This window comes from Oncorhynchus masou, unplaced genomic scaffold, assembly GCF_036934945.1.
Source record: "Oncorhynchus masou masou isolate Uvic2021 unplaced genomic scaffold, UVic_Omas_1.1 unplaced_scaffold_1407, whole genome shotgun sequence".
Taxonomy (NCBI): Eukaryota; Metazoa; Chordata; class Actinopteri; order Salmoniformes; family Salmonidae; genus Oncorhynchus; species Oncorhynchus masou.
In genome coordinates this window covers 48,914-121,002 of record NW_027004007.1, presented here as the reverse complement: position 1 = coordinate 121,002, position 72,089 = coordinate 48,914, and the positions used below count along the sequence as shown (strand labels likewise).

The window sequence follows — 72,089 nt, the reverse complement described above, 5'->3', positions numbered from 1 at the left end:
TTGGGGTAGTTGTTTATAACTGTTAGCCTAATGGTACATCACCGTTGAAGTTGGGGTGGTTGTTCTCTTACAAGTGTGATGGTACGTCAAGCAAGAAAGACAAGTCTGTCTACGGTCTCTGGCTTTAAAGCTGCCCTATGGCAGGTCACTACGCTGCCACCTGCTAAGAACACGCTCTGAGGGGAGCTGGTGCCACCTGCTAAGAACACGCTCTGAGGGGAGCTGGTGCCACCTGTGCTAAGAACACGCTCTGAGGGGGAGCTGGTGCCACCTGTGCTAAGAACACGCTCTGAGGGGAGCTGGTGCCACCTCTGTGGTAAGAACACGCTCTGAGGGGAGCTGGTGCCACCTGTGCTGACCTGTGCTAAGAGCTCTGAGGGGAGCTGGTGCCACCTGTGCTAAAGAACACGCTCTGAGGGGGAGCTGGTGCCACCTGTGCTAAGAACACGCTCTGAGGGGGAGCTGGTGCCACCTGTGCTAAGAACAAGCTCTGAGGGGGAGCTGGTGCCACCTGTGCTAAGAACACGCTCTGAGGGGAGCTGGTGCCACCTGTGCTAAGAACACGCTCTGAGGGGGAGCTGGTGCCACCTGTGCTAAGAACACGCTCTGAGGGGGAGCTGGTGCCACCTGTGCTAAGAACACGCTCTGAGGGGGAGCTGGTGCCACCTGTGCTAAGAAACACGCTCTGAGGGGAGCTGGTGCCACCTGTGCTAAGAACACGCTCTGAGGGGGAGCTGGTGCCACCTGCTAAGAACAAGGGGAGCTGGTGCCACCTGTGCTAAGAACACGCTCTGAGGGGAGCTGGTGCCACCTGCTAAGAACACGCTCTGAGGGGGCTGGTGCCACCTGGTGCCACCCTGTGCTAAGAACACGCTCTGAGGGGAGCTGGTGCCACCTGTGCTAAGAACACGCTCTGAGGGGGAGCTGGTGCCACCTGCTAAGAACACGCTCTGAGGGGGAGCTGGTGCCACCTGTGCGAAGAACACGCTCTGAGGGGGAGCTGGTGCCACCTGTAAGAACACGCTCTGAGGGGGAGCTGGTGCCACCTGTGCTAAGAACACGCTCTGAGGGGAGCTGGTGCCACCTGTGCTAAGAACACGCTCTGAGGAGAGCTGGTGCCACCTGTGCTAAGAACACGCTCTGAGGGGAGCTGGTGCCACCTGCTACCTGTGCTAAGAACACGCTCTGAGGGGGCTGGTGCCACCTGCTAAGAACACGCTGAGGAGAGCTGGTGCCAGGGGGAGCTGGTGCCACCTGTGCTAAGAACACGCTGAGGGAGCTGGTGCCAGGGGAACACGCTCTGAGCTGGTGCCACCTGTGCTAAGAACACGCTCTGAGGGAGAGCTGGTGCCACCTGTGCTAAGAACACGCTCTGAGGGACAGCTGGTCGCAGGAATGCACAGGTAGTGCTTTGCCAGGTGGATGACTTGGGGATTTTTATTTTTTTGTGTGTGTGTGGTTCTTCCACCAGTCCAGTGGATTTGGTTTCTCTGTCAGCATCATGAGACTGGAGGTCGCAGCTGAGTTCCTTGTCTACCAGCTGGATTTCACTAAGACCTGTGGTGGTGGAGAATGGCTTTATGAAGAAAAAAAACTGCCCAGTGACTTTTCTCTTTGTAGCTGTCAGTTGCGGTGAAGAAGCAGCAACGTCTCCCAGTGCTGGGCTTGGGTTTTCATGCCCCTCACTTTACCATCTCTGAGACGGCTCTTATGTGGCTCACCTTCTCCTATTTGATGTTTTTTTAATTATTTTTATTTTACCTTTATTTAACCAGGCAAGTCAGTTAAGTTAACCAACTAGGCCTTGTGCGTTTTAAACCCGGTCGACCAACTAGGCCTTGTGCGTTTTAAACCAGGTCGACCAACTAGGCCTTGTGCGTTTTCAACCCGAGTCGACCAACTAGGCCTTGTGCGTTTCAACCCGAGGGTCGACCAACTAGGCCTTGTGCGTTTTCAACCAGCTAGGCCTTGTGCATTTTCAGTCGACCAACTAGGCCTTGTGCGTTTTCAGCCGAGGGTCGACCAACTAGGCCTTGTGCGTTTTCAACCCGAGGGCGACCAACTAGGCCTTGTGCTTTTCAACCCGAGGGTCGACCAACTAGGCCTTGTGCGTTTTCAACCCGAGGGTCGACCAACTAGGCCTTGTGCATTTTAAACCCGAGGGTCGACCAACTAGGCCTTGTCCAGGAGGTCATCTGTGACGGGTCATCATATGTCTCATTCAGATAGTCCGTGACGATCGTTTTGATGTTACATTTTTATTTATTTTAACTTTATTTAACGAAGCAAGTCAGTTAAGAACAAATTCTTATTTTCAATGACGGCGGGTTAACTGCCTTGTTCAGGGGCAGAACGTCAGATTTGTACCTTGTCAGCTCGGGGGTTTGAACGTGCAACCTTCCAGTTACTAGTCCAACGCTCTAACCACTAGGCTACCCTGTGCTGTCCTACTGTGTACTGTCCTCAAATCAAATGTTATTTGTCACATCACATGTTATTTGTCCAGTCATATACATGTCTTTGTCAGTATAGTGGGTAGATTCCTCTCTTTGTCAGTATAGTGGGTAGATTCCAGTCTTTGTCATTATAGTGGGTAGATTCCAGTCTTTGTCAGTATAGTGGGTAGATTCCAGTCTTTGTCAGTATAGTGGGTAGATTCCAGTCTTTGTCAGTATAGTGGGTAGATTCCAGTCTTTGTCAAGTATAGTGTATAGTGGGTAGATTCCAGTCTTTGTCAGTATAGTGGGTAGATTCCAGTCTTTGTCAGTATAGTGGGTAGATTCCAGTCTTTGTCAGGATAGTGGGTGATTCCAGTCTTTGTCAGTAGTGGGTAGATTCCAGTCTTTGTCAGTATAGTGGGTAGATTCCAGTCTTTGTCAGTATAGTGGGTAGATTCTTTGTCAGTATAGTGGGTAGATTCCAGTCTTTGTCAGTATAGTGGGTAGATTCCTCTCTTTGTCAGTATAGTGGGTAGATTCCAGTCTTTGTCAGTATAGTGGGTAGATTCCAGTCTTTGTCAGTATAGTGGGTAGATTCCAGTCTTTGTCAGTATAGTGGGTAGATTACATTATCACAGAAGACTGGATACTAATAATAACATGTAGTATCAACACCACACAACCTCAACATCCTGATAATAATAACTGGATCCACACCACCACAACCTCAACATCCTGGATAATAGTACCACATTACAGTCATAGTGGGTAGACGGATACTAATGTCAGGGTAGATTCCAGTTTTGTCAGTATAGTGGATAATTCCTAATATATAGTACCCAGTACATTGTCAGTAGAAGACTGGATAACAATAATATATAGTACGGATCAAGAGAAGACTTACTAATAATATATAGTTCCCATTATCACAGACTGGATACTAATAATATATAGTACCCATTACATTATCACAGAAGACTGGATACTAATAATATATAGTACCCATTACATTATCACAGAAGACTGGATAACAATAATATATAGTACCCATTACATTATCACAGAAGACTGGATAACAATAATATATAGTACACAGATCAGACTGGATACTAATAATATATAGTACCCATTACATTATCACAGAAGACTGGATACTAATAATATATAGTACGCATTACATTATCACAGAAGACTGGATAACAATAATATATAGTACCCATTACATTATCACAGAAGACTGGATAACAATAATAGTACCCATTACATTATCACAGAAGACTGGATACTAATAATATATAGTACCCATTACATTATCACAGAAGACTGGATAACAATAATATAGTACCCATTACATTATCACAGAAGACTGGATAACAATAATATATAGTACGCATTACATTATCACAGAAGACTGATATACTAATAATATATAGTACCCATTACATTATCACAGAAGACTGGATACTAATAATATATAGTACCCATTACATTATCACAGAAGACTGGATAACAATAATATATAATACCCATTACAATAAAATATCACAAAGACTATACGCATTACATTATCACAGATTGGATACTAATAATATATAGTACCCATTACATTATCACAGAAGACTGGATACTAATAATATATAGTACGCATTACATTATCACAGAAGACTGGATAACAATAATATATAGTACCCATTACATTATCACAGAAGACTGGATACTGGATACTAATAATATATAGTACCCATTGCATTATCACAGAAGACTGGATACTAATAATATATAGTACCCATTACATTATCACAGAAGACTGGATAACAATAATATATAGTACCCATTACATTATCACAGAAGACTGGATAACAATAATATATAGTACGCATTACATTATCACAGACTGGATACTAATAATATATAGTACCCATTACATTATCACAGAAGACTGGATACTAATAATATATAGTACGCATTACATTATCACAGAAGACTGGATAACAATAATATATAGTACCCATTACATTATCACAGAAGACTGGATACTGGATACTAATAATATATAGTACCCATTACATTATCACAGAAGACTGGATACTAATAATATATAGTACCCATTACATTATCACAGAAGACTGGATACTAATAATATATAGTACCCATTACATTATCACAGAATACTGGATACTAATAATATATAGTTCCCATTACATCACAGAAGACTGGATAACAATAATATATAGTACCCATTACATTATCACAGAATACTGGATAACAATAATATATAGTATGCATTACATTATCACAGACTGGATACTAATAATATATAGTACCCATTACATTATCACAGAATACTGGATACTAATAATATATAGTACCCATTACATTACAGAAGACTGGATACTAATAATATATAGTATGCATTACATTATCACAGAAGACTGATACTGGATACTAATAATATATAGTACGCATTAATACTAATAATAATATGCTAATATCCACACCACCACAACCTCAACATCCTGGATAATAATAACATGTAATATCCACACAACCTCAACATCCTGGATAATAATAATATGTAGTATCCACACCACCACAACCTCAACATCCTGGATAATAATAACATGTAGTATCCACACCACCATAACCTCAACATCCTGGATAATAATATGTAGTATCCACACCACCACAACCTCAACATCCTGGATAATAATATGTAGTATCCACACCACCACAACCTCAACATCCTGGATAATAACATGTAGTATCCACCACCACAACCTCAACATCCTGGATAATAATATACAATAGTATCCACACCACCACAACCTCAACATCCTGGATAATAATATAATATAGTATCCACACCACCACAACCTCAACATCCTGGATAATAATATGTAGTATCCACACCACCACAACCTCAACATCCTGGATAATAATAACATCTATCAACACAACCTCAACATCCTGGATAATAATTAACCACAAACAACTGTACCCTTTTTAACCAACCAACAACTAAAGTCAAAATATTCCACACCATAAACACATGTCTGGATACACTCTGGCCAATCAACCATTGGACTTGCCCCCAAAAATCGACCTTCTGGGCCACCATCAACTCGGAACTCAATTTTTGTTGTTGTTGAAAAAACCTGGACATCCTAAATAACATAATTTATCCTGGAATAACTCCAGAAACACTCAACAACACAGACAAACTGCTAATAATGTAATCAACATCGTTCTAGCCTCAAAGAATGAGAACAATACAACCTCAACATCCTGGATAATAATAACGAGTATCCACCCACCACTCCTGGATGATAATAACAATATGTACCACACCACCACAACCCTCCCTGGATAATAATATGGTACCACACCACCACAACCCCAACATCCTGGACATGTAGTATCCACACAACAACCTCCATCCTGGATAATAATAATATGTAGTATCCACACCACCTCCTGGATAATAATATGGATCCACACCACCACAACCTCAACATCCTGGATAATAATATCCTGGACTGGACCACCACCACAACCTCAACCTCCTGGACTGGACCAACAACACCACAACCTCAACATCCTGGATAATAATAATAATGGACCACACAACACCAACAACCCAACACCTCCTGGACTGGACCAACAACATCCATCCACACCACCAATAACATCCTGGATAATACTGTAGTATCCACACCACCACAACCTCAACATCCTGGATGATAATAATAACATCCACACACCACAACCTACCATCCTGGACTGGACCAACAACAACCAACAACTAAAGTCAAAATATTCCACAATCACATGGAGACACTGGACCAACAACATCCATCACCTCCAATCAACCGTCCTGGAAAAAGTGGACCAACAACATAATTTATCCAATAACAGAAACACTCAACAATACAGACAAACTGTTGGACTGGACCAAGAACAATAACAGACATCATCCATCACCTCCAATACCTCCTGGACTGGACCAACAACATCCATCACCTCCAATACCTCCTGGACTGGACCAACAACATCCATCACCTCCAATACCTCCTGGACTGGACCAACAACAACCAATACCTCCTGGACTGGACCAACAACACCAACAACATCCATCACCTCCTGGACTGGACCAACAACATCAACAACAACCAATACCTCCTGGACTGGACCAACAACATCCATCACCTCCAATACGTCCTGGACTGGACCAACAACATCCATCACCTCCAATACCTCCTGGACTGGACCAACAACATCCATCACCTCCAATACCTCCTGGACTGGACCAACAACACCAACAACAACCAATACCTCCTGGACTGGACCAACAACATCCATCACCTCCAATACGTCCTGGACTGGACCAACAACATCCATCACCTCCAATACCTCCTGGACTGGACCAACAACATCCATCACCTCCAATACCTCCTGGACTGGACCAACAACATCCATCACCTCATACCTCCTGGACTGGACCAACAACATCCATCACCTCAAATACCTCCTGGACTGGACCAACAACACCAACATCATCCATCACCTCCAATACCTCCTGGACTGGACCAACAACATCCATCACCTCCAATACCTCCTGGACTGGACCAACAACATCCATCACCTCCAATACCTCCTGGACTGGACCAACAACACCAACATCATCCATCACCTCCAATACCTCCTGGACTGGACCAACAACACCATCACCTCCAATACCTCCTGGACTGGACCAACAACATCTTTCTCCAATACCTCCTGTACTGGACCAACAACACCATCACCTCCAATACCTCCTGGACTGGACCAACAACATCCATCACCTCCAATACCTCCTGGACTGGACCAACAACACCAACATCACCAACATCATCCAATACCTCCTGGACTGTACCAACAACACCAACATCACCAACATCATCCAATACCTCCTGGACTGGACCAACAACACCATCACCTCCAATACCTCCTGGACTGGACCAACAACATCCATCACCTCCAATACCTCCTGGACTGGACCAACAACAACAACAACATCCATCACCTCCAATACCTCCTGGACTGGACCAACAACATCCATCACCTCCAATACCTCCTGGACTGGACCAACAACACCAACATCATCCAATACCTCCTGGACTGGACCAACAAAACCATCACCTCCAATACCTCCTGGACTGGACCAACAACATCCATCACCTCCAATACCTCCTGGACTGGACCAACAACACCAACATCATCCATCACCTCCAATACCTCCTGGACTGGACCAACACCAACAACATCCATCACCTCCAATACCTCCTGGACTGGACCAACAACACCAACAACATCCATCCTCCAATACCTCCTGGACTGGACCAACAACACCAACAACATCCATCACCTCCAATACCTCCTGGACTGGACCAACAACACCAACAACATCCATCACCTCCAATACCTCCTGGACTGGACCAACAACACCAACAACATCCATCACCTCCAATACCTCCTGGACTGGACCAACAACACCAACAACATCCATCACCTCCAATACCTCCTGGACTGGACCAACAACACCAACAACATCCATCACCTCCAATACCTCCTGGACTGGACCAACAACACCAACAACATCCATCACCTCCAATACCTCCTGGACTGGACCAACAACACCAAATGCACTGGACATCCATCACCTCCAATACCTCCTGGACTGGACCAACAACACCAACAACATCCATCACCTCCAATACCTCCTGACTGGACCAACAACACCCAACATCCATCACCTCCAATACCTCCTGGACTGGACCAACAACACCAACAACATCCATCACCTCCAATACCCCTGGACTGGACCAACAACACCAACAACATCCATCACCTCCAATACCTCCTGGACTGGACCAACAACACCAACAACATCCATCACCTCCAATACCTCCTGGACTGGACCAACAACACCAACAACATCCATCACCTCCAATACCTCCTGGACTGGACCAACAACACCAACAACATCCATCACCTCCAATACCTCCTGGACTGGACCAACAACACCAACAACATCCATCACCTCCAATACCTCCTGGACTGTACCAACAACACCAACAACATCCATCACCTCCAATTCCTCCTGGATTGGACCAACAACCCCTAACAACATCCATCACCTCCAATACCTCCTGGACTGGACCAACATCACCAACATCATCCAATACCTCCTGGACTGGACCAACATCACCAAGATCATCCACGACATGGAAAAAAATGTGTCAATTTGCCTGAAACTGGACCCTTTTGTAAATAGCTTGACAAAATGAACATCATATATTAACCAAAAGTCAACGGAACTTGTCCATGCAACAGACCAGATTACAGACCAATGAAACACACTTAAAGGATGCAACAGACCAGATTACAGACCAATGAAACACACTTAAAGGATGCAACAGACCAGATTACAGACCAATGAAACACACTTAAAGCACATGGGAACAGGAATAACACACCAGGGTGAAGATGGAGGACCTCCCATCATCCTCGACAAATGTATATGTTTAAAAAAATAAATCTTAATTGTATTTTATTAAATAATATAGGTAAAATGATTTTATCTTATACTATTGCCTTGAAAAAAGACGGTGGTTATTATTTTAATGCCCAATAGAAATGAGAAAAAGGTAAATCATGTATGTGGAAGATTCATTCTGGGTCATATTCGTTAGTCCACACAGTTGCAGAAGGTTTTGCAACAGAAGACAACAACCCTCCCATTTTGTCCCTCCCAGTTTCGGTCCATTTGCTACAGTTTATATTGAACATGACCCTGATCTCTTTGTTATACTAAATAATCTGTTTTTGACAGGAGAGAGGCCAGACACAGAGGAACCAGAGCCAGAGACGTCCAAACCAGCAAGACCACACCACTGCTCCCTCTGTGGAAAGAGTTTTAGCCAGTTAATGAATCTGAAAAGACATGAGAGAACACACATAGGAGATAAGCCTCATCACTGCTCCCATTGTGGGAAGAGTTTTACCCGATTAGAACACCAGAAAAAACACGAGAGAACACACACAGGAGAGAAACCTTTCCACTGCTCCCAGTGCGGAAATAATTTTACCCGGTTAGGGAGCCTGAATGAGCATAAGAGAATTCACACAGGAGAGAAACCTTTCCACTGTTCCCTGTGTGGAAAGAATTTTACCTGGTTAGCAAGCCTGAATGAACATAAGAAAATTCACACAGGAGAGAAACCTTTCCACTGCTCCCAGTGTGGAAAGAATTTTGCCCGGTTATGGAACCTAAAGGAGCATGAAAGAAAACACACTGGAGAGAAGATATACAAATGTTCTCAATGTGGAAAGAGTTTTACCTGGTTAGGTGATCTGAAAAGACACAAGAGGACACACACAGGAGAGAAGCCTTAGCAATGCTCCCACCGTGGAAAGAGATTCACCCGGGCACGAGGGAACACACGCAGACAAGAAAGCCTTACCACTGTACCCCAGGTGGAGAGAGATTTACCCAGTTAGGGAAAGAACATGAGGGAACACACAGACAAAAAGCCTTACCGCTTCTCCCAGGATGTAGAGCGATATCAAATCGCATGGACCTGAAGTTCACAAGAGCACACACCTGCTGTGACATTTGTATTCTATATATTAAATGTGTTTTTATATATATGCCACATTAACTCAATTATACAGAATGTAATAAAACATATAAACATTTTTTTTTATATAAACATTAATTGCATATTTTGTCTGTTTTAAATGTAGAATAAACCGTCAGTTTGAATGAATACTCTCGCAAACTCTGTCTCTCTGTGTGTGTCTCATCTGCACGTGGTGGAGGAGTATTAATACCTGACTACTCGCTACATTGGTGGTGGTGGGGGGGGAATACACAGAGCTGATCCATAAGAAAAGACAGCAGAGGTTCTACTGTGTTTTTTTCTCTCCAGAAAATAATCTGATAGGATCATTCTGATCCAGATGCCAAAATATCCGAAGATGGGACAGAGGCACAGAATCCAGAGGATCACAGAATCAAAAGATGGGACAGAGGCACAGAATCACAGAGGAGATGGGACAGAGGCACAGAATCACAGAGGAGATGGGACAGAGGCACATAATCACAGAGGAGATGGGACAGAGGCACAGAATCACAGAGAAGATGGGACAGAGGCACAGAATCACAGAGGAGATGGGACAGAGGCACAGAATCACAGAGGAGATGGGACAGAGGCACAGAATCACAGAGGAGATGGGACAGAGGCACAGAATCACAGAATCACAGAGGAGATGGGACAGAGGCACAGAATCACAGAGGAGATGGGACAGAGGCACAGAATCACAGAGGAGATGGGACAGAGGCACAGAATCACAGAGGAGATGGGACAGAGGCACAGAATCACAGAGGAGATGGGACAGAGGCACAGAGAGGAGATGGGACAGAGGCACAGAATCACAGAGGAGATGGGACAGAGGCACAGAATCACAGAGGAGATGGGATAGAGGCACAGAATCACAGAGAAGATGGGATAGAGGCTGTTACAGTGGTAGAGGGGGAGAAAGAATCATTCAGAATGAAAAAGGGAGGATGAGGAGGCTGTTATAGTGAAAGAAGAACCTTTTAGAGAGGATGAGGAGGCTGTTATAGTGAAAGAAGAACCTTTTAGAGAGGAAGAGGAGGCTGTTATAGCGAAAGAAGAACCTTTTGGAGAGGAAGAGGAGGCTGTTATAGTGAAAGAAGAACCTTTGGAGAGGAAGAGGAGGCTGTTATAGCGAAAGAAGAACCTTTTAGAGAGGAAGAGGAGGCTGTTATAGCGAAAGAAGAAGATAAGTATTTCATAGCGAAAGACGAAGAGGAGACTGGAGATCTGATTAACACTAGTGAGTACTATCTCAAACAGGAGCACCAACTTTGCCATTGTTCAACTAATGTATGATTTTTAATAAGAGGCATTCTACTGACGTTTTACACTTGGATGTGTTATTCAGGGGTGCGTTCAGTACGAGAGAACAGTGTTCAGTGTTTAATTAAACTGTGTGATTGGTGTCCCGGAGATTGTGCTTTCAAATGGTCACATCCATTTTAAAGGAGAAATGTGCCTTTAAAAAAATATATATATACAACAAAATGTATATTTTTGATGTAAATGGCATGTTATAGAAGGGTCCAGACACTTGTTTTTGCGATTTCACTTGTTCTTGAGAAAATTACCCCAACCATTGATTAATTACCCCAACCATTGATTAATTACCCAACCATTGATTGGTTGATTAGGGATGGACACAGTTATTTTAATATTCTTTACATTAAATAACCTTACACCCTCTGTGACATTTCTCCATGCAAGGATACAAGGATAGACCACGACAGTTTCACGAGTGACCCTGTAAAATATACATACCGGTAGCCGACACACTTTTCATACATTTTGCTTCTTCTTGTCAGCCAATCAAAGCAGCTCTACAGTCAGAGTCTCTATGTGAATTACAATTACGGAATGAAGTTGGTTAAATGACAAAGAGTCGGCTACGATTATCAACCAACAGGCTGTCAGTATCGTGATGCAGGTCTTTAGATGTTGGACACATGAACTTTATCCGCGTTATATTCCATTTTGTTTTGCGATTCGAGCGATACCTCTCCGTCCATTCTACAGGTAACTGCCAAAATATCGGAAACACTTGATGAAATGAGAGATATAAAGTGCACTTTAAATGCAAAAGTATGTGGACACCCCTTCAAATGAGTGGATTCTGATATTTCAGCCACACCTTTTGCTGACAGGTGTATAAAATCGAGCACACAGCCATGCAATCTCCATAGACAAACATTGGCAGTAGAATGGTCTTACTGAAGAGCTCAGTGACTTTCAACGTGGCACCGTCATAGGATGCCACCTTTCTATCAAGTCAGTTCATCAAATGTCTGTCTTATCAGATCTGTCCTGGTCAACTGGACGTGCTGTTATTGTGACGTGGAAACGTCTAGGAGCAACAACGGCTCAGCCGCGAGTGGTAGGCCACACAAGCTCACAGAAAGGGATTGCCGAGTGTTGTAGTGTGTAAAAATCCACTGTCCTCGGTTCCAACACTCAATACAGAGTTCCAAACTTCCTCTGGATGCAACGTCAGCCCAAGAACTGTTTGTCGGGAGCTTCATGAAATGGGTTTCCATGGCCAAACAGCTGCACACAAGCCCAAGATCACCATGCGCAATGGCAAACGTCGGCTGGAGTGGTGTAAACTCGTCGCCATGGGACTCTGGAGCAGTGGAAACACGTTCTCTGGAGTGACGAATCACGCTTCACCATCTGGCAGTCCGACGGACAAATGGTGGGTTTGGCAGATGCCAGAAGAACGCTACCTGCCTGAATACTTAGTGCCTACTGTAAAGTTTGGTGGAGGAGGAAAATGGTTTGAATAATGGTTTTTCGTGGTTCAGGCCTCTTAGTTCCAGAGAAGGTAATCTTAACGCTACAACAATGACATTCTAGACAATTCTGTGCTTCCAACTTTGTGGCAACAGTTTGGGAAGGCCCTTTCCTGTTTTCAGCATGACAATGCACCCGTGCGAAGTCCATACAGAAATGGTTTGTTGAGATCAGTGTGGAACATCTTGACTGGCCTGCACAGAGCCCTATAACCTCAACCCCATCGAACACCTTTGGGATGAATTGGAAAACCGACTGCGAGCCAGGCCTAATCGCCCAACATCAGTGCCCGACCTCACTAATGCTCTTGTTGCTGAATGGAAGCAAGTCCCCACAGCAATGTTCCAACATCTCATGGGAAACTCTTCCATTAGATGGAAGGCTTTCCAAGAGGCTGTTATAGCAGCAAATGGGGGACCAACTCCATATTAATGCCCATGATTTTGGAATGAGATTTTGGATGAGCAAGTGTCCACATACTTTTGTTAATGTAGTGTATCTATTTTTGTTGTTGTTGGTCTGTGTTTTGTTTTTAATGACTGGTGGTGGATCTCAAAAGATACCTCAATTGGTGGGTCACGAAGCAACAAAAAGTTTATTGAAGCATTAACAAACACACTCTGTGTGACAGACAGACACTTTGGCTGGATCAAGTTCAAATCCCGAGCTGACAAGGTACAAATCTGGCGTTCTGCCCCTGTTAACCCAATGTTTTTAGGCCGTCATTGAAAATAAGAATTTGTTCTTATTAACTGACTTAAATAAAGATAAAATAAAATAAATCCCACAAGTTCACTGATGAATTCGCATGCGAAATTGGCATATATTCTCACTCCTAAAATCCCCCCTGTGGACCACTCCATCAGACCTCATATATTCTCACTCCTAAACCCCCCCCGTGGACCACTCCATCAGACCTCATATATTCTCACTCCTAAACCCCCCCCCCCCGTGGATCACTCCATCAGACCTCATATATTCTCACTCCTAAACCCCCCCGTGGACCACTCCATCAGACCTCATATATTCTCACTCCTAAACCCCCCCCCGTGGATCACTCCATCAGACCTCATATATTCTCACTCCTAAACCCCCCCGTGGATCACTCCATCAGACCTCATATATTCTCACTCCTAAAATCCCCCCAGTGTGCTATTCTATCAAACCTCATTGTACATATTTGTTAATATGGTCCTCCTGACTACCAAGTAAGATTGAGGTCAGAGAAGAGTTGATATCGCAAATGTTTTTCAATCCAATGAAACTTGATTTTCCCCAAATCGGTTTTTGTAGCAGAAAAGGTATGTCGGTGCCCTCACTAATAATTTATGCACCTGTTTGGTGCATAAATGTTCAGATATACAATGGGGTCCGAAATGATTGACTCTTGATCAAGACGAGTAAAAAAAGATTGTAAAATAAATACAGATTTTGAGCTATATTGTGTGCTAAAAAAAGGGAAATTATATTATATATATATACAATTGTTCGGAGAAAGATAAATGATTGAATCCCATGTTTTCAGTACCTTTCAATACCTCACCTTAAGAGGAAAACAGCGCTGAGACGTTTTTCTAAAATGATTTATGTGATCGTCGAAGATCCTTTCCAATGTGTTCATCAGTCTTTCCAGCTTCAGTTTGAAAAGATAGTGTTATCCGTGTTATCCGTGTTGGCTGTGTTGGCTAGCTCCTCCGAACAGTGTCCTGACGAGAGAGCACATTTTCTATGCCAGGCAAAATCACGCATCATTAGCTTATTGTTATGGATGTAAACAAATAAATGTCACAAGAAAACATCTTAAACAAACGCAAATGCAGCTACTTTGTTGTCATTCTGTTTGACGTGACCGTGTTAGCCATAGTTGGCTAGCTCGCAAGGGATAAGAACGTTGCCAGCTAGCCAGCAAATGAACGACCGCGTTGCATCCATAGATAGACAACTAAAGGAAGTGGGTCGCGTCTCCCGGCAATTTAACCGATAGAATGAATGACCATTCGGCTTGTCTAGCAGCCATAGATTTGTGTCGGGATTAAAGCTCATGGAAGGATTAAACAGACAAACCCCCCAGACAACCCGGGAAGGATGAAACAAGGGACTGTTATGGCCAGAGTATTTAGGTCTGCCCTCCCCTCAGGAGGGTGGCACAGTGTTACAACCTTGTAGAAGAGTCATTTCAGTCTGCCTGTGGATATATTTGTTTAATACAACTCTTAAATATAGGAGTTGTTCAGCTAATCTCTTGCATCCATCGTAGCCTGAAGGAAGGGAGGAAGATTTCCTCCTGCTGTTCCGAAAACCAAGCACCAGGGTCTTGAAGATGATGCATTTTATTGAGGGATCTTGTCTAGATTAAACCTTGTAGAAAGAGTTTTATCATGTAGAAGTTTCATTCAGGTCTTTCTGTTGAAGCAAATACTCTGTTTGTCTTTTTAGCAGGAGAGAGACCAGCCTCTCACCCTGACCGTGGGAAGAGTCCAGACCCAGAGACGACCAAACCAGCAAGACCATACCACTGTTCCCAGTGTGGAAAGAGATTTATTCAGTCATCGCATTTGAAAGAACATGAGAGAATACACACAGGAGAACAGCCATTCCAATGTTCCCAGTGTGGAAAGAGTTTTACAAATGTAGGGAACCTGAAACCACATGAGATGACACACACGGGAGAGAAGCCTTTCCACTGCTCCCAGTGTGGAAAAAAAGTTTACCCAGTTAGGGAACCTGAAAACGCATGAAATGACACACACAGGCGAGAAGCCTTATCACTGCTCCCATTGTGGAAAGAGTTTTAGACACTCAGGACATCTAAAAGTACATGAAAGAACACACACTGGAGAGAAGCCATACCAATGCTCCCAGTGTGGAAAGGGTTTTGGACACTCATGGCATCTTAAAGTACATGAAAGAACACACACGGGAGAGAAGCCATATCAATGCTCCCAGTGTGGAAAGGGTTTTGGACACTCAGGGCATCTAAAACTGCATGAAAGAACACACACGGGAGAGAAGCCATATCAATGCTCTCACTGTGGAAAGAGATTTATTCAGTCATTGCACCTGAAAGAGCATAAGAGAAAACACACAGGAGAGAAGCCTTTCCAATGTTCTCAGTGTGGAAAGAGTTTTATCCAGTCATCACATCTGAAAGAGCATAAGAGGATACACACAGGAGAAAGCCATTCCAATGCTCTGAGTGTGGAAAGACTTTTAGCCAGATAGGGCAGCTGAAATATCATGAAAGAAAACATACAGGGGAGAAGCCTCATCACTGTTCCCAGTGTGGAAAGGGTTTCAGATACTCAGGGCATCTAAAAGTGCACGAAAGAACACACACTGGAGAGAAGCCCTATCAATGCTCCCAGTGTGGAAAGGATTTTAGACACTCCGGACATCTTAAAGATCATGAGAAAATACACACAGGAGAACAACCATTCCAATGCTCTCTGTGTGGAAAGAGTTTTACCCATTTAGGGAACCTGAAAATGCATGAGATGACACACACAGGAGAGAAGCCTTTTCACTGCTCCCAGTGTGTAAAAAGTTTTACCCAGTTAGGGAACTTGAAAACGCATGAGATGACACACACAGGAGAGAAGCCTTTCCACTGCTCCAAGTGTGACAAGGGTTTTAGAACCTCGGGGAACCTGAAAACGCATGAAATGTCACACACGGGGAGAGAAGCCTTTCCGATGCTCCCAATGTGGAAAGAGTTTTACCCAGTTAGCGAGCCTGAAAAGGCATGAAGGAACACACACGGGATAGAAACCTTTCCAGTGTTCTCAGTGTGTAAAGACATTTTCCTGGTCAGAAAGACCTGAAAATCACACGAGAGAAGAGAGACACTGTTGTGGGTGGCAGAATATGGGGTGAGCTGTTGTAACTTCTCCAGGTTGATGCTCTGTTCTGTGATGAACTGCATTTCATAAACTACTACGCCTATTACCTGTCTGCACCCTAACACATTGCTGCCGTCTGTAACTGTTGCATTAATGAAGTACTATTATCACCTTCCTCTATATGAGGGGACATGCAACTATCTGCATTTTATTTTGGGGTTCTTCCCTGACTATGATCAGCGAGACAGATCTCACTTGCTTGTATTTAAGATGTTATTATCACACCTTAAATAGTCTCTGATCTTTGGGATTGAGTGTGTTCTGACTTTATTATTTTTTTGCAATGGGTTCCTTTGGTTTGTGGCCACATGAAATCAAATTGTATGAAAGCAACTCAAAAAAACAGGCCTACTTTGTTAGCCGGACCTTTACGTCTCCAAGCAACAAATAAATAAAAACGGGAACATATTTAAAATGTATTTTACTTTGATTAATTGTGTCATTTGTATTTGATTTAGTTGATTTATGTAGAAGTTATCAAGTTAAACGTGTATGGAAATGTCACGACGTTGTTATGACATCAGTTGTTGACTGGGAAACCCAGACGCGAGCTGCCCAGTGACGAGAGCCTACCAGACGAGCTAAATGCCTTTTTATGCTTTGAGGCAAGCAACACTGAAGCATGCACGAGAGCACCAGCTGTTCTGGATGTCTGAGTGATAACCCTCTCGGTAGCCGATGTGAGCAAGACCTGTGAACAGGTCAACATTCACAAAGCCACGGGGCCAGACGAATTACAAGGACGTGTACGCAAAGCATGTGCGGACCAACTTGCAAGTGTCTTCACTGACATTTTCAACCTCTTCCTGACCCGAGTCTGTAATACCTACATGTTTCAAGCAGACCACCATCGTCCCTGTGCCCAAGGAAGCGAAGGTAACCTTCCTAAATGATAACCACCCGTAGCACTCACGTTGGTAACCATGAAGTGCTTTGAAAGGCTGGCCATGGCTCACATCAACAGCATCCTCCCAGATACCCTAGACCCACTCCAATTCGCATATCGCCCAAACAGATCCATAGATAATGCAATCTCAATCGCCCTCCACACTGCCCTTTCCCACCTGGACAAAAGGAACACCTATGTGAGAATGCTGTTCATTGACTATAGCTCAGCGTTCAACACCATAGTGCCCACAAAGCTCATCACTAAGCTATGGACCCTGGGATTAAATATTAAATACCTATATATAGATTAATAATAATAATAATTAATAGGTTAAATACCTCTCTCTGCAACTGGATCCTTGACTTCCTGACGGGCCGCCCACAGGTGGTAAGGGCAGGCAACAACACGTCTGCCATGCTGATCCTTAACTCTGGGGCCCCTCAGGGTTGTGTATTTAGTCCCCTCCTGTACTCCCTGTTCACCCACAACTGCTTGGCCAAACACGACTCAACACCATCATTAAGTTTGCTGATGACACAACAGTGGTTGGCCTGATCACCGACAACGATGAGACAGCCTATAGGGAGGAAGTCAGAGACCTGGCAGTGTGGTGCCAGGACAACAACCTCTCCCTCAACTGCGACCTGGCCAAGATAAAGCAAAGCAGTGCACCAAAAACAAGGACACAGAGTTACACATGGAATAAACAAAATGTACAGTCAATAACACAATAGAAAAGTCTATATACAGTGTGTGCAAATGAGGTAAGATTAGGGAAGTAAGGCAATAAGGGCACTAAATAGGTTATGGGTAAGATGACATCAGTAGTACTACTTAGGAGGTGAGTGAAGCCTGATAGGAACTGAGAGGAACTGGAAAATGCCAAGTAGAGCTACAGTTTAGTACCGTTTTCATTTGGATTTACGTTACCTGCTACTTCATCATCTTTTGTACCTTTTTAAAGGCGACCATTTTTTCATATCCGTTGGAATCTGTTATACCTCACCTGGATTACAGTTCTTTCTTTTACCACCATCCAGGAATCTGTTATACCTCACCTGGATTACAGTTATTTCTTTTACCACCATCCAGGAATCTGATATACCTCACCTGGATTACAGTTCTTTCTTTTACCACCATCCAGGAATCTGTTATACCTCACCTGGATTACAGTTCTTTCTTTCACCACCATCCAGGAATATGTTATACCTCACCTGGATTACAGTTATTTCACCACTTACCATCCAGGAATCTGTTATATCTCACCTGGATTACAGTTCTTTCTTTCACCACTTACCATCCAGGAATCTGTTATACCTCACCTGGATTACAGTTATTTCTTTTACCACCATCCAGGAATCTGTTATACCTTACCTGGATTACAGTTCTTTCTTTCACCACTATCCAGGAATATGTTATACCTCACCTGGATTACAGTTCAGGGAATCTGTTATACCTCACCTGGATTACAGTTCTTTCTTTCACCACCATCCAGGAATCTGTTATACCTCACCTGGATTACAGTTCTTTCTTTCACCACCATCCAGGAATATGTTATACCTCACCTGGATTACAGTTATTTCTTTCACCACCATCCAGGAATCTGTTATACCTCACCTGGATTACAGTTATTTCACCACTTACCATCCAGGAATCTGTTATACCTCACCTGGATTACAGTTCTTCTTTTTCACCACCATCCAGGAATATGTTATACCTCACCTGGATTACAGTTCTTTCTTTCACCACCATCCAGGAATCTGTTATACCTCACCTGGATTACAGTTCTTTCTTTCACTACTTAAAATCAAATCAAAATCAAATCAAATTTTATTTGTCACATACACATGGTTAGCAGATGTTAATGCGAGTGTAGCGAAATGCTTGTGCTTCTAGTTTCGACAATGCAGTAATAACCAACAAGTAATCTAACTAATAATTCCTAAACTACTGTCTTATACACAGTGTAAGGGGATAAAGAATATGTACATAAGGATATATGAATGAGTGATGGTACAGAGCAGCATAGGCAAGATACAGTAGATGGTATCGAGTACAGTATATACATATGAGATGAGTATGTAAACAAAGTGGCATAGTTAAAGTGGCTAGTGATACATGTATTACATAAGGATGCAGTCGATGATATAGAGTACAGTATATACGTATGCATATGAGATGAATAATGTAGGGTAAGTAACATTATATAAGGTAGCATTGTTTAAAGTGGCTAGTGATATATTTACATCATTTCCCATCAATTCCCATTATTAAAGTGGCTGGAGTTGAGTCAGTGTCAGTGTTTTGGCAGCAGCCACTCAATGTTAGTGGTGGCTGTTTAACAGTCTGATGGCCTTGAGATAGAAGCTGTTTTTCAGTCTCTCGGTCCCAGCTTTGATGCACCTGTACTGACCTCGCCTTCTGGATGATAGCGGGGTGAACAGGCAGTGGTTCGGTGGTTGATGTCCTTGATGATCTTTATGGCCTTCCTGTAACATCGGGTGGTGTAGGTGTCCTGGAGGGCAGGTAGTTTGCCCCCCGGTGATGCGTTGTGCAGACCTCACTACCCTCTGGAGAGCCTTATGGTTGAGGGCGTGGTCTTATACCACATAGGGCTATCTTCTGTATTACTCTGACTTGTGCGATAAGTTTGTCTCTCCTCATTTGATAATACAAACATAACCACCACACGTTACCAACTCCAGTCAGCAGATGGCGATGTGAGTTTTTACAGAAGATGCTTCTTGCGTGACGTATAATCTAGTGGACGGGACTGGAGGCTTCTTCAACAGCGACAAAGCCTACTGATTCAAACAACGCAGTGGTTTGCTAGCGAACATAAAACCGAAACATTAAAAGATCTTTAGACCAATCTTGGGTATTTTAATCTTAGTGTTTAGAACATAATTATATTTACGTATCTACTAGTTCATTTTAACGTCATTTGTTTGTTAAATTAGCAAATGTGTTAAATTGATACTGCACTCGGCTAATCGCCCGGAGCATGTGGTCACTTAGCAAGACGGAGAAAGAAGCTCTGCTGAAAGGAGAGGAAGAAGCTTTCAGAATGAAAAATTATGAAGATGATGCTATCACATTGAAAAAAGAGAATGGATTGGAAGAAGAGCCCTTTGGAGTGAAAGAGGAAGAGGAGGCTATCTCTATAAAGGAGGAGGAGGAAGACGTTTTGGGAGTGAAAGAGGAGACTGAAGATCCGATTACCACCAGTGAGTACTGTCTTATAAACAGGGGCACAAACTATGCCGTTGTTGAACTAATGTGGTGTTTTTAAAGGGGCATTATACTTCAGTTCTGCACACCTGAATATGTTGTTCAGTACTGTAGGAATGTTTGAAGGGGCAATCTGCCATTGGTACATATATTTTTGGGACTTTTCCATGAGATTGATTGAATTATCCACGTGGTCTATATTAAAGTGCTCTAAATCTAATATAAAAGGCTTTTAAAATTCAATATTGGTGCATACATTTGCATCACAAACCATATTTTACAAAATCATGATGAATGTGGCCATTTTAGGCCCTTTTAGACATTTTCATGCCTCTTGTAAGACTGATTGCAATAGAAGATCATAAGTTTACCATCTGTTTGATGTTCTCATTCACACAGGAGAGAGACATGGCTATTATGGATCCTCTGGGGAGCCTCAACAACATCCTGATGCTGACGAGGCAGAGAAGAGTCTCTCCAGATCAGAACACCAGATGGTACAGCTTGGTCTGGTCTAGCATACAGCTTGATCTCTCGGGGTCTGGGCTGGGTTTCTGTAAAGCACTTTATGACAACAGCATCCATAATGATATGTGTCCCCTCTTTATGGTTACCAGGACAACGCTAGCCCTTCCTCCCTCCCAGAGTTCCCATGTCGTGCCTTTCCCGGAAGCACCTTACTGCTGGGTATGAAGAGGTTGTCTGTGCTGCTGGTGGACTGCAGGAAAACAACGGGGCTGAGTGGAACTGTGAGAGGAGGAGAAGAGAAGAAAGGATCAGATTCGACACATCAAAGTAAGTAGTTTAGTTTGAACAAATAAATAGATCTGTCCACTGGTATCTGTTACCAGGACAACCAGCAGAGTTCTGTTAGTTGACAGGAAGATAGAGTAGTGTATATGGATGTTATGAATATCATAACACTGAATAAGGATACTGCCAATGAAAAGAGAGAAACCAATAGACCATATAAAACCTCGATGAAAGTTCGCTTTAGAGGGAAAGTTTCAAGATGATCCGATGTAAGGTGCATGTTTTACAAAAACTTGTCCTAAAACATGATGGATGTTACATTGCCTGTCCCAGTCAACCTCCTATCTTTACAAGACTGGAGAACAGGCAAACTGAACACCAAACACTTCAATGTGGTCTGTATTGCTTCATTCATATCTGATCTACAAAACTTGTTAAAAATGTCAAATATATATATTTTAAAATATATAAATATATTATAAAATATATATATATATATATATATATATATTTAAAACAAGTTCAACCGATTGAAGTTATACAAACGGTACCAGTTGGACAGTTGGATCTGTGACGTTTCTGCTGTGGAGTGAGTTTAAGGCACCTCCACCTCCGTTACACATGTTCAGGTTGACTTTCCCACGGAATCGACCATACAGTGGGGCAAAAAAGTATTTAGTCATCCACCAATTGTGCAAGTTCTCCTACTTAAAAAGATGAGAGGCCTGTAATTTTCATAATAATATATCCCATTTAGCAGACGCTTTTGTCCACGACTTCATCATAGGTACACTACACAACAGACAAAATGAGAAAAAAATCCAGAAAATCACATTGTAGGATTTTTAATGAATTTATTTGCAAATTATGGTGGAAAATAAGTATTTGGTCAATAACAAAAGCTTATCTCAATACTTTGTTATATACCCTTTGTTGGCAATGACAGAGGTCAAACGTTTTCTGTAAGTCTTCACAAGGTTTTCACACACTGTTGCTGGTATTTTGGCCCATTCCTCCATACAGATCTCCTCTAGAGCAGTGATGTTTTGGGGCTGTTGCTGGGCAACACGGACTTTCAACTCCTCCAAAGATTTTCTATGGGGTTGAGATCTGGAGACTGGCTCGGCCACTCCAGGACCCTGAAATGCTTCTTACGAAGCCACTCCTTCGTTGCCCGGGCGGTGTGTTTGGGATCATTGTCATGCTGAAAGACCCAGCCACGGTTCATCTTCAATGCCCTTGCTGATGGAAGGAGGTTTTCACTCAAAATCTCACGATACATGGCTCCATTCATTCTTTCCTTTACACGGATCAGTCGTCCTGGTCCCTTTGCAGAAAAACAGCCCCAAAGCATGATGTTTCCACCCCATGCTTCACAGTAGGTATGGTGTTCTTTGGATGCAACTCAGCATTCTTTGTCCTCCAAACACGACGAGTTGAGTTTTTACCAAAAAGTTATATTTTGGTTTCATCTGACCATATGACATTCTCCCAATCTTCTTCTGGATCATCCAAATGCTCTCTAGCAAACTTCAGACGGACATGCACTGGCTTAAGCAGGGCGACACGTCTGGCACTGCAGGATTTGAGTCCCTGGCGGCGTAGTGTGTTACTGATGGTAGGCTTTGTTACTTTGGTCCCAGCTCTCTGCAGGTCATTCACTAGGTCCCCCTGTGTGGTTCTGGGATTTTTGCTCACCGTTCTTGTGATAATTTTGACCCCACGAGGTGAGATCTTGTGTGGAGCCCCAGATCGAGGGTAGATTGTCAGTGGTCTTGTATGTCTTCCATTTCCTAATAATTGCTCCCACAGTTGATTTCTTCAAACCAAGCTGCTTACCTATTGCAGATTCAGTCTTCCCAGCCTGGTGCAGGTCTACAATTTTGTTTCTGGTGTCCTTTGACAGCTCTTTGGTCTTGGCCATAGTGGAGTTTGAAGTGTGACTGTTTGAGGTTGTGGACAGGTGTCTTTTATACTGATAAAAAGTTCAAACAGGTGCCATTAATACAGGTAATGAGTGGAGGACAGAGGAGCCTCTTAAAGAAGAAGTTACAGGTCTGTGAGAGCCAGAAATCTTGCTTGTTTGTAGGTGACCAAATACTTATTTTCCACCATAATTTGCAAATAAATTCATAAAAAATCCTACAATGTGATTTTCTGGATTTTTTTCTCATTTTGTCTGTCATAGTTGAAGTGTACCGATGATGAAAATTACAGGCCTCATCTTTTTACGTGGGAGAACTTGCACAATTGGTGACTGACTAAATACTTTTTTGCCCCAGTGTGGAAATATATTTATTTATTTATATATATATATATTTATATATATATATATTTTATATATATAAATATTTATATATAAATATATATATATTTGTGAACGTCACAAAAAAATGAACCCTTTCGACAACGGGGAAATGTTACTGATGTGCTTTTTTGTGTCTGCCTGACGTAAAAACAAGTTTTGGACTTATTTTAGGTTTAAGGACGTGTGTAGTTCACATTCTGTATCATACAGCGATGAAGGTTATATATTTACAACCACAAGCTCGATAGGAATCCAGTGATGTCTGGGTTTTGAGTGTCATAGAACTGTGTAGTTTTTTTAATGTTCTGACTTATAAAACAGGATTACGATTGTTAAAACTGGCCTCAGATTATTGAACATAATGAATAAAAATAGGTAATGTAAACATTTCAGTAATTACCAGTAAGCTTTACAACATCATCTGTTTTAAAATCACACCAAGCTTGTTAAAACTGGTAACAGGTTATTGAGGGATCTGATTTAACCTCCTAGTAAGAGTTGTGGAGGTTTCATTCAGGTCTGTATTTAAATAAACACTCTGTCTTTGGCAGGAGAAAGACCAGACTCAGAGGAACCAGAGACCTTCAAACCGGCAAAACAACACAACTGCTCCCACTGTGGAAAGAGTTTTACAGAGTTAGGCAACATGAAAAGGCATGAATGGACACACACGGGTGAGAAGCCTCATCAATGCTCTCACTGTGGAAAGACTTTTACTGAGTTATGGAGCCTGAAAACGCATGAGAGAATACACACAGGGGAGAAGCTGTACCACTGCTCCCAGTGTGGAAATGAGTTTTACCCGGTCAGGGCACATGAAAGAACATAAGAGAACACACACAGGGGAGAAGCCTTACCTCTGTTCCGAGTGTGGAAAGAGTTTTACCCACTTATGTAACCTGAAAACACATGAGAGATTGCACACAGGGGAAAGCCTTACCACTGCTCCCAGTGTGGAAAGAATTTTACCCGGTCAGGGCACATGAAAGAACATAAGAGAATGCACACATTGGAGAAGCCTTACCTCTGTTCCCAGTGTGGAAAGAGTTTTACCCACTTATGTAACCTGAAAACACATGAGAGGTTACACACCGGGGAGAAGGATTATGAATGCTCTCCGTGTGGATTGAGTTTTACCACTTTAGGGTACCTGAAATCACATGAGCGAACACACACAAGAGAGAAGCCTTTCCAATGCTCACAGTGCAGAGAGATTTTCACCCAGTTCGGGAGCCTTAAAAGGCATGAAAGGACACACACAGTTAAGAAGCCTCATCATTGCACTCACTGTGGGAAGACTTTTACCCAGTTAGGGGGCCTGAAAAGACATGAGAGAATACACACAGGGGAAAAGCCTCATCATTGCACTCACTGTGGGAAGACTTTTACCCAGTTAGGGGGCCTGAAAACGCATGAGAGAATACACACAGGGGAGAAGCCTTACTGCTGCTCCCAGTGTGGAAAGAGTTTTACCCGGTCAGAGCACATGAAAGAACATAAGAGAACACACACAGGGGAGAAGCCTTATTGTTGCTTCCAGTGTGGAAAGAGTTTTACCTACTTATGTAACCTGAAAACACACGAGAGAATACACACAGGGGAGAAGCCTTACCACTGCTCCCAGTGTGGAAAGGGTTTTAACCAGTTAGGGGTCCTGAAACGACACGAGAGAACACACAGGAGATAAGGATGTAGGATGTTGAACTGTAGAACATTGGATGGATATAGGACAGATGCTGGCTGAACAGTAGGATATAGGACAGATATAGCTTCTGAACAGTGTGTTCTCCATACTTACTGTATTTTAGTGGATTGTGTTTGTGGATTTGTTTGCTGACTTCACAAAATAAATGTCCATGTAAATGGGCTAAGTCTAAATGTCCATGTAAATGGGCTAAGTCTAAATGTCCATGTAAATGGGCTAAGTCTAAATGTCCAAGTAAATGGGCTAAGTTTAAATGTCCATGTAAATGGGCTAAGTCTAAATGTCCATGTAAATGGGCTAAGTCTAAATGTCCATGTAAATGGGCTAAGTCTAAATGTCCAAGTAAATGGGCTAAGTCTAAATGTCCATGTAAATGGGCTAAGTCTAAATGTCCAAGTAAATGGGCTAAGTCTAAATGTCCATGTAAATGGGCTAAGTTTAAATGTCCATGTAAATGGGCTAAGTCTAAATGGGCTAAGTCTATGTCCATGTAAATGGGCTAAGTCTAATGTATTTTGTATACTTTGCTCCCATTTTGAGATAAATAAAATCCAGTTCGATTCCCAACTCAGTAACTCAGATCAGCTTTAATATTGAACATAGATTGTATCTCAGGCCTTGGGGGAAGATAGATTGTTACTCAGGCCTTGGGGAAGATAGATTGTAACTCAGACCTTGGGGAAGGTAGATTGTAACTCAGGCCTTGGGGGAAGATAGATTGTAACTCAGGCCTTGGGGGAAGATAGATAGATTGTAACTCAGGCCTTGGGGAAGATAGATTGTAACTCAGGCCTTGGGGGAAGATAGATTGTATCTCAGGCCTTGGGGAAGATAGATTGTAACTCAGGCCTTGGGGAAGATAGATTGTAACTCAGGCCTTGGGGGAAGATAATTGTAACTCAGGCCTTGGGGAAGATTGTAACTCAGGCCTTGGGGGAAGATTTGTAACTCAGGCCTTGGGGGAAGAGAGATTGTAACTCAGGCCTTGGGGAAGATAGATGTAACTCAGGCCTTGGGGAAGATAGATTGTAACTCAGGCCTTGGCGGAAGATAGATTGAACTCAGATTGTAACTCAGGCCTTGGGGGAAGATCATCTTTAATATTGAACATAGATTGTAACTCAGGCCTTGGGGGAAGATAGATTGTAACTCAGGCCTTGGGGAAGATAGATTGTAACTCAGGCCTTGGCGGAAGATAGATTGTAACTCAGATTGTAACTCAGGCCTTGGGGGAAGATCATCTTTAATATTGAACATAGATTGTAACTCAGGCCTTGGGGAAGATAGATTGTAACTCAGGCCTTGGGGGAGGATCCGCTTTAATATTGAACATTGATTGTTGATTCCATCAATGTAATTGTCATTTCCAATTGTCTGCATCATTTCCAATTTTGTAAATGAACAAAAATATAAACACAAAATGCATTATTTTCTAGGATTTGACTAATTTACAGAAAAAGTCAATTGAAATAAATTCTTCAGGCCCTAATCTATGGTTTTCACATGACTGGGAATAGTGCTATGCATCTGTTGGTCAACGATACCTTAAGAAAAGGTAGGGGTATGGATCAGAAAACCAGTCAGTATTTGATGTGGCCACCATTTGCCTAGAGTTGATCAGGCTTTTGATTGTGGCTGTGGAATGTTGTCCCACTCCTCTTCAATGGGGGCGGCAGGGTAGCCTAGTGGTTAGAGCATTGGACTAGTAACCGGAAGGTTGCGAGTTCAAACCCCGAGCTGACAAGGTACAAATCTGTCGTTCTGCCCCTGAACAGGCAGTTAACCCACTGTTCCCAGGCCGTGGAAAATAAGAATTTGTTCTTAACTGACTTGCCTGGTTAAAGGTAACAAAAAAAAAAATGGCTCCCATGCAATGTTGCTGCATATTGTGTCCAGATCGTTCTGACATGGGGCCATTATCATGCTGAAACATGAGGGGATGGAGACGGGTGAATGGCACGACAATGGGCCTCGGGATCTCGTCACGGTATAGGTGGGGTTAAGGTATAGGCTAAGGTTAAGGTAAGCTACGGACAACGAACACAAATGGACTCTATCCAATTGTGTTCGTTGTCCGTAGCTTATGCCTGCCTATACCTTAACCCCACCACCACCATGGGGACACTCTGTTCACAACATTGACATCAGTAAACCGCTCGCTCACACAACACCATACATGTGAGGCCAGTTGGACGTACTACCAAATTCTCTAAAACAACGTAGCTTATGGTAGAGAAATTATCTGGCAACAGCTCTGGTGGACATTCATGTAGTCAGCATGCCAATTGCACGCTCCTCAACTTGAGACATCTGTATCATTGTGTGACAAATCTGCACATTTTAGAGTGGCCTTTTATTGTCCCCAGCACAAGGTGCACCTGTGTAATGATCATGTGATAAAAGAATGTATATGTTGAAAGATAATGATAAAATAATTCCACTCTGAACCTTATAACTATATGAAATTGATTAGAATCATAAAATTATAATCTGACGATGTGTGTAGTTTTAGTCAGAATTAGGTTAAACAATGTATCTGTATAGTGGAAAAACACAGACTGTCTGAGCAAGGTGTAGTTTAGGATTTGAACTTGTATGTGGGTGCCTAGGAAAATACCGTAGAACAATTAAACTACTACTACTGTTTGTGTGGAAGTATGTGAGTAGGATACCTACTGTTTGTGTGGAAGTATGTGAGTAGGATACCTACTGTTTGTGTGGAAGTATGTGAGTAGGATACCTACTGTTTGTGTGGAAGTATGTGAGTAGGATACCTACTGTTTGTGTGGAAGTATGTGAGTAGGATACCTACTGTTTGTGTTGAAGTATGTGAGTAGGATACCTACTGTTTGTGTGGAAGTATGTGAGTAGGATACCTACTGTTTGTGTTGAAGTATGTGAGTAGGATACCTACTGTTTGTGTTGAAGTATGTGAGTAGGATACCTACTGTTTGTGTGGAAGTATGTGAGTAGGATACCTACTGTTTGTGTGGAAGTATGTGAGTAGGATTCCTCATCTCAAACCATCTGAATTGGGTTGAGGTCAGGGGTTTGCGGAGGCCAGGTCATCAGATGCAGAACTCCATCACTCTCCTTCTTGGTAAAATAGCCCTTACGAGACACTTGGCATTCAGGCCAAATAGTTCAATCTTGGTTTCACCGGACCAGAGAATCTTGTTTCTCATGGTCTGAGAGTCTTTAGGTGCCTTTTGGCAAACTCCAAGCTGGCTGTCATATGCCATTTTACTGAGGAGTGGCTTCCGTCTGGCCACTCTACCATAAAGGCCTGATTGGTGGAGTGCTGCAGAGATGGTCGTCCTTCTGGAAGGTTCTCCCATCTCCACAGAGGAACTCTAGAGCTCTGTCAGAGTGACCATTGGGTTATTGGTCACTTCCCTGACCAACGCCCTTCTCCCCCGATTGCTCAGTCTGGCCAGGCGGCCAGCTCCAGGAAGAATGTTGGTGGTTCCAAACTTCTCCCATTAAAGAATGATGGAGGTCACTGTGTTTTGGGGGACCTTCAATGCTGCAGAAATGTTTTGGTACCCTTCCCCAGATCTGTGCCCGTGGCACAATCCTGTCTCGAAAGGAATATTTCACATCAAATATAGGCTACTGAAAGTTCAAGAGAGAACACACATTCTGTTTCTACACTTGTCTCATGTTTTTTTTTACAATTTATAACTTGAATTGTGCTTTTGGTCATTAAGCCACATTAAATCAAACTGTATAAAGCTGTATGTATTTTATTTCAACACCTGCTCCTGACCTGTACCTCAGTACATTGACTCTGTACCAGTACCCCCTGTATATAGCCTCCACATTGACTCTGTACTGGTCCCCCTGTATATAGCCTCCACATTGACTCTGTACTGGTACCTCCTGTATACTGCCTCCACACTGACTCTGTACTGGTACCTCCTGTATATAGCCTCCACATTGACTCTGTACTGGTAACCCTGTATATAGCCTCCACATTGACTCTGTACCGGTACCTGCTGTATATAGCCTCCACATTGACTCTGTACTGGTACCCCTGTATATAGCCTCCACATTGACTCTGTACTGGTAACCCTGTATATAGCCTCCACTATGACTCTGTACTGGTACCCCCTGTATATAGCCTCCACATTGACTCTGTACTGGTACCCCCTGTATATAGCCTCCACAATGACTATGTACTGGTACCCCTGTATACAGCCTCCACATTGACTCTGTACTGGTACCCCCTGTATATAGCCTCCACATTGACTCTGTACTGGTAACCCTGTATATAGCCTCCACTATGACTCTGTACTGGTACCCCCTGTATATAGCCTCCACATTGACTCTGTACTGGTACCCCTGTATATAGCCTCCACAATGACTATGTACTGGTACCCCCTGTATACAGCCTCCACATTGACTCTGTACTGGTACCTCCTGTATATAGCCTCCACATTGACTCTGTACTGGTACCTCCTGTATATAGCCTCCACATTGACTCTGTACTGGTACCTCCTGTATATAGCCTCCACATTGACTCTGTACTGGTACCTCCTGTATACAGCCTCCACATTGACTCTGTACTGGTACCCCCTGTATATAGCCTCCACATTGACTCTGTACTGGTACCCCTGTATATAGCCTCCACATTGACTCTGTACTGGTAACCCTGTATATAGCCTCCACTATGACTCTGTACTGGTACCCCCTGTATATAGCCTCCACATTGACTCTGTACTGGTAACCCTGTATATAGCCTCCACATTGACTCTGTACCGGTACCTGCTGTATATAGCCTCCACATTGACTCTGTACTGGTACCCCCTGTATATAGCCTCCACATTGACTCTGTACTGGTAACCCTGTATATAGCCTCCACTATGACTCTGTACTGGTACCCCTGTATATAGCCTCCACATTGACTCTGTACTGGTACCCCCTGTATATAGCCTCCACAATGACTATGTACTGGTACCCCCTGTATACAGCCTCCACATTGACTCTGTACTGGTACCTCCTGTATATAGCCTCCACATTGACTCTGTACTGGTACCTCCTGTATATAGCCTCCACATTGACTCTGTACTGGTACCTCCTGTATATAGCCTCCACATTGACTCTGTACTGGTACCTCCTGTATACAGCCTCCACATTGACTCTGTACTGGTACCCCCTGTATATAGCCTCCACATTGACTCTGTACTGGTACCTCCTGTATATAGCCTCCACATTGACTCTGTACTGGTACCCCCTGTATATAGCCTCCACATTGACTCTGTACTGGTACCCCCTGTATATAGCCTCCACATTGACTCTGTACTGGTACCTCCTGTATATAGCCTCCACATTGACTCTGTACTGGTACCTCCTGTATATAGCCTCCACATTGACTGTACTGGTTCCCCCTGTATATAGCCTCCACATTGACTCTGTACTGGTACCTCCTGTATATAGCCTCCACATTGACTCTGTACCAGTACCTCCTGTATATAGCCTCCACATTGACTCTGTACTGGTACCCCCTGTATATAGCCTCCACATTGACTCTGTACTGGTACCTCCTGTATATAGCCTCCACATTGACTCTGTACCGGTACCTCCTGTATATAGCCTCCACATTGACTCTGTACCGGTACCCCCTGTATATAGCCTCCACATCGACTCTGTACTGGTACCCCCTGTACATAGCCTCCACATTGACTCTCTGCCGGTACCTCCTATATATAGCCTCCACATTGACTCTGTACTGGTACCCCCTGTATATAACCTCCACATTGACACTGTACTGGTCCACCTGTATATAGCCTCCACATTGACTCTGTACTGGTACCTCCTGTATATAGCCTCCACATTGACTCTCTACTGGTACCTCCTGTATATAGCCTCCACATTGACTCTGTACTGGTACCCCCTGTACATAGCCTCCACATTGACTCTGTACTGGTACCTCCTGTATATAGCCTCCACATTGACTCTGTACTGGTACCCCCTGTATATAGCCTCCACATTGACTCTGTACCGGTACCTCCTGTATATAGCCTCCACATTGACTCTGTACCAGTACCCCCTGTATATTGCCTCCACATTGACTCTGTACCGGTACCTCCTGTATATAGCCTCCACATTGACTCTGTACCGGTACCCCCTGTATATAGCCTCCACATTGACTCTGTACCGGTACCCCCCTGTATATAGCCTCCACATTGACTCTGTACTGGTACACCCTGTATTTAGCCTCGTTATTGTTATTTTATTGTGTTACTATTTTTTTTCTTCTTCAGTTTATTTAGGAAACATTTAACCCTTATTTTTCTTAACTACATTGTTGGTTAAAAGGGCTTGTCAGTAAGCATTACACCTGTTGTATTCAGCGCATGTGTCAAATAACATTTGATTTGTACTAAATATGGAGTATGTCAGTTTCAATGTTACGGTCTTTAATTAAATTATATTTTTCAAATTCAGGTTGTCTGTTTATCTGCGTCATTCTTTGATCATTACTTTTCCCTCAGAACAGACTCAATTCGTCGGGGGACTCTACAAGGTGTCAAAAAGCGCCCATGATGACTCCAATGCTTCCCACAATTGTGTCAAGTTGGCTGGGTGTCCTTTGGGTGCAGTGGGGTCTCCTCAGAGGAGGAAGGGGAGAAACATCGTCCTCAGTTATTTTCAGAAAAATAAAAATGGTAAAATATTTAAAAGTGGACCTTTTTAGATAAAACCATACTAAATATAAATACCAATATATAGTCACCAAATAATCAACATAGTCATCAAATAATTTATTAAAACATACTATTTTGCATCCTCCTCTGGGTACATTGACTTCAATACAAAACCTAGGAGGATTATGGTTCTCAAGGCTACCATAGACTTACACAGTTAATATGACAACTTCCGGAGGACATCCTCCAACCCATCAGAGCTCTTGCAGCATGATCTGACATGTTGTCCACCCAATGAAAGGATCAGAGAAGGAATCTAGTACTGAAAGCATAAGCTACAGCTAGCAAGTACTGCAGTGCATAACATGTCATGAGTAGTTGACTAAAAGAGAGAAAAATACAATAGTTGAACAGTTTTGAACAAAACGAAGGAGAATCGAGAGAGAGAGATTTTGTCAATTATTTTCCACTTTCATTTTCTCTTACTTAGCTAGCAAATAGTTTAGCCTACTGAAACACCCTGCTCAAACAGAGTGATGCTATGTTAGCTAGTTGGCTATGACTATCCAACACAACACTGGAACTCTTCCAAGTCAAGGCAAGCTTTTGGTTTTACTAATGTATTGCCACTGGGACCCGCCAATGTAAATGCTAAACTGCTTACTGACTGTACACTGTAACATTACTGCATGATTGTAGCAAGTTTACTAACATGTTAGTTATATTAGCTATGTTGACTATGATGTTACTTTAGCTAATATGGTGACAACGATGTAGGCTGTGTGTAGTAGGTATGATATGGTTTGGCCAGGAAATGTTTTTTCGCCTGGTCACATAAAGCTGATGTGTTCTGCATTGAAGTCCAGAAGCGAAGGGAAAAGGTGAGAGGAGGAGAGAAGGAATACAACGTGGCTGTAATGAAAGTGAACTGTGTTAACACATGATCAGGGGTGTATTCATTCCGACGAGTCTGTTGAAAAATATTTCTTCAACGGAACAAAACGGGGATAAACATACCTGAATATGTCCAATAGAATTACTATTTCAGCTTGATGCAGGCGAGAGTGTGCAAGGCGATATTGAATGTGTCTGTCCATGTGTCACTGTCTGTCACCTCAAATGTTTCTCTCAACAAGTGTGAACCTACATTCTAAACTTTCATTCATAGGCTAGGTTGCTACCTCATGATGGGTATAGGGACAATTAGAGTATGATGTCGTAGCCTAAACCTACCACTGTTACATTGAACAGGGTGAATGGAATATGAATGACAGTCATCTAATATGCTGTTATAGAAACAAGGCCATGCTCATGAAAAAACATGAAAACAAATTGTCCAGCCTCATCTTCAACGGCAGTGACCGCCACTGTTTGGGTGTTGGACCACTCTTGGTGCACATGGGAAACTGTAGCGTTGCAGTTCTTGACACAAACCGGGGCGCCTGGCACCCACTACCATACCCCATTCCAAGACAAATATTTTGTCTTCCCCATTCACCCTCTGAATGGCACACATACACAATCCATGTCTCATTTGTCTTAAAAATCCTTATTTAATCTGTCCTCCCCTCCCCCTCATCTGGATTTAACTAGTGACATCAATAAGGGATCATAGCTTCAGCCTGGATTCACCTGGTCAGTCTATGTCATGGAAGGAGCAGGTGTTCTTAATGTTTTGTATACTCAGTGTAAAGCACTACAGATAATCAAGTGCTATTTGCATGTGATGCATTTGCTCTATTGTGTCCAGCAGGGCAAGTAGTTCTGACATCATAATACACCCTTCTGATAATCAAGTGATATTTGGAATGTCTGAGTAGTTCTATATGATGTCATAATACACCCCTCTGATAATCAAGTGATATTTGGAATGTCTGAGTAGTTCTATATGATGTCATAATACACCCCTCTGATAATCAAGTGATATTTGGAATGTCTGAGTAGTTCTATATGATGTCATAATACACCCTCTGATAATCAAGTGATATTTGGAATGTCTGGGTAGTTCTATATGATGTCATAATACACCCTTCTGATAATCAAGTGATATTTGGAATGTCTGAGTAGTTCTATATGATGTCATAATACACCCCTCTGATAATCAAGGGCTATTTGCATGTGATGCATTTGTTCTGTTGTTTACAGGATGATTTGTATGGTATAAAGCGTGGCTTTAAGGCAAAAGTATGGTCACAACTAATAAAAACGAATGTGAAAAATGAACAGAGTATTAAAACAAATGTGTTTTAACACACTACCTATTAGTAGAAGTATTTATTAATCATCTACATATTCATATTAAGCTTCTACGTCTGTATACAGAAACGTATTATTTGTAAAACGTAAGAGAAAATATATCAGCTTATTGTTAAACAGAAAGCGTTACCCACTCCAGTCAGCAGATGGCGATGAGCGTCTTTCGGGTGATGCTTCTTGCGTGACGTATAATGGACTGGACGGGACGCTTCTTCAGGAACAACAACACGGCAACTATTTCAACCACCGAGGTAGCTTGCTAGTCAACATAAAACTGTATAACTAAAAACTGAAATATTGACGCTTTAGACCACGGTTATGTACATTAGCTAATATCAGTGTTTTAAACACAATTATGTTGACGTATCTACTGGTTAAATTAAACCTAATTTGCTTGTTCAATTTGCAAACTTGTTAAAGATTGATACTGAGTCTAGCACTAGGCTCGTCGCTAATGCTACCTAACTAACATCCCTGACCATGAGCTCATTAAACTACTCATCCCCTGTTAAAGAAGAAGATATCTACTGGACGGAGAAAGAAGCTCTGGCGCTGAACATTGTCGTGAAAGATGAAGAAGAGGAGGGTGTTACAATGAAAGAAAAGAAAGAACCTTTCAGAATGAAAAAGGAGGAAGAGGAAGCTGTTATAGTGAAAGAAGAGGAAGAACATTTTGGAGTGGAAGAGGGGATTGAGGCTGTCACAGTGGAAGAGGAAGAGGAAGACGCTTTCAGAATGAAAAAGGAGGAAGAGGAGACTATCACGTTGAAAGAAGAAGAGGAGGATGTTATCGTGAAAAAATATAAAGAACCTTTAGGAGTAAAAGAGGGGATGGAGGCAGCCAGAGTGGAAGAGGAGGATGTTATAGGGGGAAAGAGGAAGAACCTTTTATAGAGGAAGAGGATGCTGTCTTAATTAAGGTGAAGGAGGAAGACGTTTTGGGAGTGAAAGAGGAGGAGACAGAAGATCCGATTAACACCAGTGAGTATTGTCTTAAAAACAGGGGCACAAACTATGCAGTTGTTGAACTATAATATATTTTTAAAAATCATGATGAATGTGGTCATTTTTGCCCTGTTTCGACATATTCTTGATATATATCATATCTATGCCTCTTGTAAGACTATGATTGCAATAGACGGTCATAAGTTCACCATATGTTTGTTTGATGTTCTCATTCACACAGGAGAGAGACATGACTATGGTGGATCCTCTGGGGAGCCTCAACAACATCCGGATGCTGACGAGGAAGAGAAGAGTCTCTCCAGATCAGAACACCAGATGGTACAGCTTGGTCTGGTCTAGCATACAACTTGCTCTATCAGGGTCTGGGCTGGATTTCTGTAAAGCACTTTAGGTCAACAGTGACATCAGCATCCATAATTATATGTGTCTGTGTCCCCTCTTTATGGTTACCAGGACAACGCTAGCCCTTCCTCCTTCCGGAGTCCCCGTGTCGTGCCTCTCCCAGTATCACCTTACTGCTGGGTATGAAGAGGTTGTCTGTGCTGCTGGTGGACTACAGGAAAACAACGGGGCTGAGTGGAACTGTGAGAGGAGGAGAAGAGAAGAAAGGATCAGATTTGACCCATCAAAGTAAGTGCTGTAGTTTAGTTTGAACAAAAACAATAGATCTGACCACTGGTAGCTGTTCCCAGTAGGGCTGTCCCCAACTAATACAAATACAGCTTTGCACACTCTTGGCATTCTCTCAACCAGCTTCACCTGTTACCAGGACAACCAGCAGAGTTCTGTTAATTCTGGGATCGAACCCAGGTCTGTAGTGACACCTCAAGCACTGTGATGCAGTGCTTTAGACCGCTGTGCCACTCAGGTGGCAGCTCCTTTGTTTGGCATGGACAGACTGACTACTATCACATGGACAGACTGACTACTATCACATGGACAGACTGACTACTATCACGTGGACAGACTGACTACTATCACGTGGACAGACTGACTACTATCACATGGACAGACTGACCACTACCACATGGACAGACTGACTACTACCACATGGACAGACTGACTAGTATCACATGGACAGACTGACTATATATTATTATTATTATACTACCACATGGACAGACTGACTACTACCACGTGGACAGACTGACTACTACCACGTGGACAGACTGACTACTATCACATGGACAGACTGACTACTATCACATGGACAGACTGACTACTATCACATGGACAGACTGACTACTACCACGTGGACAGACTGACTACTATCACATGGACAGACAGACTGACTACTATCACATGGACAGACTGACTACTATCACATGGACAGACTGACTACTACCACATGGACAGACTGACTACTACCACGTGGACAGACTGACTACTACCACATGGACAGACTGACTACTACCACGTGGACAGACTGACTACTACCACGTGGACAGACTGACTACTATCACATGGACAGACTGACTACTATCACATGGACAGACTGACTACTACCACGTGGACAGACTGACTACTACCACGTGGACAGACTGACTACTATCACATGGACAGACTGACTACTATCACATGGACAGACTGACTACTATCACATGGACAGACTGACTACTACCACGTGGACAGACTGACTACTATCACATGGACAGACTGACTACTATCACATGGACAGACTGACTACTATCACATGGACAGACTGACTACTACCACGTGGACAGACTGACTACTACCACATGGACAGACTGACCACTACCACATGGACAGACTGACCACTACCACATGGACAGACTGACCACTACCACATGGACAGACTGACTACTATCACATGGACAGACTGACCACTACCACATGGACAGACTGACTAGTACCACATGGACAGACTGACTACTATCACATGGACAGACTGACCACTACCACATGGACAGACTGACTACTACCACATGGACAGACTGACTAGTATCACTACTACCTCATGGACAGACTGACTACTACCTCATGGACAGACTGACTACTACCACATGGACAGACTGACTAATACCACATGAACAGACTGACTACTACCTCATGGACAGACTGACTACTACCACTACTACCTCATGGACAGACTGACTACTACCACATGGCCAGACTGACTACTACCTCATGGACAGACTGACTACTACCACTACTATCACATGGACAGACTGACTACTACCACATGGACAGACTGACTACTACCACATGGCCAGACTGACTACTACCTCATGGACAGACTGACTACTACCACTACTACCTCATGGACAGACTGACTACTACCTCATGGACAGACTGACTACTACCACATGGACAGACTGACTACTATCACTACTACCTCATGGACAGACTGACTACTACCTCATGGACAGACTGACTACTACCACATGGACAGACTGACTACTACCACATGGACAGACTGACTACTACCACATGGACAGACTGACTACTACCACATGGACAGACTGACTACTACCTCATGGACAGATTGACTACTATCACATGGACAGACTGACTAGTACCACATGGACAGACTTCAATAGTGTGTTTGTGGGGAGCAGGCTGTTTATTTAGTCAGGCTGTTTATTTAGTCAGGCAATGCCCACATTATTCTGACATATTTTAGAATGTTAATTATGTGAACGTCAATGCATAATATGTGTGTAGGCAAATGATAACAATAAATATTATTGTTAAAATGGTAATGCATATGTTTTTAGCAGACTGACTACTATCACATTTTGTGGGGAGATTTTATGCTTGTAGACTATTACAACAATTACACTTAAAAATGTGAAAATTACAATGAAGTGCTTGAAAAAAGTCCTTAAGTTCTTAAATTCGACTTGCCCATGTCTGCATTAATTCCTGCGACTTTGCTCAGCCAGCAAATGAAAGATAAAATAATCTGCTATTTAAATTATTCAGTTTCCTGGCATATCGTTAGATCTTGTCCCCGGGACAGTAAATTTCAGTTGGTGCTGAACCCAGACTGCCGCTGGCAAATGTACCTGAATGTTCAACCCTGTGTGTGCGGTGCGTGTAGGGTCTATATGTCTACCACTTCGTGTAGCCGTTAGCGATGCTAATGTCTTCGGGTAGCCGTTAGCGATGCTTATGTCTTCGGGTAGCCGTTAGCGATGCTTATGTCTTCGTGTAGCCGTTAGCGATGCTTATGTCTTCGGGTAGCCGTTAGCGATGCTTATGTCTTCGTGTAGCCGTTAGCGATGCTTATGTCTTCGGGTAGCCGTTAGCGATGACTATATCTTCGTGTAGCCGTTAGCGATGCTTATGGCTTCGGTCGCCGTTAGCGATGCTCATGTCTTCGTGTAGCCGTTAGTGATGCTCATGTCTTCGTGTAGCCGTTAGCGATGCTCATGTCTTCGGGTAGCCGTTAGCGATGCTCATGTCTTCGGGTAGCCGTTAGCGATGCTCATGTCTTCGTGTAGCCGTTAGCGATGCTTATGTCTTCGTGTAGCCGTTAGCGATGCTCATGTCTTCGGGTAGCCGTTAGCGATGCTTATGTCTTCGTGTAGCCGTTAGCGATGCTCATGTCTTCGGGTAGCCGTTAGCGATGCTCATGTCTTCGGGTAGCCGTTAGCGATGCTCATGTCTTCGGGTAGCCGTTAGCGATGCTCATGTCTTCGTGTAGCCGTTAGCGATGCTTATGTCTTCGTGTAGCCGTTAGCGATGCTTATGTCTTCGTGTAGCCGTTAGCGATGCTTATGTCTTCGTGTAGCCGTTAGCGATGCTTATGTCTTCGTGTAGCCGTTAGCGATGCTTATGTCTTCGTGTAGCCGTTAGCGATGCTTATGTCTTCGTGTAGCCGTTAGCGATGCTTATGTCTTCGTGTAGCCGTTAGCGATGCTTATGTCTTCGGGTAGCCGTTAGCGATGCTCATGTCTTCGGGTAGCCGTTAGCGATGCTCATGTCTTCGGGTAGCCGTTAGCGATGCTCATGTCTTCAGGTAGCCGTTAGCGATGCTCATGTCTTCGTGTAGCCGTTAGCGATGCTCATGTCTTCGTGTAGCCGTTAGCGATGCTTATGTCTTCGTGTAGCCGTTAGCGATGCTTATGTCTTCGTGTAGCCGTTAGCGATGCTTATGTCTTCGTGTAGCCGTTAGCGATGCTTATGTCTTCGGGTAGCCGTTAGCGATGCTTATGTCTTCGGGTAGCCGTTAGCGATGCTTATGTCTTCGGGTAGCCGTTTGCGATGCTTATGTCTTCGGGTAGACGGAAAGACAATTAAAAAGTATCCTACCTGGCAGAATCGTGATTATTTGCATCAATGCATTGGCCATTTTGTTTTGAAAACTCCCCGTCACAACTGCGCTACAGAAGCACTGCTAGACAAACAAGACTGTCTTGCTGGTGCCACTTGAATTAAAGGGTAACTACACACAAACATTCAGGTTTTCCCAGATTTCCCCTGATGTGGTTTAAGCATTGTTGTGGAATTAGAACATTCAATTATGTTTTTCTATTGAAAAATGTGATTTTGAGAGAGAGAAAAAATGGGGGGAAATCAGTCCTCCTCAATGTTTTTGTTTTGTTGTCGCGGTATCTCTTTTCTTTGCTGTTACGGTAAATAAATTTAAATCAATGTAAGAACACAGGGGAATGTTCATTTAAAAGATTGCTAGTCATTATTAGCCTGGTTCTATTATGGGACACAGGCCAGGTCATTATACATTATCACATCTAATTGAGGGAAACTGTATTTACTATCACTGTTGTGGTTGTCTCACCAAGCTACCTTAAGATGGATGCACTAACAAGTTGCTCTGAATAGTGACCATACTATTCCCTTAAAGCCACGCAGTGTAAAATACATGGGTCATGTGAACAATGGCGCACATGCATCACATGCTAAGAGACAATGGAGCACATGCATCACATGCTAAGAGACAATGGAGCACATGCATCACATGCTAAGAGCACTTGCCTGTAAGTCTCTCTGGATAAGAGGGTCTGATAAATTACTAAAATGTATGTGGAGATTTCATTCAGGTCTCCTGTTTTAACCACTCTGTTTCTCTTTGGCAGAAGAGAGACCCGACTCAGAGGAACCAGAGACATCTGAACCATTGAGACGACACCACTCTTCCCAGTGTGGAAAGAGTTATACCCGTTTATGGAGCCTGAAAAACCATACGAGAACACATGCAGGGAAGAAGCCTTATCACTGCTCTCCATGTGGAAAGAGTTTTACCCGGTTAGGGAGCCTTGAAATACATAAAAGAATACACACAGGAGACAAACCTTACCAATGCTTCCAGTGTGGAAAGAGATTTATCCAGTCAACACATCTGAACGAGCATAAGAGAATACACACAGGGGAAAAACCATTCCAATGCTCTCAGTGTGGAAGGACATTTTCCCGATCAGGGGACCTGAAATCTCATAAAAGAATACACACAGGGGAAAAGCCTTACCACTGTTCCCATTGTAAAAGTAGTTTTAGCTGGTCAGGGCAACTGAACGAGCATGAGAGAACACACACCGGGGTCAAGCCTTACCACTGCTCCCAGTGTGGAAAGAGTTTTACAAGGTTGGGGTCCCTTAAATCACATAAGATATATATACACACACACACAAGAGACAAGCCCTATAACTACTCCCAGTGTGAAAATAAGTATTTATCATTAGGGGACATAAAAAAAAAGCAAACACTCTGTAGAGAGGCCTTTCCAATGCTCTCAGTGTGGAATGGGATCTGAAAGCGCATAAGAGAATAAACACGAGAGAAGCCATTCCAATGCTTGCAGTGTGCGAAGAGTTATACCCGGTAAGGGAATTTAGAAACTTATGAGACACACATGAAATCAAAATGTAGATTTCCAACCCAAATAGACATACCCAAAAGTAACTGCTATTCATGTGTAATTACATTATTCTGACATGCAAAAACTTGGTATATTTGGAAAGACGACATCTGGGAGATTATGTTGAAATTATCAGAAGATAGGAGTTACATAGTTCACAAGATCAAGCACACATAAAATATTTTTTATTTTTTAAAAATAATTATTTTATATTATTATTATTATTTTGGCCCCTGCGCAAAAGATCACCAGTTCTCCTACTATGTATTACTATTGTGTGATTAGCCCAGTTGGTGTTGTCATGTGAACTCCCACGGGAGGAATTATGGTGTTATTTTTCTATCATTGTAAATTGTGTATAGAGATTGAGCTAACATTTATTATTTAATGTATATTGTTTATTGGATTTACATTCTGTTTCCATCTGTACACAGACCACTTGTATACTCTGGTTCATCATTAAAACTCCTACTAGAGACTGAGCTTATGTGCCTGTTATCACTCTTTGACCCGGTGCTCAAAGCCTCAAAAAGCTAAAAACCTCTTAAGGATTGGCCCCCCTTTTTCCCCCAATTTTCACCTAAAATTACATACCTAAATCTAACTGCCTGTAGCTCAGGCCCTGAAGTAAGGATATGCATTTTCTTGGTACCATTTTAAAGGAAGCACTTTAAAGTTTGTAGAAAGGTGAACGGAATGTAGGAGAATATAACACATAACACCTGGTAAAAGATAATACTATGAAAAAAAAATATTTTTTTGTCTTTGAAATGAAACAGAAAGGCCAGGTGCATTCTACATATTGGCCACTAGATGGCAGCAGCGAACATGCAAAGTTTTAGTCTGATCCAATGAACCATTGCATTTCTGTAAAAAAAATGGTATGAAGACTGCCAAAATGTGCCCAGTTTGTTTATTAATAACTTTTCATGTTCAAAACTGTGCTCTTTCCTCACACAATAGCACGGTGTATCACTGTAATAGCTACTGTAAATTAGACAGTGCAGTCAGATTAACAAGAATTTAAGATTTCTGCCAATATCAGATATGTCTATGTCCTGGGAAATGTTCTTGTTACTTACATTACAACCTCATGCTAATCGCATTAACCTATGTAAAATCAACTGTCCCACAGGGTACCCACCAATCCTGAATTCTGTTTGACCCCAACCATGACCAGAACCTTCAGAGGGGTTGTGATCTATATATGAGGGCCTCTCATAGCTTTGTATTGTGCTCGCTTTGGCAGCACATATACTAAAATTGGATCGATACAGAGAAGATTAGCGTGGCCCCTGCGAAAGGATGACACGCAAATCCGTGAAGCGCTCCTTATTTTCCTCACACGTCGAGACACAGAGAAATTGGAACCAAACAGAGAAGATTCGGCGGTAGTGACCCGGGGGGAATAAATTGTCCATTCCCCTCAGTCTAGTCTAAGGAGGAGGGGAAATGCTGTATGAGAGAGGCTCAGTCTACAGTAGAATGACAGGAAAATTTGTGAAGCCTTCCTTATTTTGAAATGGGGGAGTGAGACAAGGTTGCAGCCTGAGACCAACTTATTCAACATGCAGACAAATAATTGTCGAGTTAGGCACGGTTGCAGTCTGAGTTCAACTTTATTCAAAGTTTAGAAATGAATTGGGGAGTGAGACAAGGTTGCACTCTGTTCCAACTTTATTCAATATCTACAAATGAATTGGAGAGAGACTTGGGTTCAATTTTAGTCCAGTTGTATTAAACATAACAAACTTGAATGTCACAACATTTTAAACAGACGTCAAAGTCAGTCTCTCTCTCTCTCTCTCTCTCGAATTGGGGAGTTAGCTATAAGTATCCTTGGCCAGGCCATGTTGCAGAAAACGTGGGAAGTGGTCGGGGCAGGGGAACAAAGACTTGGGGAGGAGCAACTAAAAGCAGCAGGTGAGGGAGGGGTTACAGACCAAGAGTCCTGAATCATAAAAGGCTTTGTTTTTAAACTACATTTTAGTCTAAGATCAATCTTTAAAAAATCTAAAGTCAATTCTATTTCAAGTTCTACATCTCCAAAGAAAGTTTCAACATCACAGCAATATTCTAGGGGTGGTTTTTGAGGGTCTGAACTCTGTTTGACCCCAACCATGACCAGAACCTTCAGAGGGGTTGTGATCTATATATGAGGGCCTCTCATACCTCTGCATTGTGCTCGCTTTGGCAGCACATATACTAAAATTGGATCGATACAGAGAAGATTAGCATGGCCCCTGCGAAAGGATGACACGCAAATCCGTGAAGCGCTCCTTATTTTCCTCACACGTCGAGACACAGAGAAATTGGAACCAAACAGAGAAGATTCGGCGGTAGTGACCCGGGGGAATAAATGGTCCATTCCCCTCAGTCTAGTCTAAGGAGGAGGGGAAATGCTGGATGAGAGAAGCTCAGTCTACAGTAGAATGACAGGAAAATTTGTGAAGCCTTCCTTATTTTGAAATGGGGAGTGAGACAAGGTTGCAGCCTGAGACCAACTTATTCAACATGCAGACAAATAATTGTCGAGTTAGGCACGGTTGCAGTCTGAGTTCAACTTTATTCAAAGTTTAGAAATGAATTGGGGAGTGAGACAAGGTTGCACTCTGTTCCAACTTTATTCAATATCTACAAATGAATTGGAGAGAGACTTGGGTTCAATTTTAGTCCAGTTGTATTAAACATAACAAACTTGAATGTCACAACATTTTAAACAGACGTCAAAGTCAGTCTCTCTCTCTCTCTCTACGAATTGGGGAGTTAGCTATAAGTATCCTTGGCCAGGCCATGTTGCAGAAAACGTGGGAAGTGGTCGGGGCAGGGGAACAAAGACTTGGGGAGGAGCAACTAAAAGCAGCAGGTGAGGGAGGGGTTACAGACCAAGAGTCCTGAATCATAAAAGGCTTTGTTTTTAAACTACATTTTAGTCTAAGATCAATCTTTAAAAAATCTAAAGTCAATTCTATTTCAAGTTCTACATCTCCAAAGAAAGTTTCAACATCACAGCAATATTCTAGGGGTGGTTTTTGAGGGTCTGAACTCTGTTTGACCCCAACCATGACCAGAACCTTCAGAGGGGTTGTGATCTATATATGAGGGCCTCTCATACCTCTGCATTGTGCTCGCTTTGGCAGCACATATACTAAAATTGGATCGATACAGAGAAGATTAGCATGGCCCCTGCGAAAGGATGACACGCAAATCCGTGAAGCGCTCCTTATTTTATTTTCCTCAGACACAGAGAAATTGGAACCAAACAGAGAAGATTGGGCGGTAGTGACCCGGGGGAATAAATTGTCCATTCCCCTCAGTCTAGTCTAAGGAGGAGGGGAATGCTGGATGAGAGAGCTCAGTCTACAGTAGAATGACAGGAAAATTTGTGAAGCCTTCCTTATTTTGAAATGGGGAGTGAGACAAGGTTGCAGCCTGAGACCAACTTATTCAACATGCAGACAAATAATTGTCGAGTTAGGCACGGTTGCAGTCTGAGTTCAACTTTATTCAAAGTTTAGAAATGAATTGGGGAGTGAGACAAGGTTGCACTCTGTTCCAACTTTATTCAATATCTACAAATGAATTGGAGAGAGACTTGGGTTCAATTTTAGTCCAGTTGTATTAAACATAACAAACTTGAATGTCACAACATTTTAAACAGACGTCAAAGTCAGTCTCTCTCTCTCTCTCTCTCTACGAATTGGGGAGTTAGCTATAAGTATCCTTGGCCAGGCCATGTTGCAGAAAACGTGGGAAGTGGTCGGGGCAGGGGAACAAAGACTTGGGGAGGAGCAACTAAAAGCAGCAGGTGAGGGAGGGGTTACAGACCAAGAGTCCTGAATCATAAAAGGCTTTGTTTTTAAACTACATTTTAGTCTAAGATCAATCTTTAAAAAATCTAAAGTCAATTCTATTTCAAGTTCTACATCTCCAAAGAAAGTTTTAACATCACAGCAATATTCTAGGGGTGGTTTTTGAGGGTCTGAACTCTGTTTGACCCCAACCATGACCAGAACCTTCAGAGGGGTTGTGATCTATATATGAGGGCCTCTCATACCTCTGCATTGTGCTCGCTTTGGCAGCACATATACTAAAATTGGATCGATACAGAGAAGATTAGCATGGCCCCTGCGAAAGGATGACACGCAAATCCGTGAAGCGCTCCTTATTTTCCCCACAGACACAGAGAAATTGGAACCAAACAGAGAAGATTCGGCGGTAGTGACCCGGGGGAATAAATTGTCCATTCCCCTCAGTCTAGTCTAAGGAGGAGGGGAAATGCTGGATGAGAGAAGCTCAGTCTACAGTAGAATGACAGGAAAATTTGTGAAGCCTTCCTTATTTTGAAATGGGGAGTGAGACAAGGTTGCAGCCTGAGACCAACTTATTCAACATGCAGACAAATAATTGTCGAGTTAGGCACGGTTGCAGTCTGAGTTCAACTTTATTCAAAGTTTAGAAATGAATTGGGGAGTGAGACAAGGTTGCACTCTGTTCCAACTTTATTCAATATCTACAAATGAATTGGAGAGAGACTTGGGTTCAATTTTAGTCCAGTTGTATTATAAACATAACAAACTTGAATGTCACAACATTTTAAACAGACGTCAAAGTCAGTCTCTCTCTCTCTCTCTCTCTCTACGAATTGGGGAGTTAGCTATAAGTATCCTTGGCCAGGCCATGTTGCAGAAAACGTGGGAAGTGGTCGGGGCAGGGGAACAAAGACTTGGGGAGGAGCAACTAAAAGCAGCAGGTGAGGGAGGGGTTACAGACCAAGAGTCCTGAATCATAAAAGGCTTTGTTTTTAAACTACATTTTAGTCTAAGATCAATCTTTAAAAAATCTAAAGTCAATTCTATTTCAAGTTCTACATCTCCAAAGAAAGTTTCAACATCACAGCAATATTCTAGGGGTGGTTTTTGAGGGTCTGAACTCTGTTTGACCCCAACCATGACCAGAACCTTCAGAGGGGTTGTGATCTATATATGAGGGCCTCTCATACCTCTGCATTGTGCTCGCTTTGGCAGCACATATACTAAAATTGGATCGATACAGAGAAGATTAGCATGGCCCCTGCGAAAGGATGACACGCAAATCCGTGAAGCGCTCCTTATTTTCCTCACACGTTGAGAACAGAGAAATTGGAACCAAACAGAGAAGATTCGGCGGTAGTGACCGGGGGAATAAATTGTCCATTCCCCTCAGTCTAGTCTAAGGAGGAGGGGAAATGCTGGATGAGAGAAGCTCAGTCTACAGTAGAATGACAGGAAAATTTGTGAAGCCTTCCTTATTTTGAAATGGGGAGTGAGACAAGGTTGCAGCCTGAGACCAACTTATTCAACATGCAGACAAATAATTGTCGAGTTAGGCACGGTTGCAGTCTGAGTTCAACTTTATTCAAAGTTTAGAAATGAATTGGGGAGTGAGACAAGGTTGCACTCTGTTCCAACTTTATTCAATATCTACAAATGAATTGGAGAGAGACTTGGGTTCAATTTTAGTCCAGTTGTATTATAAACATAACAAACTTGAATGTCACAACATTTTAAACAGACGTCAAAGTCAGTCTCTCTCTCTCTCTCTCTACGAATTGGGGAGTTAGCTATAAGTATCCTTGGCCAGGCCATGTTGCAGAAAACGTGGGAAGTGGTCGGGGCAGGGGAACAAAGACTTGGGGAGGAGCAACTAAAAGCAGCAGGTGAGGGAGGGGTTACAGACCAAGAGTCCTGAATCATAAAAGGCTTTGTTTTTAAACTACATTTTAGTCTAAGATCAATCTTTAAAAAATCTAAAGTCAATTCTATTTCAAGTTCTACATCTCCAAAGAAAGTTTCAACATCACAGCAATATTCTAGGGGTGGTTTTTGAGGGTCTGAACTCTGTTTGACCCCAACCATGACCAGAACCTTCAGAGGGGTTGTGATCTATATATGAGGGCCTCTCATACCTCTGCATTGTGCTCGCTTTGGCAGCACATATACTAAAATTGGATCGATACAGAGAAGATTAGCATGGCCCCTGCGAAAGGATGACACGCAAATCCGTGAAGCGCTCCTTATTTTCCTCACACGTTGAGAAATTGGAACCAAACAGAGAAGATTCGGCGGTAGTGACCCGGGGGGAATAAATTGTCCATTCCCCTCAGTCTAGTCTAAGGAGGAGGGGAAATGCTGGATGAGAGAAGCTCAGTCTACAGTAGAATGACAGGAAAATTTGTGAAGCCTTCCTTATTTTGAAATGGGGAGTGAGACAAGGTTGCAGCCTGAGACCAACTTATTCAACATGCAGACAAATAATTGTCGAGTTAGGCACGGTTGCAGTCTGAGTTCAACTTTATTCAAAGTTTAGAAATGAATTGGGGAGTGAGACAAGGTTGCACTCTGTTCCAACTTTATTCAATATCTACAAATGAATTGGAGAGAGACTTGGGTTCAATTTGAGTCCAGTTGTATTATAAACATAACAAACTTGAATGTCACAACATTTTAAACAGACGTCAAAGTCAGTCTCTCTCTCTCTCTCTCTCTACGAATTGGGGAGTTAGCTATAAGTATCCTTGGCCAGGCCATGTTGCAGAAAACGTGGGAAGTGGTCGGGGCAGGGGAACAAAGACTTGGGGAGGAGCAACTAAAAGCAGCAGGTGAGGGAGGGGTTACAGACCAAGAGTCCTGAATCATAAAAGGCTTTGTTTTTAAACTACATTTTAGTCTAAGATCAATCTTTAAAAAATCTAAAGTCAATTCTATTTCAAGTTCTACATCTCCAAAGAAAGTTTCAACATCACAGCAATATTCTAGGGGTGGTTTTTGAGGGTCTGAACTCTGTTTGACCCCAACCATGACCAGAACCTTCAGAGGGGTTGTGATCTATATATGAGGGCCTCTCATACCTCTGCATTGTGCTCGCTTTGGCAGCACATATACTAAAATTGGATCGATACAGAGAAGATTAGCATGGCCCCTGCGAAAGGATGACACGCAAATCCGTGAAGCGCTCCTTATTTTCCTCACACGTCGAGACACAGAAATTGGAACCAAACAGAGAAGATTCGGCGGTAGTGACCCGGGGGAATAAATTGTCCATTCCCCTCAGTCTAGTCTAAGGAGGAGGGGAAATGCTGGATGAGAGAAGCTCAGTCTACAGTAGAATGACAGGAAAATTTGTGAAGCCTTCCTTATTTTGAAATGGGGAGTGAGACAAGGTTGCAGCCTGAGACCAACTTATTCAACATGCAGACAAATAATTGTCGAGTTAGGCACGGTTGCAGTCTGAGTTCAACTTTATTCAAAGTTTAGAAATGAATTGGGGAGTGAGACAAGGTTGCACTCTGTTCCAACTTTATTCAATATCTACAAATGAATTGGAGAGAGACTTGGGTTCAATTTTAGTCCAGTTGTATTATAAACATAACAAACTTGAATGTCACAACATTTTAAACAGACGTCAAAGTCAGTCTCTCTCTCTCTCTCTCTCTCTACGAATTGGGGAGTTAGCTATAAGTATCCTTGGCCAGGCCATGTTGCAGAAAACGTGGGAAGTGGTCGGGGCAGGGGAACAAAGACTTGGGGAGGAGCAACTAAAAGCAGCAGGTGAGGGAGGGGTTACAGACCAAGAGTCCTGAATCATAAAAGGCTTTGTTTTTAAACTACATTTTAGTCTAAGATCAATCTTTAAAAAATCTAAAGTCAATTCTATTTCAAGTTCTACATCTCCAAAGAAAGTTTCAACATCACAGCAATATTCTAGGGGTGGTTTTGAGGGTCTGAACTCTGTTTGACCCCAACCATGACCAGAACCTTCAGAGGGGTTGTGATCTATATATGAGGGCCTCTCATACCTCTGCATTGTGCTCGCTTTGGCAGCACATATACTAAAATTGGATCGATACAGAGAAGATTAGCATGGCCCCTGCGAAAGGATGACACGCAAATCCGTGAAGCGCTCCTTATTTTCCTCACACGTTGAGAAATTGGAACCAAACAGAGAAGATTCGGCGGTAGTGACCCGGGGGAATAAATTGTCCATTCCCCTCAGTCTAGTCTAAGGAGGAGGGGAAATGCTGGATGAGAGAAGCTCAGTCTACAGTAGAATGACAGGAAAATTTGTGAAGCCTTCCTTATTTTGAAATGGGGAGTGAGACAAGGTTGCAGCCTGAGACCAACTTATTCAACATGCAGACAAATAATTGTCGAGTTAGGCACGGTTGCAGTCTGAGTTCAACTTTATTCAAAGTTTAGAAATTAATTGGGGAGTGAGACAAGGTTGCACTCTGTTCCAACTTTATTCAATATCTACAAATGAATTGGAGAGAGACTTGGGTTCAATTTTAGTCCAGTTGTATTAAACATAACAAACTTGAATGTCACAACATTTTAAACAGACGTCAAAGTCAGTCTCTCTCTCTCTCTCTCTCTCTCTCTCTCTCTCTCTCTCTCTCTCTCTCTCTCTCTCTCTCTCTCTCTCTCTCTCTCTCTCTCTCTCTCTCTCTCTCTCTCTCTCTCTCTCTCTCTCTCTCTCTCTCTCTCTCTCTCTCTCTCTCTCTCTCTCGAATTGGGGAGTTAGCTATAAGTATCCTTGGCCAGGCCATGTTGCAGAAAACGTGGGAAGTGGTCGGGGCAGGGGAACAAAGACTTGGGGAGGAGCAACTAAAAGCAGCAGGTGAGGGAGGGGTTACAGACCAAGAGTCCTGAATCATAAAAGGCTTTGTTTTTAAACTACATTTTAGTCTAAGATCAATCTTTAAAAAATCTAAAGTCAATTCTATTTCAAGTTCTACATCTCCAAAGAAAGTTTCAATATCACAGCAATATTCTAGGGGTGGTTTTTGAGGGTCTGAACTCTGTTTGACCCCAACCATGACCAGAACCTTCAGAGGGGTTGTGATCTATATATGAGGGCCTCTCATACCTCTGCATTGTGCTCGCTTTGGCAGCACATATACTAAAATTGGATCGATACAGAGAAGATTAGCATGGCCCCTGCGAAAGGATGACACGCAAATCCGTGAAGCGCTCCTTATTTTCCTCACACGTCGAGACACAGAAAATTGGAACCAAACAGAGAAGATTCGGCGGTAGTGACCGGGGGAATAAATTGTCCATTCCCCTCAGTCTAGTCTAAGGAGGAGGGGAAATGCTGGATGAGAGAAGCTCAGTCTACAGTAGAATGACAGGAAAATTTGTGAAGCCTTCCTTATTTTGAAATGGGGAGTGAGACAAGGTTGCAGCCTGAGACCAACTTATTCAACATGCAGACAAATAATTGTCGAGTTAGGCACGGTTGCAGTCTGAGTTCAACTTTATTCAAAGTTTAGAAATTAATTGGGGAGTGAGACAATTTTAGGTTGCACTAACAAACTGAATGTCACAACTTTTAAACAATATCTACAAATGAATTGGAGAGAGACTTGGGTTCAATTTGAGTCCAGTTGTATTATAAACATAACAAACTTGAATGTCACAACATTTTAAACAGACGTCAAAGTCAGTCTCTCTCTCTCTCTCTCTCTCCGAATTGGGGAGTTAGCTATAAGTATCCTTGGCCAGGCCATGTTGCAGAAAACGTGGGAAGTGGTCGGGGCAGGGGAACAAAGACTTGGGGAGGAGCAACTAAAAGCAGCAGGTGAGGGAGGGGTTACAGACCAAGAGTCCTGAATCATAAAAGGCTTTGTTTTTAAACTACATTTTAGTCTAAGATCAATCTTTAAAAAATCTAAAGTCAATTCTATTTCAAGTTCTACATCTCCAAAGAAAGTTTCAATATCACAGCAATATTCTAGGGGTGGTTTTTGAGGGTCTGAACTCTGTTTGACCCCAACCATGACCAGAACCTTCAGAGGGGTTGTGATCTATATATGAGGGCCTCTCATACCTCTGCATTGTGCTCGCTTTGGCAGCACATATACTAAAATTGGATCTATACAGAGAAGATCAGCATGGCCCCTGCGAAAGGATGACACGCAAATCCGTGAAGCGCTCCTTATTTTCCTCACACGTCGAGACACAGAGAAATTGGAACCAAACAGAGAAGATTCGGCGGTAGTGACCGGGGGAATAAATTGTCCATTCCCCTCAGTCTAGTCTAAGGAGGAGGGGAAATGCTGGATGAGAGAAGCTCAGTCTACAGTAGAATGACAGGAAAATTTGTGAAGCCTTCCTTATTTTGAAATGGGGAGTGAGACAAGGTTGCAGCCTGAGACCAACTTATTCAACATGCAGACAAATAATTGTCGAGTTAGGCACGGTTGCAGTCTGAGTTCAACTTTATTCAAAGTTTAGAAATTAATTGGGGAGTGACTTGGGTTCAATTTTAGTCCAGTTGTATTAAACATAACAAACTTGAATGTCACAACATTTTAAACAGACGTCAAAGTCAGTCTCTCTCTCTCTCTCTCTCTACGAATTGGGGAGTTAGCTATAAGTATCCTTGGCCAGGCCATGTTGCAGAAAACGTGGGAAGTGGTCGGGGCAGGGGAACAAAGACTTGGGGAGGAGCAACTAAAAGCAGCAGGTGAGGGAGGGGTTACAGACCAAGAGTCCTGAATCATAAAAGGCTTTGTTTTTAAACTACATTTTAGTCTAAGATCAATCTTTAAAAAATCTAAAGTCAATTCTATTTCAAGTTCTACATCTACAAAGAAAGTTTCAATATCACAGCAATATTCTAGGGGTAGTTTTTGAGGGTCTGAACTCTGTTTGACCCCAACCATGACCAGAACCTTCAGAGGGGTTGTGATCTATATATGAGGGCCTCTCATACCTCTGCATTGTGCTCGCTTTGGCAGCACATATACTAAAATTGATCGATACAGAGAAGATTAGCATGGCCCCTGCGAAAGGATGACACGCAAATCCGTGAAGCGCTCCTTATTTTCCTCACACGTCGAGAAATTGGAACCAAACGGAGAAGATTCGGCGGTAGTGACCCGGGGGAATAAATTGTCCATTCCCCTCAGTCTAGTCTAAGGAGGAGGGGAAATGCTGGATGAGAGAAGCTCAGTAGTAGAATGACAGGAAAATTTGTGAAGCCTTCCTTATTTTGAAATGGGGAGTGAGACAAGGTTGCAGCCTGAGACCAACTTATTCAACATGCAGACAAATAATTGTCGAGTTAGGCACGGTTGCAGTCTGAGTTCAACTTTATTAATTTAGGAGTGACTTGGGTTCAGTGAGTTCAAGGTCTGCACTCTGTTCCAACTTTATTCAATATCTACAAATGAATTGGAGAGAGACTCTGGGTTCAATTTTCTCTCCAGTTGTATTAAACATAACAAACTTCTCTCTCACAACATTTTAAACAGACTCTCTCTCTCTCTCTCAGAGAGCGAAAGAGAATAGTCATTTAAGAACAATTTCTTATTTTCGATTTCTTATGAAGGCCTAGGAAGAGTGGGTTAGTTGGCTTGATCAGGGGTAGAACAACAGATTTTTACCTTGTTAGCTCTGGGATTCGATCTTGCAGTTACTAGTCCAACATTCTAACCACTAGCTTACCCTGCCTGCAGTTGTCATGATGTCCTTTGATTTTAGTGATGTTTTAGTCAGTTGGACTAACGTTTTCCAGTGGGGCATTGCAATGCAGTCTGGGAGTCGTAGTTTAACTGGTTATAGTATAAAGTGGTGGAAATTTTCTTTGTAATATTTTTAACACTTGACCTCAGAACACAGTTTGCTGCGCTGTATTATATAAACAATGGTTTCCCAGCTGGCACCAGGGATGAGGCCGAACTCAGGTGTCAGGTGGCTTCAGCTGGGCAAACGGCGTACCGACTTTGATGGTGTTGCAAGGGTTTGGCTTATGGCAAGGAAGGCAACTCCATGGCAGATGGTGGGAAAATGTTATACTTTGATTTATATTGTTGATGGGAGGGGAGACTAGAATTTTCACGTCCTCTGAAACATATTTTGTCCAGTTCTGGTCGGTAAGTGTCCCAATTTAGTACCAACTGAGAAACCTTGTGAAGGATTATTGGAATGTTGAAGAGCTTGATATGTCACTGTTCCAACGGTTTTTCTTCACTCCGCCATCGGATATTGTCGGGTAGCGTTAGCTAGCCAGCTTAATTGCTCAATAGCCAAACTTAGTTTCAACCAAATTGAGTTGAGCTACCTTAAGATGGATGAACTAACTGAGGGAAACTGTATTTACTATCACTGTTGTGGTTGTCTCACCAAGCTATCTTAAGATGGATGCACTAACTGCAAGTTGCTCTGGATAGTGACCATACTATTCCCTTAAAGCCACACAGTGTAAAGTACATGGGTCATGTAAACAATGGAGCACATGCATCACATGCTAAGAGCACTTGACTGTAAGTCTCTCTGGATAAGAGGGTCTGACTAAATGACTAAAATGTATGTGGAGATTCCATGCAGGTCTCCCTGTTTTAACCACTCTGTTTGTCTTTGGCAGAAGAGAGACCCGACTCAGAGGAACCAGAGACGTCTGAACCAGTGAGACGACACCACTGTTACCAGTGTGGAAAGAGTTATAACCATTTATGGAGCCTGAAAAACCACAAGAGAACACATGCAGAGAAGAAGTCTTACAACTGCTCTCCATGTGGAAAGAGTTTTACCCGAGTATGGAATCTGAGAAAGCATGAGATGACACACGGGGGAGAAGCTTTTCCAATGCTCCCAGTGTAAAAATAGATTTTCCCTATCAAGGAACCTGAAATCATACGAGAGAACACACACAGGGGAAAGCCTTATCACCGCTCTCAGTGTGGAAAGAGCTTTACACGGTTAGGGAGCCTTGAAATACATAAAAGAATACACACAGGAGACAAGCCTTACCATTGCTTCCAGTGTGGAAAGAGATTTATCCAGTCAACACATCTGCACGAGCGTAAGAGAACACACACAGGAGAAAAAACATTCCAATGCTCTCAGTGTGGAAGGACATTCTCTCGATCAGGGGACCTGAAATCTCATGAGAACACACAGGGGAAAAGCCTTATCATTGTTCACTGCTCCCAGTGTGGAAAGAGTTTTACAAGGTTGGGGTCCCTTAAATCACATAAGATATATACACACACAGGAGATAAGCCCTATCATTGCCCCCAGTGTGAAAATACCTATTTATCATTAGGGGACATGAAAAAGCACAAGAGAAAACACTGTAGAGAAGCCATTCAAATGCTTGCAGTGTGGAAAGAGTTATACCCGGTTAGGGAACTTGAAAACGCTTGAAATGACACACACAGGAGAGAAGCCATTCCAATGCTCTCAGTGTGGAAGGCGTTTTACGAGGTTAGGGAACCTGAAAACGCACGAGGTGACACATAAAGGAGGGTAGCCTTACCTCTGCTCCCAGTGTGAAAAGGGTTTTGTTCAGATAAGGGGCTTGAAAGAGCATGACAAAATACATACACAGGAGAAGACATACCACTGCTCTCATTGTGGAAAGACATTTCCAGAGGACCTGAAATCACGAGAGAAAGTGGCAAAATGTAGATTTCCAACCCAAATAGACATACCCCAATGTAACTGCTATTCATGTGTAATTACATTATTCCGACATGCAAAAACTTGGTATATTTGAAAGAAGACATGGGAGATATGGGATATATCCTGTATATTGTCTTCACATTAACTCTGTACTGGTACCTCCTGTATATAACCTCCACATTGACTCTGTACTGGCACCTCCTGTATATAACCTCCACATTGACTCTGTACTGGTACCTCCTGTATATAGTCTCCTCTTCTATATAGTCTCCACATTGACTCTGTACTGGTATTTGGGGTGGCAGGGTATGCTCCATTGTCTCTTAGCATGTGATGCATGTGCTCCATTGTTCACATGACCCATGTATTTTACACTGCGTGACTTTAAGAGAATAGTATGGTCACTATCCAGGGTAGCCTAGTGGTTAGAGCGTTGGACTAGTAAATGGAAGGTTCAAAACCCCGAGCTGACAAGGTACAAATCTGTCATTCTTCCCCTGAACAGGCAGTTAACCCACTGTTCCTAGGCCGTCATTGAAAATAAGAATTTGTTCTTATCTGGTTAAATAGGTATAAAATTAGTTCAGAATGATCAAGACACAGTAAAATAAACTAATTGTTTTGGCCCCTGCACAAAAGATCCATGGCCATCTTGTTCAGAACTGGGGCCAACACGGGTGGAACACGCCTGGGGCTGGGGGCCAACCGCCGCTGGTCTGGGGGCAGGATGGGGGCCAAGGGGGGCGTCTCCTCTCTTTCCCTGGTCTGCCTTTTTATTCCGTTACACTGTAGCTGGAAGTCTTTTGGGCTTCCCTCCTCTATTGATCCTTTTATCCAAATATAGTGTTGGACAGTGTGCATTCTTGTCCCAGGCAAGATGTTGAACTGCCTTATCCAGCCTATGTAGCTGTGATAACCAAAATAAAGAATTAGCCGATACACTGAAAAGGATAACAAATATTCAGATACATAAAAAGTTCATATTAAAAAATATTTTATAACAAGTTACCTTCTTTGTTTAGGGTCTGTAGAGGTATGGACTGCATTGATCACAGTCCCAAACGCCTGGTCTATTGAACGCATCTTGAGTAATAGATCTTGGGGGAACAACTGAGACTATCTCTGAGACTCTCCCAAACTTCAACAAGTCTGGTGCAGCAACCAATCAGAGATGTGACAGGGGATGGGGGGGGGGTTGACTCCTGTACAAGTTAAGGAGTCCGGTGATTGGGAGTCCCATAGGGCTTGCACTTTATTTACCTTTATTTTATTAGTCAAGTCAGTTAAGAACACATTCTTATTTTCAATGACGGCCTGGGAACAGTGGGTTACCTGTCTTGTTCAGGGGCAGAACGAAGGGTACCTTGTCAGCTCAGGGCTATGAACTTGCAACCTTCTGTTCTAGTCCAACACTCTAACCACTAGGCTACCCTGCCGCCCCCACAATTGGCCAGCGTCGTCCGGGTTTGGTGTTGGCCGTCATTGTAAATAACATAAAACAACTTTCCTAGTTTAATACAGGTTACATTAAATAAATAAATATACAAGGATGTATGTACAGAGTGAATGAAGATGAATCCCATAAAAAAATGACCAAGAAATAACATAAAAACTCTTTCAAACACAATGGTAGACACCAGTCATTCAGTGTTTCCTGGGCCTGGCTCACCATGCTGGGACCTCATGGTGCAGCCACTCCTCCACCGTGGACCCCCAGAGGTAGTAGCACAGAATCTCACAGTTCCATACACACACTGTGTCCAAATGGTCACATGTTTTGTGGTTGGCCACATTTAGAGCCTTGGTGTCCTTCGTCTGAAGTGCTCCAGACTGCAGGGTGGAAGGGGCCTGACTCCTCCCTCTGGTCTGGTGCAGAGTGGAAGGGGCCTGACTCCTCCCTCTGGTCTGGTGCAGATGGAAGGGATCTGACTCCTCCCTCTGGTCTGGTGCAGGATGGAAGGGATCTGACTCCTCCCCTCTGGTCTGGTGGAAGGGATATCTGTTCTGGTCTGGTACAGGGTGGAAGGGGCTTGACTATCCCTCTGGTCTGGTGCAGAGTGGAAGTGGACCGGTGACTCCACCCTCAAATCTGGTGCAGGATGGAAGGGGCCTGACTCCACCCTCTGTGGTCAAGGGAACTTGACTCCTCCCTCTGGTCTGGTGCAGGATGGAAGGGGACATTCTGGTCTGGTGCAGCAGTGGATGGTTCTGATTCTTCTGGTCTCCCCAAGAATGTAGACTCCACCCGTCTGGTCTGGTGCAGAGTCCAAGGGGCCTGACTCCTCCCTCTGTCTGGTGCAGGATGGAAGGGATCTGTCCTCCCTCTGGTCTGGTGCAGAGTGGAAGGGGCTTGACTCCTCCCTCTGGTCTGGTGCAGAGTGGAAGGGGCTTGACTCCTCCCTCTGGTCTGGTGCAGAGTGGAAGGGGCTTGACTCCTCCCTCTGGTCTGGTGCAGAGTGGAAGGGGCCTGACTCCTCCCTCTGGTCTGGTGCAGGATGGAAGGGATCTGACTCCTCCCTTGGTCTGGTGCAGAGTGGAAGGGGCTTGACTCCTCCCCCTGGTCTGGTGCAGAGTGGAAGGGGCTTGACTCCTCCCTCTGGTCTGGTGCAGAGTGGAAGGGGCTTGACTCCTCCCTCTGGTCTGGTGCAGAGTGGAAGGGGCTTGACTCCTCCATCTGGTCTGGTGCAGAGTGGAAGGGGCCTGACTCCTCCCTCTGGTCTGGTGCAGAGTGGAAGGGGCCTGACTCCTCCCTTTGGTCTGGTGCAGAGTGGAAGGGGACCTGACTCCTCCCTGGTCTGGTGCAGAGTGGAAGGGGCCTGACTCCTCCCTTGGTCTGGTGCAGAGTGGAAGGGGATCTGACTCCTCCCTCTGGTCTGGTGCAGAGTGGAAGGGGCTTGACTCCTCCCTCTGGTCTGGTGCAGGGTGGAAGGGGCCTGACTCCTCCCCTCTGGTCTGGTGCAGAGTGGAAGGGGCCTGACCCCTCCCTCTGGTCTGCTGCAGATGGAAGGGGCTTGACTCCTCCCTCTGGTCTGGTGCAGAGTGGAAGTGGACTGACTCCTCCCTCTGGTCTGGTGCAGAGTGGAAGGGGCACTGACTCCTCCCTCTGGTCTGGTGCAGATCCACTCCCCATGGAGGATATCTGTTTGTTGTACCTGTGTGGAAAAACATGAAATATCTTAATTGTTATCAGTAACACTGTCAACCACTGAACTACACAATCAAATATACCAAAGTATCCAACTCCACTGTGTCAAGGTCAACTTGTTGACCTGGAACAGTTGCAGCCTTGTGTGGACATTCAGGTTCGGGCTGACCAGCAGCATGGTTCTGATTCTTCTGTAATCCCCCAAGAATGTAGCCCACCTGTTGACCCGGTTTCCAAGTATCGTCTTGTCAGCAGGGTGTTTGTGGCACAGCTCCACAAAATGGCATCCACTGTCCTGCTAGTGTTGGGCCACTGAGCAGGTCCAGAGCCTTGGCCAAGCAGGGAGCTGAAGGCAGATTAAGTTAACAAAAGGGAAACATCACGTTAATGAGAAATACACTCATGTCTTTATGTGTTGTATGAGTTTAGAACAATCCACTGCCCCATCAGGTCCTATGTTCACACTCCTTCCCCCTTCACACTCTCCCCCTTCACACTCTCTTCCCCCTCACACACTCTTCCCCCTTCCCCTGGTATCTCTTCCCCATCGCAGTTGAGGTCTTTGAATTGTTGCCCCTGCAGTGCCCCTGCAGGACTCCCCCGGGAGCCTCTCTAGGTAGGACACTGCCACCTTGTCTTTCTGTGGAAGGTTTCCACTAAGCCATGATCTCCTATGTGCTTATTAGAGATCCATGGCCCCTCCTGCAGCCTCATCAGACTCCTGGCCAGGAGGACCACGTGCTGGTATCCACTAATCCCATCAGGTCCTATGTTCTCCTGGTATCCACTAACCCCATCAGGTCCTATGTTCTCCTGGTATCCACTAACCCCATCAGGTCCTATGTTCTCCTGGTATCCACTGACCCCATCAGGTTCTATGTTCTCCTGGTATCCACTAACCCCATCAGGTCCTATGTTCTCCTGGTATCCACTAACCCCATCAGGTCCTATGTTCTCCTGGACTGGTAGGTCCTGGGATGGGTTGGGTTAATCAGTGGGCGGTGGACTGGTAGCTGGGATGGGTTGGGTTGAGTGGATCAGTGGGCGGTGGCCTGGTAGCTGGTATGGGTTGGGTTGAGTGGGATCAGTGGGCCTGGTAGCTGGTATCCACTTGGGTCCTGAGTGGGATCAGTGGGTGGTGGACTGGTAGCTGGTATGGGTTGGGTTGAGTGGGATCAGTGGGTGGTGGACTGGTAGCTGGTATGGGTTGGGTTGAGTGGGATCAGTGGGTGGTGGACTGGTAGCTGGTATGGGTTGGGTTGAGTGGGATCAGTGGGCGGTGGACTGGTAGCTGGTATGGGTTGGGTTGAGTGGGATCAGTGGGTGGTGGACTGGTAGCTGGTATGGGTTGGGTTGAGTGGGATCAGGGGCGGTGGACTGGTAGCTGGTATGGGTTGGGTTGAGTGGGATCAGTGGGCGGTGGACTGGTAGCTGGTATGGGTTGGGTTGAGTGGGATCAGTGGGCGGTGGACTGGTAGCTGGTATGGGTTGGGTTGAGTGGGATCAGTGGGTGGTGGACTGGTAGCTGGTATGGGTTGGGTTGAGTGGGATCAGTGGGTGGTGGACTGGTAGCTGGTATGGGTTGGGTTGAGTGGGATCAGGGGGCGGTGGACTGGTAGCTGGGATGGGTTGGGTTGAGTGGGATCAGTGGGTGTGATGACAGGTAGCTGGGATGGGTTGGGTTGAGTGGGATCAGGGGTGTGATGACTGGTAGCTGGTATGGGTTGGGTTGAGTGGGATCAGTGGTGTGATGACTGGTAGCTGGGATGGGTTGGGTTGAGTGGGATCAGGGGTGTGATGACTGGTAGCTGGTATGGGTTGGGTTGAGTGGGATCAGGGGGTGTGGACAGGTAGCTGGTATGGGTTGGGTTGAGTGGGATCAGTGGGTGGTAGACTGGTAGCTGGTATGGGTTGGGTTGAGTGGGATCAGTGGGTGGTGGACTGGTAGCTGGTATGGGTTGGGTTGAGTGGGATCAGGGGGCGGTGGACTGGTAGCTGGTATGGGTTGGGTTGAGTGGGATCAGTGGGCGGTGGACTGGTAGCTGGTATGGGTTGGGTTGAGTGGGATCAGTGGGTGGTGGACTGGTAGCTGGTATGGGTTGGGTTGAGTGGGATCAGTGGGTGGTGGACTGGTAGCTGGTATGGGTTGGGTTGAGTGGGATCAGTGGGCGGTGGACTGGTAGCTGGTATGAGTTGGGTTGAGTGGGATCAGTGGGTGGTGGACAGGTAGCTGGTATGGGTTGGGTTGAGTGGGATCAGTGGGTGGTGGACTGGTAGCTGGGATGGGTTGGGTTGAGTGGGATCAGGGGGCGGTGGACTGGTAGCTGGGATGGGTTGGGTTGGAGTGGGATCAGTGGGTGTGATGACTGGTAGCTGGGATGGGTTGGGTTGAGTGGGATCAGGGGTGTGATGACTGGTAGCTGGTATGGGTTGGGTTGAGTGGGATCAGGGGGTGTGATGACAGGTAGCTGGGATGGGTTGGGTTGAGTGGGATCAGGGGTGTGAAGACTGGTAGCTGGTATGGGTTGGGTTGAGTGGGATCAGTGGGTGGTGGACTGGTAGCTGGGATGGGTTGGGTTGAGTGGGATCAGGGGTGGATGGACTGGTAGCTGGTATGGGTTGGGTTGAGTGGGATCAGTGGGTGTGATGACAGGTAGCTGGGATGGGTTGGGTTGAGTGGGATCAGGGGGTGTGATGACTGGTAGCTGGGATGGGTTGGGTTGAGTGGGATCAGGGGGCGGTGGACTGGTAGCTGGGATGGGTTGGGTTGAGTGGGATCAGGGGGCGGTGGACTGGTAGCTGGGATGGGTTGGGTTGAGTGGGATCAGGGGGCGGTGGACTGGTAGCTGGGATGGGTTGGGTTGAGTGGGATCAGTGGGCGGTGGACTGGTAGCTGGTATGGGTTGGGTTGAGTGGGATCAGGGGGCGGTGGACTGGTAGCTGGGATGGGTTGGGTTGAGTGGGATCAGGGGGCGGTGGACTGGTAGCTGGGATGGGGGGTTAGTGGGATCCTCCGGTGGACTGGTAGCTGGTATGGGTTGGGTTGAGTGGGATCAGTGGGCGGTGGACTGGTAGCTGGTATGGGTTGGGTTGAGTGGGATCAGTGGGCAGTGGACTGGTAGCTGGTATGGGTTGGGTTGAGTGGGATCAGTGGGTGGTGGACTGGTAGCTGGTATGGGTTGGGTTGAGTGGGATCAGTGGGTGGTGGACAGGTAGCTGGGATGGGTTGGTTAAGTGGGATCAGTGGGTGTGATGACAGGTAGCTGGTATGGGTTGGTTGAGTGGGATCAGTGGGTGTGATGACAGGTAGCTGGGATGGGTTGGGTTGAGTGGGATCAGTGGGTGTGATGACAGGTAGCTGGGATGGGTTGGGTTGAGTGGGATCAGGGTGTAGGGAGCTGGGATGGGTTGGTTGAGTGGGATCAGGGGTGTGATGACAGGTAGCTGGGATGGGTTCTTGAGTGGGATCAGGGGGCGGTGGACTGGTAGCTGGGATGGGTTGAGTTGAGTGGGATCAGTGGGCGTGATGACAGGTAGCTGGGATGGGTTGGGTTGAGTGGGATCAGGGGGCTGTGGACTGGTAGCTGGGATGGGTTGGGTTGAGTGGGATGAGGGGTGTGATGACTGGTAGCTGGTATGGGTTGGGTTGAGTGTGATCAGGGGGTGTGATGACAGGTAGCTGGGTTGGGTTGGGTTGAGTGGGATCAGTGGGCGGTGGACTGGTAGCTGGGATGGGTTGGGTTGAGTGTGATCATGTGATGACAGGTAGCTGGGTTGGGTTGTGTTGAGTGGGATCAGTGGGCGGTGGACTGGTAGCTGGGATGGGTTGTTTGAGTGGGATCACCATCATGGACTGGTAGCTGGGATGGGTTGGGTTGAGTGGGATCAGGGGGCGGTGGACTGGTAGCTGGGATGGGTTGGGTTGAGTGGGATCAGGGGGGCGGTCCACCTGGTAGCTGGGATGGGTTGAGTGGGATCAGTGGGGGACTGGTATGGGCCTCCATCCTGGGATCTGGGCGGTGGACTGGTAGCTGGGAGGGTTACAGATCCATCAGGGGTCCATCCTACTAAACTACACTGGGTTGGTTACAGTGGGATCAGTGGGTGTCCTGACAGGTACACTGGGATGGGTTGGGTTGAGTGATCCATACAGCCTCCACTACTAAACTACACTGTAGCAGTTATCAGATCCATGGACTGCCTCCATCCTGAGTAGAACTGGTGGGACACTCTCATTAGGGCGTACAGGATCCAGTGGGGTCCCTCCTCCTCTAAACTACACTGGTCATTCTTCTTGTTCCATACCCTCCATCCTACTACACCATCATATATCAGTGTACAGATCCATCAGCCCCATCCTACTAAACTATCATATATCAGTTAGGGGCTGACCCATACCCTCCATCTACACCATCATATAGTGGTGTAGGGGCTGATCCATACAGCCTCCATCCTCTAAACCATCATATAGCAGTGTAGGGGCTGTACCCCCATCCTACTACACCATCATATATCAGTGTACAGGCTCCATACAGCCTCCATCCTCTAAACCATCATATATCAGTGTAGGGGCTGTTCAGCCTCCATCCTACTACACCATCATATATCAGTGTACAGATCCATCTGTCCCCATCCTCTACACCATCATATATCAGTTACAGGGCTGTTCCCCCCCCATCCTCTACACCATCATATAGTCAGTGTACAGATCCATACAGATTCCCCCCCATCCTACTAAATCATATATCAGTGTAGGCTGCTTCTGTTTACAGCTCCATACAGCCTCCATCCTACTAAACTACACTGTAGTAGTTACAGATCCATACAGCCTCCATCCTACTAAACTACACTGTAGCAGTTACAGACCCATACAGCCTCCATCCTACTAAACTACACTGTAGTAGTTACAGATCCATACAGCCTCCATCCTACTAAACTACACTGTAGCAGTTACAGACCATACAGCCTCCATCCTACTAAACTACACTGTAGTAGTTACAGACCCATACAGCCTCCATCCTACTAAACTACACTGTAGCAGTTACAGATCCATACAGCCTCCATCCTACTAAACTACACTGTAGTAGTTACAGATCCATACAGCCTCCATCCTACTAAACTACACTGTAGCAGTTACAGATCCATACAGCCTCCATCCTACTAAACTACACTGTAGTAGTTACAGATCCATACAGCCTCCATCCTACTAAACTACACTGTAGCAGTTACAGATCCATACAGCCTCCATCCTACTAAACTACACTGTAGCAGTTACAGATCCATACAGCCTCCATCCTACTAAACTACACTGTAGCAGTTACAGATCCATACAGCCTCCATCCTACTAAACTACACTGTAGCAGTTACAGATCCATACAGCCTCCATCCTACTAAACTACACTGTAGCAGTTACAGATCCATACAGCCTCCATCCTACTAAACTACACTGTAGCAGTTACAGATCCATACAGCCTCCATCCTACTAAACTACACTGTAGCAGTTACAGACCCATACAGCCTCCATCCTACTAAACTACACTGTAGCAGTTACAGATCCATACAGCCTCCATCCTACTAAACTACACTGTAGCAGTTACAGACCCATTCAGCCTCCATCCTACTAAACTACACTGTAGTAGTTACAGATCCATACAGCCTCCATCCTACTAAACTACACTGTAGCAGTTACAGATCCATACAGCCTCCATCCTACTAAACTACACTGTAGCAGTTACAGACCCATACAGCCTCCATCCTACTAAACTACACTGTAGTAGTTACAGATCCATACAGCCTCCATCCTACTAAACTACACTGTAGCAGTTACAGATCCATACAGCCTCCATCCTACTAAACTGCACCTCAGCTACTCTTCCTGAGTTAAGCTTATATATACAGGACCAGTCAAAACTTGACACCTCCTCATTCAAGGGTTTCTCTTTATTTTCTACATTGTAAAATATACTCAGCAAAAAAAGAAACATCCTCTCACTGTCAACTGAGTTTATTTTCAGCAAATTTAACATGAGTAAATATTTGTATGAACATAACAAGATTTAACAACCGAGACATAAACTGAACAAGTTCCACAGACATGTGACTAACAGAAATTGAATAATGTGTCCCTGAACAAAGGGGGGGGTTCAAAATCAAAAGTAACAGTCAGTATCTGCTGTGGCCACCAGCTGCATTGGCATCTGCTGTATTCTGGTAAATGGCGCCCACCATAGTCAAGAATGTCATCTCCTCCTCATGGACTGCACCAGATTTGCCCGTTCTCACTCTTCCACCAAGGCACCTGCAAGTTCCCGGACATTTCTTGGGGGAATGGCCCTAGCCCTCACCCTCCGATCCAACAGGTCCCAGACGTGCTCAATAGGATTGAGATCCGGGCTCTTTGCTGTCCATGGCAGAACACTGACATTCCTGTCTTGCAAGAAATCACTCAGGGTCATGGATGGTCATGTCATTGTCATGGATGGGTCATGTCAGGATGAGCCTGCAGGAAGGGTACCACATGAGGGAGGAGGATGTCTTCCCTGTAACACACAGCATTGAGATTGCCTGCAATGACAACAAGCTCAGTCCGATGATGCTGTGACACAAACTTGGGTAACCCTGTATTTGGGCTGCAATCTGAGGTGCAGTTAACTCTAATGAATTTCACACTGGGAGCAGAGGTGTGGCTACCCTCCTTTGTGTGTCACCTCATGTGTTTTCAGGTACCCTAACCGGGTAAAACCATTTTCACACTGAGATCATTGGAAAGGCTTCTCCCCTGTGTGTGCCCTCTCATGACTTTTCAGGCTCCTTAATTGGGTAAAACTCTTTCCACACTGAGAGCATTGGAATGGCTTCTCTCCTGTGTGTATTCTCTCATGTGTTCTCAGGTTCCCAATCCGAGTAAAACTCTTTCCACACTGCGAGCATTGGAATGGCTTTTCACCTGTGTGTATTCTCTTGTGCTCTTTCAGTTGCCCTGACCAACTGAAACTCTTTTCACAATGGGAACAGTGGTAAGGCTTTTCCCCTGTGTGTATTCTCTCATGTGATTTCAGGTCCCCTGATCGGGAAAATGTATTTCCACACTCAGAGCATTGGAATGGTTTTTCCCCTGTGTGTTTTCTCCAATGAACTTTCAGTTGTGCTGGCTCGATAAATCTCTTTCCACACTGGAAGCATTGGTAAGGCTTATCTCCTGTGTGTATTCTCTCATGCGATTTTAGGTTCCCGGACCGGGTAAAACTCATTCCACACTGAGAGCAGTTGTAAGACTTCTTCTCTGCATGTGTTCTCTTGTGGTTTTTAAGATTCCCTAAATGGTTAAAACTCTTTCCACACTGGGAGCAGTGGTGTCGTCTCACTGGTTCAGACGTCTCTGGTTCCTCTGAGTCGGGTCTCTCTTCTGCCAAAGACAAACAGAGTGGTTAAAACAGGGAGACCTGAATGAAATCTCCACATACATTTTAGTCATTTAGTCAGACCCTCTTATCCAGAGAGACTTACAGTCAAGTGGTCTTAGCATGTGATGCATGTGCTCCATTGTCTCTTATCATGTGCTGCATTGTCTCTTAGCATGTGATGCATGTGCTCCATTGTCTCTTAGCATGTGATGCATGTGCTCCATTGTTCACATGACCCATGTATTTTACACTGCGTGACTTTAAGAGAATAGTATGGTCACTATCCAGGGTAGCCTAGTGGTTAGAGCGTTGGACTAGTAATCGTAGGTTGCAAGTTCAAACCCCGAGCTGACAAGGTACAAATCTGTCGTTCTGCCCCTGAACAGGCAGTTAACCCACTGTTCCCAGGCCGTCATTGAAAATAAGAATTTGTTCTTAACTGACTTGCCTGGTAAAATAAAATAAAAATAAATAAAAAAACGTGTTAGTGCATCCATCTTAAGGTAGCTTGGTGAGAACATGTCTCAGATGGGCTACGCATTCACTGATTGGATGATTTCTGTCATCGAGTGGGTTCTAGAAGTATCTGGACATTTGGATTGATAAAGATCTAAAGTCTAGAAAACACGAAGCTCGTTAAAAGCTCCAATGTAAAGTAGACTTCTTAATTTTAGAAATACATCTTGGCCTCTCCACAAAGAGCAGGAAGCAGATGACAACTTTCCTGCCATTCTTGACTATGGTGGGCGCCATTTACCAGAATGCAGCAGATAATTAAACCTCTGGATGCTGTCTAACTTGGCGCCCTTCTTTTTTTCTCAGGTGACAGTTTTAATCACTGCATCAGGTGACAGTTTTAATCACTGCATCCAGTTTTAATCACTGTCCTGTATCAGGTGACAGTTTTAATCACTGCATCACTGTATCAGGTGACAGTTTTAATCACTGCATCCGTATCAGGTGACAGTTTTAATCACTGCATCCTGTATCAGGTGACAGTTTTAATCACTGCATCCTGTATCAGGTGACAGTTTTAATCACTGCATCCTGTCAGGTGACAGTTTTAATCACTGCATCCTTTATCAGGTGACAGTTTTAATCACTGCATCCTGTATCAGGTGACAGTTTTAATCACTGCATCCTGTATCAGGTGACAGTTTTAATCACTGCATCCTGTATCAGGTGACAGTTTTAATCACTGCATCCTGTATCAGGTGACAGTTTTAATCACTGTGACAGTTTTAATCACTGCATCCTGTATCAGGTGACAGTTTTAATCACTGCATCTTGTTTCAGGTGACAGTTTTAATCACTGCATCCTGGTGACAGTTTTAATCACTGCATCCTGTATGAGGTGACAGTTTTAATCACTGCATCCTGTATCAGGTGACAGTTTTAATCACTGCATCCTGTATCAGGTGACAGTTTTAATCACTGCATCCTGTAGGTGACAGGCATCCTGTATGAGGTGACAGTTTTAATCACTGCATCCTGTATCAGGTGACAGTTTTAATCACTGCATCCTGTATCAGGTGACAGTTTTAATCACTGCATCCTGTATCAGGTGACAGTTTTAATCACTGCATCCTGTATCAGGTGACAGTTTTAATCACTGCATCCTGTATCAGGTGAGCTGGACCTCAGTTTTAATCACTGCATCCTGTTTTAATCACTCCTGTATCAGGTGACAGTTTTAATCAGTCCCTGTATGATGACAGTTTTCATTTAATCACTGCATTCATCAGGTGACATTACTCCATTCTTCATTATCTCCATTCCTTATCATTTTTAATCACATCAGGTGACAGTTATTTCACATCCTGTATCAGGTGACTTTTAATCACTGCATCCTGTATCAGGTGACAGTTTTAGCACTTCCTGTAAGGTGACATTTTAATCACTCACTTCCCATCCTGTTGAAATATATCCTGTATCAGGTGACAGTTTTAATCACTGCATCCTGTATCAGGTGACAGTTTTAATCACTGATCCTGTATCAGGTGACAGATTTAATCACTGCATCCTGTATCAGGTGACAGTTTTAATCACTGCATCCTGTATCAGGTGACAGTTTAATCACTGCATCCTTATGTGACTCACTGCATCAAAGTTTTTAATCACTGCATCCTGTATCAGGTGACAGGGTAGCATCCTATCAGGTGACAGTTTTAATCACTGGTTCAGGTGACAGTTTTAATCACTGCATCCTGTGTCAGGTGACAGTTTTAATCACGATCCTGTATCAGGTGACAGTTTTAATCACTGCATCAGTTCAAATCTCCTGATCTGACAAATCACTGGTATCAAATCTGTCCTGTATGAGGTGACAGTTTTAATCACCTGAACAGGCAGTTAACCCATCTGTTCCTGACAGTTTTAATCACTGCATCCTGTATCAGGTGAAAATAAGAATGTGTTCTTAACTGACTTGACTCAGGTGAAAATATTGGTTAAAAATCAAAAATCACTGCATCCTTTCAGTTTTAACACTGCATCCACAGTTATGGAATATCTTACAAAACAAATTCCACCTGGATTCCCTGATCAGGTGACAGTTTTAATCACTGCATCCTGATCAGGAGCTGTTTAAAATGTTAAATTCTCCATTATTCATTACTGAGCATTACTCCATTCTTCATTACTCCACTCTTCATTAGTCCATTCTTCATTACTCCATTCTTCATAACATTCTTATTTACAAAGTGTCTATATAACAGTAGTTAGTGTCTAAATATAAACAATATGGAGAAAACCAAACCCGTTAATGTCTATATAACAGTAGTTAGTGTCTATATAACAGTAGTTAGTGTCTATATAACAGTAGTTAGTGTCTATATAACAGTAGTTAGTGTCTATATAACAGTAGTTAGTGTCTATATAACAGTAGTTAGTGTCTATATAACAGTAGTTAGTGTCTATATAACAGTAGTTAGTGTTTATATAACAGTAGTTAGTGTCTATATAACAGTAGTTAGTGTTTATATAACAGTAGATAGTGTCTATATAACAGTAGTTAGTGTCTATATAAGTAGTTAGTGTCTATATAACAGTAGTTAGTGTCTATATAACAGTAGTTAGTGTCTATATAACAGTAGTTAGTGTATATATAACAGTAGTTTTGAGAATGACACAAATATTAACTTCCACAAAGTTTGCTGCTTCAGTGTCTTTTGATATTTTTTGATCAGATGTTACTATGGAATAGTGAAGTAGGATTACAAGCATTTCATAAGTGTCAAAGGCTTTTATTGACAATTACATTAGGTTGATGCAAAGAATCAATATTTGCAGTGTTGATCCTGATGATGGCAGCCCATTCTTGTATAATCAATGCTTGGAGTTTGTCAGAGTTTGTGGGTTGTTTGTTTTTGTCCACCTGCCTCTTGATGATTGACCACAAGTTCTCAATGGGATTAAGGTCTGGGGAGGTTCCTGGCCATGGACCCAAAATATTGATGTTTTGTTCCCCGAGCCACTTAGTTATCACTTTTGCCTTATGGCAAGGTGCTCCATCATGCTGGAACAGGCATTGTTCGTCACCAAACTGTTCCTGGATTGTTGGGAGAAGTTGCTCTCGGAGGATGTGTTGGTACCATACTTTATTCATGGCTGTGTTCTTAGGCAAAATTGTGAGTGAGCCCACACCCTTGGCTGAGAAGCAACCCCACACAAGAATGGTCTCAGGATGCTTTACTGTTGGCATGACACAGGACTGATGGTAGCGCTCACCTTGTCTTCTCCGGACAAGCTTTTTTCAGATGCATCAAACAATCGGAAAGAGGATTCAGAGAAAATGACTTTACCCCAGTCCTCAGCAGTCCAATCCCTGTCACTTGTACAGAATATCAGTCTGTCCCTGATGTTTTTCCTGCAGAGAAGTGGTTTCTTTGCTGTCCTTCTTGACACCAAAAGTCTTCTCTTCACTGTACATGCAGATGCACTCACACTTGCCTGCTGCCATTCCTGAGCAAGCTCTGTACTGGTGGTGCCCCGATCCCGCAGCTGAATCAACTTTAGGAGACGGTCCTGGCGCTTGCTGGACTTTCTTGGGTGCCCTGAAGCCTTCTTCACAACAATTGAACCGCTCTCCTTGAAGTTCTTGATGATCCGATAAATGATTGATTTTGGTGCAATCTTACTGGCAGCTATATCCTTGCATGTGAAGCACTTTTTGTGCAAAGCAATGATGATGGCACATGTTTCCTTGCAGGTAACCATGTTGAACAGAGGAAGAAAAATGATTCCAAGCACCACCCTCCGTTTGAAGCTTCCAGTCTGTTATTCAAAATCAATCAACATGACAGAGTGATCTCCAGCTTTGTCCTCGTCAACACTCACACCTGTGTTAACGAGAGAATCACTGACATGATGTCAGCTGGTCCGTTTGTGGCAGGGCTGAAATGCAGTGGAAAGGTTTTTGGGGATTCAGTTCATTTGAATGGTAAAGAGGGACTTTGCAATTAATTGAAATTCATCTGATCACTCTTCATAACATTCTGGAGTATATGCAAATTGCCATCATACAAACTGAGGCAGCAGATGTATATTGTGTCATTCTCAAAACATTTGGCCACGACTGTATATACATCAGTGCTAATTAGCTATTTTTATATACAAGAAAGTATACAGACTTTTTTTCACATTTTGTTACAGCTTTATTCTAAAATTGATTAAATTATTTTTTTTCCTCATAAATCTACTCACACAATAACCCATAAATGACAAAGCAAAAATAGGATTTTAGAAATTGTATCTAATTTATAAAAAAAACTGTAATATAACATTTACATAAGTATTCAGACCCTTTACTCAGTACTTTGTTGAAACACCTTTGGCAGTGATGACAGCCTCGAGTCTTCTTGGGTATGATGATACAAGCTTGGCACACCTGTATTTGGGGAGTTTATCCCATTGTTCTCTGTAGATCCTCTCAAGCTCTGTCAGGTTGGATGGGGAGCGTTGCTGCACACCTAGTTTCAGGTCTCTTCAGAGATGTTTGATCGGGTTCAAGTCCGGGCTCTGGTTGGGCCACTCAAGGACATTCAGAGACCTTGTCCTGAAGCCACTCCTGCGTTGTCTTGGCTGTGTGATTAGGATCGTTGTCCTGTTGGAAGGGGAACCATCGCCCCAGTCTGAGGTCCTGAAAGCTCTGGAGCAGGTTTTCATCAAGAATCTCTCTGTACTTTTCTCCGTTCATCTTTCCCTTGATTCTGACTAGTCTCCCAGTCCCTGCCGCTGAAAAACATCCCCACAGCATGATGCTGACACCACCATGCTTCACCGTCAGGTTTCCTCCAGATGTGACGCTTGGCATTCAGGCCAAAAGAGTTTGGCTTCATCAGAGCAGAGAATATTGTTTCTCATGGTGAGAGTCCTTGAGGTGTTATTATTTTTACATTGTAACTTAATTTAACTAGGCAAGTCAGTTCAGAACACATTTTTATTTTCAATGACGGCCTACCCTTGTTCAGGGCAGAGCGACAGATTTTTACCTTGTCTGCTCGGGGATTCGATCTTGCAACCTTTCGGTGACTAGTCCAACACTCTAACCACTAGGCTACCTGCTGCTCCATCACTAAGATATCTGGATAATGTGTTATAACAGGTTTCTTGTTTCTCATGGTCAGAATCTTTAGGTGCCTTTTGGCAAACTCCAAGCGGGCTGTCATGTGCCTTTTACTGAGGAGTGGCTTCCGTCTGGCCACTCTACCATAAAGGCCTGATTGGTGGAGTGCTGCAGAGATGGTTGTACTTCTGGAAGGTTCTCCCATCTCCACAGAGGAACTCTGTCAGAGTGATCATCAGATACTTGGTCACTTCCCTGACCAAGGCCCTTTGCCCCCAGTTTGGCCGGACAGCCAGCTCTAGGAAGAGTCCTGTCTCAGACCTCTACAGACAATTACTTCAACCTCATAGGTTGTTTTTTGCTCTGATATGTACTGTCAACTGTGGGACCTTATATAGACAGGTGTGTGCCGTTACAAATCATGTCCAATCAATTGAATTTACCACAGGTGGACTCCAAGTTGTAGAAACATCTCAAGGATAATCAATGGAAACAGGATGCACCTGAGCTCAATTTGTAGTCTGACAGCAAAGGGTCTGAATACTTATGTAAATAAGGCATTCCAGTTTTCTAAAAAACCTTGTTTTTGCTTTGCCATTATGGGGTAATGTTAGGTCAGCAGCATACCACCTTGCATACCACTGCTGGCTTGCTTCTGAAGCTAAGCTTGGTTGGTCATGTTCTCTAGCTCTGGACGGCTGGAGAGGGAGCCTTTAGTTATACTGACTCTGGACTAGCCTGCCCTGGGGGGACCAGGAGGCATGGAAAGAGCCTTTAGATACCCCCCAGACTCTGGGCCTACTAGAGACCAAGAGGCATGGAGAGGCAGCCTTTAGTTATACTATACCCCAGACTCTGGACTAGCCTGCTAGAGAACCTGAGGGGGACCAGGAGGCATGGAGAGGCAGCCTTTAGTTATACTAAACCCCAGACTCTGGACTAGCCTGCTAGAGAACCTGAGGGGGACCAAGAGGCATGGAGAGGCAGCCTTGAGTTTTTTTTTATTTAATTTCATTTTACCTTTATTTAACTAGGCAAGTCAGTTAAGAACAAATTCTTATTTTCAATGACAGCCTAGGAACAGTGGGTTAACTGCCTTGTTCAGGGGCAGAATGACAGATTTTCACCTTGTTAGC

The 72,089-nt window shown here is 43.9% G+C and overlaps 11 non-coding genes across 11 annotated transcripts; all 11 read left to right on the top strand.

The window, feature by feature from the left end:
- The first annotated feature begins 42,621 nt into the window (after positions 1-42,621).
- Positions 42,622-42,728, top strand: LOC135530734 (U6 spliceosomal RNA). The gene has a single exon (XR_010453888.1). It is a non-coding gene; the product is annotated as a U6 spliceosomal RNA (small nuclear RNA).
- Positions 42,729-43,569: 841 nt separating this feature from the next.
- LOC135530739 (U6 spliceosomal RNA) lies at positions 43,570-43,676 on the top strand. The gene has a single exon (XR_010453893.1). It is a non-coding gene; the product is annotated as a U6 spliceosomal RNA (small nuclear RNA).
- An 836-nt stretch (positions 43,677-44,512) lies between these two features.
- Positions 44,513-44,619, top strand: LOC135530729 (U6 spliceosomal RNA). Its single transcript, XR_010453883.1, has one exon. It is a non-coding gene; the product is annotated as a U6 spliceosomal RNA (small nuclear RNA).
- An 835-nt stretch (positions 44,620-45,454) lies between these two features.
- On the top strand, positions 45,455-45,561 carry LOC135530738 (U6 spliceosomal RNA). Its single transcript, XR_010453892.1, has one exon. It is a non-coding gene; the product is annotated as a U6 spliceosomal RNA (small nuclear RNA).
- Positions 45,562-46,399: 838 nt separating this feature from the next.
- On the top strand, positions 46,400-46,506 carry LOC135530737 (U6 spliceosomal RNA). Its single transcript, XR_010453891.1, has one exon. It is a non-coding gene; the product is annotated as a U6 spliceosomal RNA (small nuclear RNA).
- An 838-nt stretch (positions 46,507-47,344) lies between these two features.
- LOC135530736 (U6 spliceosomal RNA) lies at positions 47,345-47,451 on the top strand. The gene has a single exon (XR_010453890.1). It is a non-coding gene; the product is annotated as a U6 spliceosomal RNA (small nuclear RNA).
- An 835-nt stretch (positions 47,452-48,286) lies between these two features.
- On the top strand, positions 48,287-48,393 carry LOC135530732 (U6 spliceosomal RNA). Its single transcript, XR_010453886.1, has one exon. It is a non-coding gene; the product is annotated as a U6 spliceosomal RNA (small nuclear RNA).
- An 841-nt stretch (positions 48,394-49,234) lies between these two features.
- Positions 49,235-49,341, top strand: LOC135530731 (U6 spliceosomal RNA). The gene has a single exon (XR_010453885.1). It is a non-coding gene; the product is annotated as a U6 spliceosomal RNA (small nuclear RNA).
- A 963-nt stretch (positions 49,342-50,304) lies between these two features.
- Positions 50,305-50,411, top strand: LOC135530730 (U6 spliceosomal RNA). The gene has a single exon (XR_010453884.1). It is a non-coding gene; the product is annotated as a U6 spliceosomal RNA (small nuclear RNA).
- An 856-nt stretch (positions 50,412-51,267) lies between these two features.
- LOC135530733 (U6 spliceosomal RNA) lies at positions 51,268-51,374 on the top strand. Its single transcript, XR_010453887.1, has one exon. It is a non-coding gene; the product is annotated as a U6 spliceosomal RNA (small nuclear RNA).
- A 781-nt stretch (positions 51,375-52,155) lies between these two features.
- LOC135530735 (U6 spliceosomal RNA) lies at positions 52,156-52,261 on the top strand. The gene has a single exon (XR_010453889.1). It is a non-coding gene; the product is annotated as a U6 spliceosomal RNA (small nuclear RNA).
- The last annotated feature ends 19,828 nt before the right edge of the window (positions 52,262-72,089 follow it).